We start from the raw sequence: 72089 nt of genomic DNA on the forward strand, positions 1-72089 counted from the left end.
GTCAGTACTGCACCCTCCTACAATGCAGTATTCCCTCAATATTGATCCTCCGACTGTGTAGCACTCCCTTACTACTGCCTCCTCTTATAGTGCAGAACATGCTGAGTGCTGCCCCATCAACAGCATAACACTCCCTCTGTATAGCCTTTTTGACAGTACAGCGCTCCCTTAGTACTTCCCCTCCCAGAATGTGGCACTCCTATGGTACTGATCCTTTGATTGTGTAGCACTCAGTACTGTCCCTCTGCCAGTTCAGTGGTCCCCATGTACTACCATTCTGAAATAACAACACTCCTTGTACGACCCTTTTGACTGTGCAGCGCTCCCCCAGTACTGCTGCCTTCGACAGTGCAGCGCTCTTTCAGTATTGCCCCTCAAACAGGGCAGCATTCCTTCAGTACTGCTCCTCTGTTGGTGCATCCCTCCCTCTGTTCTGCCCTTCCAACAGCACAGCACTCTTAGCACTGTCCTTCCAACTGTGCAGGACTCTGCCCCCTCTGAAAGTATAGTAATCCCTCAGTATTACTCCTGTAATGGCACAGCACTCCCTCAGTACTGATCCTCCGACAGTGCAGCACTCCCTCAGCACTGGCCATCTGACAGCGCAGCACTCACTCAATACTGGTCCTCTGACAGTGCAGCATTCCTTCAGTACTGATGCTCCAACAGTGCAGTGCACCCTTAGTACTGACCTTCTGACAGCGCAGCATTACCTCAATACTGACCCTCCAACATTGCAGCACTCCCTCAGTTCTGACCCTCTGACAGAGCCACCCTCCTTCAGTACTGATTCTCTGACAGTGCAGCACTCCCAGTCATGACTTCTCTGACAGTGCAGCACTCCCTCAGTACTGACTCTCTGACAGTGCAGTGCTCCCTCAGTTTTGAGTTCTCTGACAGTGCAGCACTCCCCCTCTCTGTACTTCACTGGGGTCATCAACCTGGATTTAAATCTCTGGAATAAGATTTGAACCCACAAACCTTCGAGCTCCGAGGTAAGATTGCTACCCACTCAGCTGTAGTTGACACATGTAATTTCTATTTCTATGTTAAAAATATTCAGAATGAAATAGCAAAAGGCAAAATCTAGTGCAGCATTTTTATTACACAAACGTACTTCAAATAGAAGTGGTCTGTTTATATTGGCTGCTGGTGTCTTGGAACGAATGCTGTTTACATTGCTGAGTGGATGTTAGCGCACCACTCCCAACACCAGTGACTCGAAAAACTAACAACTGGATGGAGCTGGCAATAGTGTTACTGGAGGCACTGTGCCGTGCAGGGAGTCTCTCCAGGTCATACTTCATTGCCACTCAAAGCACCAGTGCCAAAGCAACGATATCACCAGGCTCCTGCCAAAGTCGATTGAAATGTGGTACTATAAATGCAACGTGAGTATCCTGGGAGTAGATCCCTCTCACCTTTGAACCATTGTTGTGCTGTCAAGGCTGACTCCAGGAATGTGAACACAAAATTCAGGCTGACATCCCTCATGCAGCACTGAGGGGCTAGTGCACTGTCATAGGGCCCTGATGAAGGGAGCACTGAATTGCCGGAGAGTCAGTACTGAGGGAGTGCTGCACTGTCGGAGGGTCAGTACTGAGGGAGTGCTGTACTGTCAGAGGGTCAGTACTGAGGGAGTGCTGTACTGTCAGAGGGGCAGTACTGTGGGAGCACTGTGCTGCTGGAGGGAGGGCTGCATTGTTTCAGGTGCCTTTTTTTGGATGAGACATTAAACCAAGCACCGCTTTCCCCTCTAATATGGATTTAGAGGTCTAATGGCACTTGTGTGAAAAAGAGAGCAGGGAATTCTTCCTGTGGCTCTGGTCAATATTAACACATAAATCAGATTATCTGGTCATTGTCGCATTGCTTTGTGTGGGATCTTGCTGTGCAAAAATTGGTTGCTGTGTTTCCAATATTATAACAGAGACTACGCTACAGAAATACTTTATTTCGGCATTCTATAGCTGTGAAAGGAGCCAAAGCAGGAGGCGGTGGTGCAGTGGTAATGTCACTGGACTAGCAATCCAAAGATCCAGGGTAATGGGTAATGGTGAAATTTGAATTCAATAAAAAATATGGAATTAAAAGTCTAATGATGAAACAATTGTTGTAAAAAATCCACCTAGTTCACTGATACTTTATAAATCACAGCATTGTGATTGACTCTTCACTGTCCCCTGCTAAGCCACTCAGTTGTATCAAATGGAGAGAAAGTCAATAAGGAATGAACCACCCGGCATCGACCAGGCACCGGCAATGACAATGGCAATGGCAATGGCAACATCAGCCCTGTCGACCCTGCAAAGCCCTCCTTGCTAACATCTGGGAGCTCGTGCCAAAATTGGGAGAGCTGTCTCACTGACTAGTCAAGCAACAGCCTGACATAGTCATCCTCACAGAATTATATCTTACAGATAATGTCCCAGACACCACCATCATCATCCCTGGGTATGTCCTATCCCACCGACAGGACAGACCCAGCAGATGTGGCGGCACAGAGGTATACAGTTGGGAGGGAGTTGCCCTGGGAGTCCTCAACATCGACTCCAGACCCCACGAAGTCTCATGGTATCAGGTCAAACATGGGCAAGGAAATCTCCTGCTGATTACCACGTCCCGCCCTCCCTCAGCTGATGAATCAGTGCTCCTCCATATTGAACACTACTTGGAGGAAGCACTGAGGGTGACAAGGGTACAAAATGTATTCTAGGTGGGGGACTTCAATGTCCACAACCAAAAGTGGCTCAGTAGCATCAGTATAGGCTGAACTGGCCGAGTCCTAAAGGACATAGCTGCTAGATTGGGTCAGCAGCAGGTGGTGAGGGAATCAACAAGAGGGAAAAATATACTTGGCTTCATCCTCACTACCCTGCCTGCCGCATGTTCATCGGTCCATGACAGTAGCAGTAGAAGTGACCACCACACAGCCACACAGTCCTTGTGGAGATGAAATCCTGTCCTCACATTGAGGAAATCCTCCATCGTGTAGCACCATGCTAACTGGGATAGATTTCAAACAGATCTAGCAACTTAAGAAGGGGCAACCATGAGGTGCTGTGGGCCATTAGCAGCAGCAGAATTGTACTCGAACACAATTTGTACCCTTATGATCTGGCATATCCCTCACTCTACCATTACCACCAAACCAAGGGATCAACCCTGGTTCAATGAAAAGTATAGGGAGGGCATGCCTAAAAATGAGGTGTCAACCTGGTGTAGTCATAACACAGAACTACTTGTATGCCAAACAGCATAAGCAGTAAGCGTTAGACAGAGGTAAGCAATTCCACAACCAACAGACCAGATCTAAGCTCTGCAGTCCTGCCACATCCTGTTGTGAATGGTGATGGACAATTAAACAACTCACTGGAGGAGGAGGCTCCACAAATATCCCCATCCTCAATGATGGAGGAGCCCAGCACATCAGTGCAAAAGATAAGGCTGCAGCATTTGCAACAATCTTCAGACAAAAGTGCCAAGTGGATGATCCATCTCGGCCTCCTCCGGAGATCCCAGCATCACAAATGCCAGTCTTCAGCCAATTCAATTCATTCCACAAGATATCGAGAAACGGCTGAAGGCACTGGACACTGCAAAGGCTATGGGTCCTGACAATATTCTGCCAATAGTACTGAAGACTTGTGCTCCAGATCTTGCCACGCCCCTAGCTAAGCTGTTCCATTACAGCAACAGCACTGGCATCTACCCGGCTTTGTGAAAAATTGCCCAGGTATATCCTGGGCACAAAAAGCAGGGCATCACAGGCTCCTTAGGCAGCACCTACCAAACCCACGACCTCTACCATTTAGCAGGACAAGGGCAGCAGACACATGGGAACACCACCACCTGGAAGTTCCCTTCCAAGCCACTCACCATCTTGACTTGGAAATATGTCACCGTTCCTTCACTGTCGCTGGGTCAAAATCCTGGAACTCCCTCCTTAACAGCACTGCGGATATACCTACACCACATGGACTGTAGCAGTTCAAGGAGACAGCTCATCACCACCTTCTCAAGGGCAACTAGGGATGGGCAATAAATGCTAGTCCAGCCAGTGATGCCCGCATCCCATGAATGAATAAAAAAAATGTTCTCTCCTCACCCCTAGCTGTGTGTATAAGTAGTGTGCACCTGATTTCATTTCAATTATAAACTGCCTGCCTCATACCCTGCCTATAACCCTCTGCAGACTCTTTGTCTCATTCTCACCACTTGCCCTCCCATTTCCACTCCCATCTGCAAACTTGGCGATAGTACATTCACTTCCCTCATCCAAATCATTAATACATATTGTAAATAATTGTGGCCCCAGCACTGATGATGGTCTTTGATGTGCTCTGTAACCCAACCCAGTAACTGTTCCAAAACTCCATATACCAATAGGATTGGGTAAAGTAGGAATGCGAGTGCGGAGGCTATACAATGGCATGGGCCGATTGGGACAAATGGTCCGTTTCTGTGCTGTCAATTCCATCATTTTGTGGAATGAAATAGCAGCAAAACATATCCTGCCCATCCCCAGCTCTTCATAAATATATTGGCGGTGCTTTTTCCTTCGCTCAATTGGTTTCATCAATTTACACACAGCATTAGTCCCAAAGCTGTGCTTTAGTGCTGCAACAGGACGAGGAATAATAATGTGGACAGGGTCATCCACATCAGCTAATTTAGAAATGGAATCAGGTTGGTTTTTAATCTTTCAGGAAATGAATTGATTCAGATTCTGTACTAAACTGAGTCACACTGAAGCTCTAATGTAGGGAGCATGTGGTAGATAGAATTCCATTACATGGAAATTGTTTGAATGCCTAATGTATATGAGTGTAATTTATTTTTTCTTTGGGTGAACACTGACACATCTGCTTTTGTCCTAAACCTTTATTCTCCCCACGGCAGCAGATACTGTAAAAAGACAGTGTGCTGGAATTGTTTAGTGTGGTAATACTGACTGCTGATCATGGAATGTTACCACTAGCGAGCCGTATTAAACATACAGTAGCCATTACATGCATTAATTTTCCAAGTGTACTGAGCCCTGCCATACCCCAGTGTTAATGACGATAAGCAACATGATGAGGGGTGGGGGTAAACAGAGTTTTTTGTGGTCTTGGTGTTCTTCACTATTTTACAGTTGATGAAAAAGGCAGCGAGTGTCCTCCAGAGTTGTCATCGCAGGAAACTGAATTTTGTTTGCTCTGAAGAATCTGCCATTTATTGGTCACAGAATGCAGCGAATCGACACATGCTCTGTGTTCTGGCACTACTTTAGCAGTTGATCCACAGTTCACACACGCCAGGGTCTGCTTTGTTTTTCCAGTGCTTTCTTGTGTTGTGAAGAGGCTGCAATTGATTAGAGGCTGGAGTTGCAGTTGGGATTCGCAGTGAGTGCCCAGTGCTCATCAGCAAAATACACATCTGTCACCATGGCTTTTGTTTATTTAAGCTGGAACAGATAACACTGTTCAAGCTACATCTGAACAACAGCCCCATATGAAATATCTGATTTCTCTTCCCCTTATTTATTTTAAGGATGAAACTCCCGACTTTTAAGGTATTTTAACCATTTCTTCCCTTTCCCAATATTATCTACTTCCAATTGAAAACATTGCTTCAGACTGGACTGCAATTCCACGGATTCTGAATACCCTCTAGTATCTTCAGCATCCCTCCCCTCCCCCCAGGGGCCATCACTTGTGTTTGAGGCTGACAGTAAGGCTTGATTTTCCTCTATTTTACCACCTAATTTCAGTCTCTCCTGGGACAATGAATTTGAGGAATTGGCAGCGATGTTCTCTCACTGTCCCCCTGCCCATCCCAGCCACTTCTGCCTCCCTTCAGATTGAGACATTGACATCCAAAAGTGGTGAGATTTCAAAGTAATATGAACATAGGAGCGTACGAATTAGGATCAGGAGTAGGCCACTTGGCCCCTTGAGCCTGCTCTACCGTTCAATAAGATTGTGGCTGATATGATTACCTACCCCCGATAATTATTCACCCCCTTGTTTATCAAGAATCTATCTACTTCTGCCTTAAAAATATTCAAAGACCCCGTTTCCACTGCCTTTTGAGGAAGAGAGTTCCAAAGACTCACTACCCTCAGAGAAAAAAATTCTCTTCATCTCTGACTTAAACAGACAACCCCTCATTTTTAAACAGTGACACCTAGTTCTAGGTTCTCCCACAAGAGGAAACATTTTCTCTACCCTGTCAATGACCCCTCAGGATCTTAAAGGTTTCAATCAAGTTGCCTCTTACTCTTCTAAACTCCAGTGGATACAAGCCTAGTCTGTCCAACCTTTCCTCATAAGACAACTCACCCATTCCTGTTATCAATCTAGTAAACCTTCTCTGAACTGCTTCCAATGCATTTACATCCCTCCTTAAATAAAGAGACCAATACTGTACTCAGTTCTCCTGATGTGATCTCACCAGTGCCCTGTACAACTCAAACATAGCCTCCCTACTTTTATATTCAATTCCCCTCGCAACAATTGATAACATTACATTAGCTTTCCTAATTACTTGCTGTACCTCCATACTAGCCTTTTGTGATTCATGCACTAGAACATCCAGATCCCTCTGAATCTCAGAACTCTGCAATCTCTCACCATTTACATAATATGCCTTTTTATTCTTCCTGCCAAAATAGAAAGTTTCATATTTGCCCACATTATACTCCATTTGCCAAATCTTTGTCCACTCATTTGCCTATCTATGTGACTTTGTAGCCTCCTTATTTCCTCTTCACAATTTACTTTCCTACCTATGTTTGTGTCATTCAGCAAATTTAGCAACCATTCCTTCAGTCCCTTCATCCAAGTCATTTATATAAATTGCAAAAAATTGAGGCCCCAGCACTGATCCCTGTGGCACACCATTCGTTATATCTTTCCAACCTGGAAAAGACCCATATATGCCTACTCTCTGCTCCCTGTTAGCCAACAAATCTTCTATTCATGCCAATATGTTACCTCCAACACCTTGAGCTTTAATTTTCTGCAATAACCTTTGATGTGGCACCTTATCAAATGACTTCTGAACATCTAAGTACAGTACATCCCCTTTACATGTCACTGCACATGTCATTGTTCAAAGAACTCTAATAAATTGGTTAAACCTGGTTTCCCTTTCACAAAACCATGTTGACTCTGCCTGATTGCCTTGAATATTTCTAAGTGCCCTACTACAATGTCTTTAATAACAGCTTCTAACATTTTCCCTACGACAGATGTTGTTATCTGGCCTGTAGTTTCCTGCTTTCTGTCTCCCTCCCTTTTTGAATAAAGGAATTACATTTGTGTTTTCCAATCTAATGGAACCTTCCCTGAATCTAGTGAATTTTGGAAAATTAAAACCAACGCATCAACTATCCCACTAGCCACTTCTTTTAAGACCCTAGGATGAAGTCCATCTGAGTATTCTGAAATATCCCTTTAAATGTCTGCCATTCATCTCCATTGACCTATCCCTTAACCTCATTTACCAGTTAACTTTAGCTAGTTCTGCTTTCATGTCTTCATAAGTGCCCTTATTTAAGTTTAAAACACTAGTCTTGGATCAACTCTTCCCTCCCTGAAACTGAATATAAAATTCAATTATATTATGATTACAGCTAGCTCGGGGCACCTTCACTATGAGATCATTAATTAGTTCTGCCTCATCGTACAATACCATGTCTAGTATAGCCCGTCCTCTGGTAGGTTCCAGAATGTGCTGTTCGAAGAAACTATCCTTAAAACATTCTATGGGCAGGATTTTACCGTCGGTGAGTGGGGGCTGAGCCCACTGGCGTGCATAAAATGATGCGCAGTGATGTCAGGAGGAACTCCCAATGTCATCCTGCCCCATTTAAATTTTCAGGAAGGTGGGGGCACAGCAAAATCAGCTGCAGGCCCGCCGACCTGTCAATGGCCAACTTAGGCCATTGACAGAGCAATTAAAGTAATTAGTGGACCTGCCCGTCCAACCTTAAGGTTGGTGGGCAGGCCAGGAGCCCCGGCGGGAATTAGAAAAAACATGAAACCTCATCCATGGGCGGGATGAGGCTTCATGTAGGGTTTTAAACAATTTAATAAAGTTTTTTTGGAAATTATGAACATGTCCCAACTCACGTGACATTGTCATATGAGGGGACATATAAGGGAATTTTTTTTCTCTTCTTTTAATATTGTTAAAATCCCCCATGATTATCACCATTCCTTTCTGACAAGCTCCTATTATTTCTTCCTTTATACTCTGCACTACCACATGGTTCCAATCAGGAGGCCTGTATGCCATTCCCACAAGTGACTTCTTGCCTTTATCATTTCTCATCTCTACCCAAACCGCTTCTACATCCTGGTTTCCTGAGCTTATCCCTCTCTATTGTGCTAATACCATCATCGATTAACAGAGCCACCCCTCAGCCTTTTCCTAGTTTCCTGTCCTTCCTAAATATCATATATCTTTCAATATTCAGGTCTCAATTTATGTCAGCCTGCAACCATATATCTGTCATGGCAATCAGATCATACTTCTTTATTTTTATTTGTGCTCTCAGTTCATCTGTTTTGTTATGAATGTTAACTGCATTGAGATACAGAGCATTTAGTTTTGTCTTTTCATTATTTTTGTAACCTCTAGCATTACCTCTTGAAGTACTCTCCATCCCTTCCTGTCACAGCCTGTTTATCATTTCCCATATTAATACCTTCTCTCTTGCCTTGCTCCTATGATCTACCAAATCTTCCCAAATTTGATCCCTTGCCCACGCTGTTTAGTTTAAAACCCACCCTACTTCCCTAGAACACCGGTCTCAGTACAGTTCAGGTATAGACCATCCCAATGGCACAGTCCCCACTTTCCCCAATACTGGTGCCAGTGGCCCATAAACTGGAACCCACTTCTCCCTTGCCAGTCTTTCAGCCACACATTAATTTCTCTAATCTTACTTGCCCTATGCCAATTTGCACGTAGCTCAGGTAATAATCCAGAGATTATTACCTTGGAGTTTCTGCTTCTTAATTTGATGCCGAGTTCCTCATAATGACTATGCAGTGCCTCTTTCCTAGTTCTACCTATGTCATTGGCACCTACATGGACCATGACGACTGGATCCTCCCCCTCCCACTGCAAGTTCCTCTCCAGCCTTGAGTAAATGTCATGAACCTTGGCACTGGGCAGGCAACACAGCGTTCTGCACTCTCGCTCTTTGTTGCAGAGAACCATGTCAATCCTCCTCACTATACTGTCCCCTACTACCATTACATTCCTTTTTGCTCCCCCATTTGAATGGTTCTTCTACCAAGGCGCATTGGTCAGTCAGCTCATCCATCCTCCAGCTCCCACTCCCATCTAAACTAGCTGAAAGAACATCAAACCCGTTGGACAAAAGCAAAGACTGATGCTCCTGCAATCCTGCCCTCTAGGTCCCCTTATGAGCCTCACTTGCAGTCACACTCTCCTGTCCCTGACCATTGACCAAATCAGAAGACTCTGTAATAAGACACATGAATGCCTCCTGGTACAACATATCCAGGCAATATTCCTCCTCCTCCCCAATGACTCTGAGCTGAAATTTCTCGAGCCACAAACACTTGCTGTAGATGCGTTTGCACTGGACTGGCTAAATGCCCCATGCTCTGTGAGAGAGCTTCCCTTTAATCAGCCAGCCAGGTTATCAGAATAACCTGGAGAGGATTTTATCCTCTGATGTCACCTCCTGCCGAGCTCCACTTGACATTTTCCTAAAGCATAGAGGAAATTGCAGTTACGAAAACACATGCTACCATCGTACTGCCATCGCTATCTGCTTTTTGGGATACAATACAGTAGTTACTAATGTGGCTAAGAATTGAAGGAGCTACAAGACTACGGTCCCTGTTCTGGGAACAATGATCTCGCACTCAACTCATGAGGTTACAAGTGTGATCATCTATTGTACTTGGCAAGCCTAAAGACTGATTATTATCTGACACCATAAGCTTATCCTGTCCCTTTGTATAAATAAATAACAGAGTGTACCAACTCACATAATTGCTGCTTCCCCATAATTCAACCAGAGGGCTACAATATATTTACAGCCATCACTTCCTTCCAATTTCATGACCATGAGTCTATCCTTCCAGCTTTCTTTATCATCTGCTTTCATTTCTAGTATTTACCATATTGACACCACCACGCACAGGAAATGCATCTCAAACTTTTGTCTTACTCTGAGACAAAACAATAGCAATTCTCATATAGGCTACGCCCTCACTTGGGTCAGGTTGTGGCTTATGCACAAGTTTATTTTTCCTTAGAGAGGATGCAGCCTAGATGCTAGTCAGCACAGCATTGCCTTTTAGTCCTCACCTGTTTTAATATGAGCTTCAAGCTTTACCAGAACCAACACCTTATACTTCTGATTCTCACTTCCTACCATCCAGTTAGCGACCAGTAGCACTTTGTTTAACATTGATAAAGTTTGAAATCCCAGTTACTCACTGGGAGAATAAAGCCATAAGGTTCCACAGTTTTAAACAAACAAAATAAACTTTACTATCTAAAGTCAGAAAAGTATAACAATTTACAATAGCTATCTAATAGGCTAACATTCAGAATTAGTATGAGGTAAATATGAATTAATAGGCAAACTGTGGTTTAGTACACCACACTGCATTTGAAATGGCAGATGCGACCAAGACAGACTCCATGGATTTCTCAGCAACCCACCCAGATGTCAGTAGCCACTGTGAGTCACAAAATCTCATTTAACTCCATCTCTCGCATGAGGGAGTTACTCGTTATTTTCTAAGGTATAGGCTGGAATTTCCTGGCTCCATTAGAATCCGGCGTCCTGGTGGGTGCGCAGTGTTAGTGGAGGGGCCGGGGGGGGTGGTGGGGGGGGGTGGCACAATATGGCAAGAAGACCATAAATCAGTTTCATGCGTCATGAGACCAGTTTGCAATCGTCCACTCCACCCATCAATGGCGGGCTGCATTTCCCACCGCCATACATCAGGAATCTAATTTCAATACTTTAGCATCTCATTACTAATCCCTCTCGCCGGAATCATCTCCTCATGCTGGATCATCTGGGCACATCGTGTGATTGCACGCCAGTGTGCTTCAGAATTGTACATAAGCAATGTGCACCTGGTGAGCTGTATTTTGCTCAGGACTTCGAGGTTTGTTTGCCTACCTTGCTTTGGGCAGCACTCACAGTCATCAGCACCAGGCTTCACAGACAGCAACACATCACTTTTAGAGGAGATCACGGGTAGCTCTCTACCTACCAGACCAGCCATAAGGAGGGGGTGGCTTTTCAAAGGCTGCAGAGCTAGGACTTGCTCGGGGAAGGGGGAGAAGTGGCCTCAGGTAGGGGAAGAGGCGGCAGATTGAGAGCTGTACTGGGGAAGGAGGCTATCCCAGGGTGTGTGTGGGGACATGTGCAAGTGGCCTCAAGAGAGTGAGGGCTGAGGAGGCAGCCATCAGAGGAGATGAGGCCAGATGGAGATGTGAGGGTGTGTGTGAGAAGTGAGTGGTGATGTCCCTTAAGCTGGCAGTGAGTGAGATGCCAGTGAATATGTGATGGGTTTGTGAGTGTGTGAGTTTAGAGTGATAAGATGGTTGACTTACCCTAGCGGCACAGATGAGATCATACATCCCTTTTCTGCACTGGATGCCTGACCTCTTGTGTGCAGCATTTATATTGACCACCACTGCCACCGCCTCCCAAGCTGGAGTGGTGAGGCTGATGGGCCTCCTGTGGCCAGAGCAGGGATAGAGGACATCACAGAGGCCTCCATGGCATCCAGAATGCATCCTAAGGATGTGTCACTGAATCAGGGGGCTGTACTCTTCTTGGCTTTTGGGGCCATCTCTTCACTGGAGCAGTCCTGGGCTGTAGGCATTGAGAAGCGTGCGTGGGGCTGCAGTTTAAATATGGCACTCTGTGTGAGGAAGCTGTGAGGTAACGGCGTGGCAGACAAATTGGAGGCCGCCCACCAGTGAGACAGCATGTTTCCTGTGGCTGCATAATTAATGAGGTGGGAATGAGACAATATAGCGCGAAAAGTCGCCATTGTGGCCAGTGGGTAAAACATCCTCTTTCCTGCTTGCTAATGCACTTAGTGCAAATCTCAGATGATTCAGCCCATCGTCTATGGATTCCCTCAAAATCCACTCCAACTCAGATTGCCTCAATGACAACTCACCTCCCAGTGGTTCAATTTCTTCTCCTGAGAATGCATTCTGTGGGATTAACAAAGCAGCATTCCTGCCTCTAATTACTCTCACACTTGCAACTCTTTCACAGGTCGCTAGCTTCGCTCAGCTGTCACTGCCCCTGGGTTTCTCTGAAATCCAGCACCAAGCTATAAATGGCTCCCAGGATTTCTCAGAGCCCTAACTGCCTGGAGCCTGCTAACAGCTCCCAGGGCTTCTTGTGAGCTGTAAACCACATGAGGTCCAAACTGCTACCAACACCCTCTCCCAGAAAACACACAGATAAATTGAAACCAGAGAACCTTCTTAAGCTCCACCCATCTCTATGACAACATACCTTCTCAGGATTCATTGAATGCTTTTAAACTCATTTAGCTCTAACTCCCAAAACAAAACATCTATCTGGACAGCACTTCTTTGTAAGCAGTATTGATATCATACCTCCAGTTCTCCAGCTAAGTAGGCTCACCTGCTGTTTTAGGAGCTTACCTTTCTAGCTGTTACCCACTTAAGTCAACATGGCTCCAACCTTTTTAAATGTAATGAACTTCAAGCTGATTTAATTATATTTATCCCATTTTCTATAGTTAATTTTAATCTTCCCAGAACTAAAAATTACCTCTAAAATATTAAAGTTAACCATAAACTAGATATTTGTAACAAGTCATCTGTTGACAATCTAATAAAGGCTTACTGGACTTGGTACTGCTGGAGAATGCAGGAACATCTGTTTATTAAAGAAGATATCTTCACAGTGAAGATGGTAAGCATACTTTGAGGCTGCTGCAGACTGCACTGGACACACACACATCTGGAATCACTGGCCCACATATCGCAAAAAAATACACGTAAAGACCTTCTCTAACCCTCTGAGATCTCTGCATTTCTTCAATTCTGACCTCTGACCATGCTCAATTTTAATTGTCTAACCATTGGCAGCCATTCCTTCAGCTGCCCAGACCCTAAGCTATGTAATTCCCTCCCTAAACCTCTCTGCCTCCTTTACCTCCTTTAAGGTGCACCTTAAATCCTACCTCTTTGATCAAGCTTTAGGTCACCTGCCCTACTTCTTCTCTGGTGGCTTGATGTTAAATTTTGTTCCATAACACTCAGAATAAGTGCTTTGGCATGTTGTACTTTGGTAAAAGTGCTATGTGAATGCAAGATTTTGTTATTGTTCTTTTCTTCTGCAGGCAGCAATGTTAGAGAGGGTTCACGCTGAGACAACCTTTCAAAAATTGACTGGTGTGTGTGCACACTTTCAACGTCTTTTGTGATTTATAAAACTTAAAACTTATGAAAATAGATTTTCTGTCTTATAATATTATGCAGGAATTCATCTTATAGTAACAGGAAAAACATACAGGGCAAAAGAAGGGGAAATTGAAATATCCAACACAAAGATTTAGTTAAGATTCAATAAAATGCATATCAGTGTTATACGTGCTCTCTGCTTTGTGTGTAGATGTGTTAAGTGGAACACAGGATCCTTTTCATTAAAGCAGATCATGAGATGGAATATGAACTATCATAACATACTGTGAGGCAGAGCAAGAGCTTGCAGGGGGATAGACAGTGCATGTCAGTCAGTGGTAAGTGGGGGAGGCAGTGAGACAATTCCAATGGATTGTCCTGTCTTCGACCAGCTGCTGTTTTCCAATAATTGTGATTTGATAGCTGCAGAATTTGTCCTTAGGTTCACACAGGAGTTTTCTGGGAACATGTCCCAGCAAGCGTTACACTTCTTCATAACAGTTGCTTTTTCCCTTGTGCATGAGAGCTATAGCTCTGATTCTGTCATTGAACATGACTTTATCTTAACATTACAACAACATAAAATCAAAAAATTGCATTTGTGTAGCGACTTTAACATTAAATGGCAAATGCCCCAATGCCACATGGATGTAATGGGAATATGGGGGAATGATTAATGACCTAAAGAATGAGATGTGGGGAAGGATGATCAGATGGTTTTAAGGAGGGGGTTAAGGGTGAAGAGGACAAATGATTTTAGGGAGCAAATTGCAGAATGTGGGGTCTAGATGGCTGGGAGCATGGATCCAATGGTGAGGCAAAGGGAGGGGAAGATTTTTTTTAATTTATTTGTTCATGGGGTGTGAGCATTGCCAACATTTATTGCCCAAAACTAATTGCCCTTGAGAAAGTGGTGATGACCTGCCTTCTTGAACCGCTGATGTTCGTGTGGTGTAAGTACACCCACAGTACTGTTAGAGAAGGTGTTCTGACCCAGCAACAGTGAAGGAGCGGTCATAGTTTTCCAAGTCAGGATGGTGTGTGGCCTGGAGGGGTAGTTGCAGGTGGTGGTGTTCCCATGCACCTGCTGCCCTTGTGCTTCTAGGCCATAGAAGTCACAGGATTGGAAGGTGTTGTTGAAGGGGCTTTGGTGAGATACTGCAGTTCATCTTGTAGATGGTACACACTGCTGCCACTGTGCATTGGTGGACAGAGTGAATGTTTAAGGTAGTGGATGGGGTGCCAATCAAGTGGGCTACTTTGTCCTGGATGGTATTGAGCTTCTTGATTGTTGTTGGAGCTGCACTCATTGAGGCAAGTGGAGAGTATTCCATCACACTCCTGTCTTGTGCCTTGTAGATGTGGACAGATGTTGGTGTACAAGAAAAAGAAAATAAAAGCTTGGGAGTGTCAGTTGTAGGGTTGGAGAAGGTTTGAGAGATAGATAGTGACAAGGTCATAAAAGGATTTAAGTTGAGGATGAGAATTTTATGTTTGAGATGTTGGTGTTTGGGGCCAATGTAGTTAAGCCACAATTGGGAAATACAATATAAACAACAAAGGTTTGAGCAGAGGACTACAGAGTGGCTGCAGGTTGGGAGGACAGCCAGAAGAACATTGGAATAGTTGAGTTTGGAGGGAACAAAGGCATGGATGAAGGTTTCAGCAGGAGATTGGAGGTAGCAGTAGAGGTGAACAATATTATGGAGGTGAGACTGGGCAGTCTTCATGATAGAGAGAGATGTAGGGTCAGACACTCAGCTCCTGGACAAACAAGAAGCCAAGATTGTTAAGAGTCTGGCTCACCCTGAGAGGGTCTGCGGAGGGAGATGGAGTCAATGGCAATGATTTGTGGCTGGGACCACATTGCCTTTGGCCTTACTGATACTCAGCTGGAGAAAATTGTGCCACATATGAAGCTGGATGTTAGACCAGGAATCTGACAGCATGGAGGAAATGGGAGGGTCGAGAGAGATGTGGGAGATGTAGATCTGGGTGTTGTCATTATGCATGGGGAAGCTGACTGAATATCTGTGGATAATGCTGCCAAGAATCAAAGCATGTGAAGAAGGCAAAAAAATTCGAGGATAGATCGTTGAGGGAACTTCTGACATGATGGTACAGAGGTGGGATGAGAAACCAATGATAGAAATACTGTGGCTGTGATCAGACAGATAAGAATGAACAGTAAAAGAGTAATCTCACTGAGCTGGACAATGAAGAAGAATCACTGGAGGATCGCGATGTGGGAAACATGTCAAAGACTGTGAGAACATTGTGGAAATGAGAAAGGAATAATTCTCCAAGGACATAGCTACAGAATGTCATTCATGAAATGGGTTATAAATATTATCAAGCTGTGGCAGAGCCAGAAGCCTGATGGGGGAGGCTTCAAACCCAGAGCTGTGTGGTGATGGATTCAGGTCTGGGAAGCACCAACATGTTTGAGAATTTTGGAAATGAAGGAGAGTTTGCAAGAATGGAGGGATAAAGGGTTAGATGATGATGGCATCTTAAAAGGGACAAAACCAGTGCCTGAGGAGAGGAAACTGTTGCAATGTCAGCTAGCAGAGGTACATAAGAAATAGGAGCAGAAGTAGGCCTTTCAGCCTGTTATAGAGGTGATCTTCAGGCATTTTTTCTTAGTGGAAACATTTAATTTTATTTACAAGGCAGCTGCAGCAACTACGTGTGTGCATCAAACTCCATAATTGAAGAAGGAACTCTCCTGGAGAGGTTCCCCACACTGTTAACACATTAGTTTATGCAGATCATGTGATCTTACAAAACAGGATTATTCTTAAAGAGATAGTCCAACATTTCCCAAAACTATAATTATGACATTCCTCCCCCTTTAACTTTCAGTACATTTTGTATTTACAAGGATATTTATCTCATGACATTACAATATTTACAAAGGTCATGAAATTTCAAGTTCAGTCTTTCAGGTGGTTTCCTGATCCGTGTGGAACGTTGCAGCTCCACAACTTCAGCTTCATTTGTAGGAAACACATTCTCTGGAACCGCATTAACATCAGGTACCTTATTAGGCACACGCAGTTCAGTATCTTCCACTCCGACAGAGGGTCTGTCCTTGGTTGAGCAGCTTCAGTGGTTTGACTACTTCAGTGGTCTTCAACCATTGGTTCAGCAATGGTTACAGGTGAAACATCATTTTTTTGGGGTAGTTCCCTTTTTTTTAAATGATCCACATGCTTATGGGTGATCTGGCCCTCCACTTCCACATGGTATGGCAATGCTCCCGTCATATAACTCACTTTACCAGGTAACCACTTTGGTCCTTCACCAAAATCCTTTACATATACTGCTTCTCCAAGAGCAAATTGTCTGTCACAACTACGCAAATCATGAGTCGCTTTTTGGTTCCTTTGACTTTTCTCCACCTTCTCCCCTAAATTGGGAAGTATTAGGCTTAGTCTTGTGTGGAGATGGTACCTTGGTAAAAAGATAGCGGCATTTTCAGAACTCTTGGGTAAGCAAATGCTACGAACTGGTACATGTATCGCTGGATTGACTTGTGTTTGACCAGCGTCTGTGTATGGTAATTCCGGTAGTTGCAGGTGAACAAATGGCACAGTCATGTGTTGCCTCTGATCCAGAGCTCTAGAATGATTCACAAAATCAGGACGTTGAGCAATGCTGAATTCCATACAGTATGATTTTTCTTTTAAAAAGTCGGTGCCTTATCAGTAATTCTGCATCTTCTTTCTGAGTGTCTTATTTCTACCACAGCATTTATTCTCATCCTTCTTTTTGACTTCACTGTCAGCCAGACTTATTTCAGGTGACATCTCAACTTGTCTTATTTTGGTAGTTTAGCTACCCATGATTTCATTATCTACTCACATCTTGGAAAGTTCTTCGACTTTTGCTTTCAAAGCCTCTTTACCTTCATTCAGCTGATTCTTCAGCTCTTCTGTCTCCTTCTTGTATCTGTTGGCTTCCACCTGGAGACTTGAACATTGCTGCATCTTCTCTGCCAACTGGTTCTTCAGTTTGTTCAGAGCGATGTTAAATTCTTCCTGTTTCTCTTCGCAATTTTTCAGAGGCACAAACTTTGACCTGAGGGATCCTTGTTGTGTGTGAAGGTCTTTCAACAGGTTTTCCTTTTCTTTGTGAAGTTTGCTCACTTCATCTTGAATTCTGTCATTCAGCAGAGTCTCCTTGAGTTTCTTCTGCTGTCCTTCCATGTCATTGTTTAAGACACTCTTCATTTCTTCAGGTTGTTGAATGTTTACACAGCTCTTTTTCATCCTGCTGCAGTCCTTGGACTCTCCAGGCTCTTGCCTTGACCTTGGCTTATTCCTTTCCCAAGACACGATCTCTTCCAGCTTCTTATCAAAATCTCAAGGGCCAGTCAAGGTTAATTTCTCTCAACCAATTTCGACCTAGAAAGCTTGGTCTTCTACGTTCTAATACCATCACTGGTAGTTGTCCTGATTGGTTTTGATAATGAACAGTTAATCTGGTGATACCTTTTACTTGGATTTCTTCGCCTGTGTATGTTATCAACTTGGCAGATGTTTGTTCCAAATGTAATTGTTGATCACCTTTATTTAAATATCTGAAAGTATATACCCCTACTCCAGTGGTAGAAGCACCCGTGCCTACTTCCATTTTAATGCTTTACTCTTCATTTATATTGTAACAAATATTGGCTCTGTTTTCCCAACTTTCATGTTGAATAATGAATAAGTATTAAAATTGGTTGTTTCTGGCCCTTCTACACTATAGACTTCATTGGATTTCATTTGTTGTTTGGAGGCCTGTTTAAATCTCGCTTTGCAATGTTTCATTGTGTCCACTTCTGTGACAAAAATAGCCATAACATTCTACTTTTTTAAATTGCCAATCGCTAGAAGACTGATTGTTTTCACGTTGATGAATGTTATTTTCCATTTAGTTGCTAAGCTGTTTCCTTCCATTTTTCGGTTAGTGGGGGCTGTTTCCCGCTTCGTGGCGGAGTCCCGACTTTGCGTGCCACTTTCGGCTGACTATTCCTGCCTGACTAGGAGAACAGCACCATTTTGCGCTCCTTGAATTGCTTGTGAATCCCTTACAGCACTTTCCATTGCCAGTGCTATTTCTAACGCTTCCTTAAAATCAAGATTCACTTCAGCCAGCAATCTTCGCTGAATAGTGTCTTTCTGCATGCCACATACTAAGCGATCTCTGAGCATGTCATTCATGGTTTACCGAAATCACAATATTCTGTTACTTATTTTAATTTCACCACAATTGTCTCCCCCGGGGCTCTATTCCATGAATTGAACCTCAACTTTTGCATTGTGACTGAGGGCTTGGGTTTAAAATGTCCCTTAAGGAGGTCTACAAATTCACTGAAAATCTTTGAACCTGGGGCACTGGGGGCTGTTAAGCTTTGAATTAAACTGTAGGTCTTGCTCCCACAAATACTTAGGAGAAATGCTCCCCTCTTTTCCTCCCCTGAGATTTTTTTTTCCTGAAAGAAGAACGCAAGATGTTCTATATATTGAGACCAATCGTGGCTGTCTCAGGAATCAATTCTGCAAAACTGTGGCATTCTGAATGAGTATATCTTCTTTTATGTTTAACGAACTTAGATACTCACAATCGCTGGGCAAGGTACAGCACTGAATCTGATTTATCCTCATTACCGGTTTGTTATAGAGCTGCTCTTCAGACAACTTTTCTTAGTGGAAACATTTAACTTTATTTACAAACAGCAGAACTTACACGCATGCATCAAATTCCATAACTAAAGAAAGAATTCTCCTGTAGAGGTTCCTTGCGCTGTTGACACATTGGTTTACACAAGTGATTTGATCTTACAACACAGGATTATTCTTAAAGCTACTGTTCAACATTTCCCAAAACTATATTTACTACACAGACCCTTGAGCCTGCTCTAACATTCAGTAATGCCATGGTTGATCTTCCAACTCAACTCCACTTTCCTCCATTATCTCCATATCTATTGATGGTGTTAGTGTCCCAAAAATCTATTGATCGCAGTCTTGAAAATACTTAACAATGGAGCATCCACAGCTCTCTGGGGTAGGGAATTGCAAAGATGCATGACCCTCTGACTGAAGAAATGCCTCATTCTCTGAGTTCTAAATGGCCAACTTCTTATTCTGAGACTTTGATCCTCTAGACTCTCCAGGCAGGAGAAACCAAGAGTGGTCGGTCAGCAGTTGAGATTTGGGGGGGTTTATCAGGCAGGTGACATTGTCAAGGTGAGCCAGGAGAGGGCACAAAGAGAGATGGGGGAGAAACTAAAGAAAGAAACAAAGAGCTTCAAGGCGAGGGTTGAAAGATCTGAGGTAATATTCGGGGGGAGGGGGGAGGGATGGAGGAATAGAAGCTGAAAGGGTGATTTCCAAACTCCTCACATGCTTGTATTGCTCCCCCTCCTTCTCCCCAAACCTGGCATTTTGACAGAAAAATCACAAATGCAAAATAAAAGACACTCCAAACATCCATGCTTCATGTTTGAGCAGACCAACTCCATCAGCTTCTCTTAATGTTTGTTTTGTCTTATCACTGATGAAAATAATAAATTAGGACCCAAGATAACAGAGTCATGCTGGTCTATAATAACAGTGAATTGCCTTGTGAAAGCATCAAATCACTGTTTGGCATCTCTTTTTGAATATGAATTTACATTAACCTCATAAGCATGCATATAGGGGGAGATGAAAGCCTGATTCCCGCATTCCCTCCCACTTGCCAATGTGTGATCCCTGCGATACTTTGAATTTGAGATTCAGAAAGAAAAACTGACATCTAATTGTTTTTGTGTGGGAGTACGGGGGTGTGGTGTAGAGCAGCGGTGGAGGGTAATGTACAATAAAAAGATAAGTGTCATGAAGTAGTGCAGCTATTACTAGGACATGTTCCCAGAAAATTCCTGCGTGTACAAATTCTATAGCTATCGAATCACAATTATTGGAAAACAGCAGCTAGTCAAGTTCCAGTATCTTCATTGGAATTGTCTCACTGCCTCTCCCACTTACCACTGACTGACGTGCACTGTCTATTCCCCTGCTGGCTCTTGCTCTGCCTCACTGCATGTTATGTTAGTTCATGTCCCATCTCATGATCCACTCTAATAACTAGGAGCCTGTGTTTCACTATTACGCATGAATCAGGGATGTGCAACATTGATATGCATTGTGGCATTTTAGTGAATTCTAACTAAATTTTTGTTTTGGAGATTTCAACTTTCTCTTCTTCTGAGCTCTATTTTTTGTGTTCTGCATGAGTTGAATTCGTGTAAAGTATTAGAAGACGAGCAATCTATTTTCATAAGTTCCTGCATTGGCACATCTGGAATGAGCTGTGCATCTGATTCTTTTTATCAGGCACTGAAAGAGGAATTCTTACTTTTATACAGCACCTATCACAATCTCAGGAGGTCTAAAAGTGCCTGACAGTCAATGAAGCGTTTTTGAAATAATGTCACGGTCAGACGACATGATCCCACAAACGGAAATGAGATCAATGTTTAGATCATCTGCTTTAGGTGATATCTAAATAATGGCCAGGGCATTAGGGAGAACTCCTGCACTCTCAATCGAAACAGTGAGTGTGTGATCTTTCAGATCCACTTACGAGGGCAGACAGGCCCTCAACTTACCATCTCACCTGAAAGACAGTGCCTCCAGAGGTGCAGCTCTCCTTCACTGTTGCAGTGGGACTGTCAGCCTCAATCATACCTAAAACTCGCTGGAGTGGGCACTTGAACTCACGACCGTGGTGAACCACAGGAAAGAGTGCTACGCACTGAGCCACATTTAACACAAGGTCAATAGCAGCAAAGATCAAAACTAATATCTCAGAGTTCGCAGCAGTTGGGCAATTAAGGGCTAAGGTTTAGTTCCAAGCTCGACTGAATTTTAAAACTGTGTGAGGCGACCTGCGTGGGATATGATGCATGCTCACATTTCTGTCCTTGGCCTGCTGCAGTGTTCCAGTGACGCCCAACGCAAGCTTGAGGAACAGCACCTCATCTTCCGATTAGACATTTTACAGCCTTCAGGATTCAACATTGAGTTTAGTAATTTCAGACCATGAACTCTGTCCCCCATCTTGATTATCTTTTTTTTGTCATGTGCTGGTTTGAACCTTGATTTTTATGTTTTTGCTTTCTGATTGAAAGAGCTGTTCATTATTTTGGCATTTACAGTCACTCTGGACAAATGCTTTGCCTCTTTACTACTACCACAACCTTTATCTTTTGTTTCATGACATCCTTGTCATTTAATGTCTCCTGGTCTCCACCCGAACTTCCCTTTTGTACTTCCCCCACTTCCCTCCTTTCAATAGCATAAAACCCATCACATTGCTACCACTCTTCAGTTCTGAAGAAGTCATATTGGACTGGAGATATAACTCTGTTTCTCGCTCCACAGATACTGCCAGATCTGCTGAGTTTTTCCAGCATTTTCTGTTTTTATTTCAGATTTCCAGGATCCGCAGTATTTTACTTTTATCACATGATGCAGGGTCTTGGAGTTGGAGACTTGGAAGAAGAAGCGAATGACAAAAGATGATAAGACACATTTTGAACAATTGTGCCTACGATGGCTTGGCAGAGTAGAAATGCATATGGGTTGCCTGGGAGATGAAATGGAGACACACGACGAGACGTTGAGGTGCAGTTAATTTTTAATTTTTATTTTTGTGTAATTTGGTGTACTCTTTACAGTTAAGATTATATTTATCTTTTGAGGAAGCCCTTTAATTTACTGCATGCATTAAACTTGGTCGGATTTTCTGTGCTAAAACGAGTTTGCTGCTATTTCCAAAGCAAACAAACACATATATATGTGAAGCTGTCTGCAATAAAAATCCTGCTCAAATAAGCATGTAATTCCCTTCTCTTCCCATAAACACTTTGTTTTCATACTTCTTAAGTTCAAAGCTAAAATCTTGCAGAGGACAGACAATAAACCAGATCACAACTAGTGCAAACCTGCCAATATGTTAATTTAGAGGTAGTGGGTTATTAATCTAGTCCATGAAAGACTACATCAATCATTAAAACATTTCTCAGATGCTGAGTACATATTCAGTGCTGAACTAGAGCACCTTTCTTTACTATCATGGAGCCATAGGATAGACTGATATAGTACAGAAGGTAGCTGTTCGCTGTCTGCCCAATGGCACAGCTATCCAATTAATCTATTTCTTTGACAATAAAAGCAAAATACTGCAGATGCTGGAAATCTGAAATAAAGACTGAAAATGCTGGAAAACCCAGTAGGTCTGGCAGCATCTGTGGAGAGAGAAAAAGAATTAAAGGGCAGGATTTTACTGTCGGCGAGCAGGGGGTGGGGCCCGCTCGCCGACGCGTAAAATGATGCGTGGTGACATCGGGCGGAACTCCCGACATCACTGCGCCCCATTTAAATTTTTAGGAAGGCAGAGGCGCAGCAAAATCAGCTACGTGTCCACCGACCTGTCAATGGCCAATTGAGGCCATTAACAGAGTCAACTAAAGTAATTAGTGAACCTGCCCGTCCAACCTTAAGGTTGTTGGGTTGGCCAGGAGCCCCAGCGGGAAATAGAAAAAACATGAAACCTCATCCACAGGCAGGATGAGGTTTCATGTAGGGTTTTAAAAATTTTGATAAAGTTTTCTTGGAAATTATGAACATGTCCCAACTCACGTGACATTGTCACAAAAGGGGACATGTAAGGGAATTTTTTTTTCTATTCTTAATAATTTTAAAAGTAGGTGCGATCTCCCTGAGGCTGCACTTAGCCTCAGGGAGATGAATGCGCTCTTTCATGTACATGCGCAAAAGAGCACACTCTCGATTTTGGGATTTCCCTTGCCCCTGCCTGCACAGGGAGACCATAGCGCTTCCTGCCAGACGTCATGCCACATAAAGTGGTGCTATGCCTCCGATCGGGGGTGCTGATCGGAAGTGCGCCCGCACGCACCCACCCATCAACTTCTCCCCCAACAGGGGGCAAAAATCTGCCTAAAGTTTCAAGTCCGTATGACTCATCTTCAACTCTTTTCAGGTCTTTAAAGTTATGAAGGAATTCAAGGGAGTAATCAGGGAAGATGCTTTAACTTGTGAGAGGACTTACAAAACTATGGGCCATAAATATAAGATAGTCACTAATAAATCCAATCAAGAATTCAAGGGAAACTTCTTTAATCAGAGAGTGCTGAGAATGTGGAACTCGCTCCCATGTGGGGTAGCTGAGGTGAACAGAATAGATGCATTTAAGGGGAAGTTAGATAAACACATGATGGTGAAAGGAATTTAAGGACAATCCTGTTGGGTTGGATGAATAGGGAAAGAGAAGGTGCATGCAGAACATAAACATTGGCATGGACCAGTTAGATTGGTGGTCTATTTCTATGCTGTAAATTCCATGCAATTCTAGGGCTGCTCCCTCAGGGCAAAGTAGTGGAATTGTCCCACATGAGATCCAAAATTATACATTTTATTTAAATATATTGTGATGTGTGTGATTCACATTGTTCAGCACCTGTGCAGTTGTTCAAGCATTGACTGCAGGACCAACTGAATTAGTTGTTGAGTTTAGATATGTTGTCTTTATTCATTGGTGGCAGTGTGGTTGCTAAGGGAATGTTTAATGTTTGGTGTTCAATTCTCTGTAGCCTCTGGTAAAAGTAAAACAGCTGCACTCAGTTTAAGAGTTCAGTGCTTTTTGGGATGTGACTATAAAAGTCATGCTGTGAAAATTGTTCATGATGGATGATTATGTCAGTGAATCTCTGGATACAAATAGATAATTTACTCCAATTCTGTTACTTTTTTTCTCATTCCTTTAACATATAATTGAATATTTAAAGAAAGAATACAGACTTATTTATTTAGAAATGTGCCACATCCCGCTATTTCTTTGGTAAATATGTCAATAGTTAAAGCATCATGTTGGTTCTCTCCATACTGTTTAACCAGTGTTGAAAGTGCAGCAATTTGTTTTGATGCCTGGGTCAGGAGCACTTCCTATACAACTGGCAAGTCAGCTGATTGAGAGCCTCATGTGCAGTTCTTAGTGTCTCAGTGTCCTGATTAAAAAAAAGGATACTTTAGTTAGTTCTTAGTGTTCAGTCAGGATAAAAATAAAAAAGAGAATTGCTTTTCTATAATGCCTTTCACCACCTCAGGACATTACTTTACAGCCAAATAAGTACTTTCAAAGTGTAGCCATTGTTGCAATGTCAGAAACGTGACAACCAATTTACAAAAGACAAGATCACAAAGAGCAATGTGATAAAGTCCAGCTAATCTGTTTAATGATATTGGTTCCAGGACCTTGCTGTATGCAAATTGGCTCTTGTGTTTCCTGCATTGTAACAGGACATGAGGGACAACTCCCTTGCTTACTCAAAGAGAGGCGTGGGATCTTTAGCATCTACAAGGACCTCACATTGAATCTGAATAACAGCACCTCTGGCAGTGCGGCACTCCCCTCAGCATTGGAGTGTCAGCATGGTTTTAATGCTGTCTAGAAGAAGGGGTTGAACCTCCAGCCTTCTGTCGTCGAGTTACTGAGGCACAGCTGGGAGTTTGATTTTCTTTATTCTTTCATGGGATATCGGCATCACTGACAAGGTCAAAATTTGTTGCCCATCCCTAATTGTCCTTGAACTGAGTGGCTTGCTAGGCCATTTCAGGGGGCAGTTAAGAGTCAACCACACTGCTGTGGGTCTGGAGTCACATGTAGGCTAGACCAGGTAAGGATGGCAGATTTCCTTCCCTAAAGGGCATTAGTGAACCAGATGGGTTTTTACAACAATCAATGATAGTTTATACTGTCACCAGAAAGCAGATAGGCACTGGGTGTCTGAATGCATTGTTCTTCTAGCAGGTCCCTCCCATTTTATCTGCTACTGAATTAGGGACAGATTCTTTCTCAATGTTTGCCCTGCCCAATGGTCCTACCCTAATTCCAGCAAGTTTGTGTTCATGTGCTTCAGGAAAAACAGTCCCAGAACATCAAAAGTGACCACGCCAATGATATGACCAATCCAACTGTTCTTCCATCAAATGAAATTCTTAATTTCTGGTAAGGTACTGGTGTACAGAGTTGTAAATGATATCCAAACACCCTTATTGCGCTGTGCTTGTGAGGCAAGTTTACCATGATATCAGCTCCCTTAGAGAGGACCAGCTTGTTCCTGTCAGCTCAATCAGGCCAGGGAGCAAGAGTTTTGGAAATCTGTAATGTAGTGCGTGCCACTGAAAGGAATAAACTCCAGTTAAAAGTGGAATGTACTGAATGTTTTAGATTTATTACTGGAACTTTGGCTTCTAACTCCTTCTTGGTTGCAGTTAAACGAGTCACGTTTCAGATTTTAACAAAGCCCACCACCACCCCCTCCCCCCAACAACCCCCGTTACAGACGCAGAACTTGTTTTCTGTCACTGCTATTTATTTCTTTTGAACAGAGAAACAGTGGAGTTCCAGGGATTGTTTTTCCATTAAGTATGGCTGAGCCTGCATATTTTGACTGAATGCCAGCATTGCTCACTGTACTGCCACTTGGCATTGAGGGGTAATGTGTGGCATCTGCCACTTCTAAAAATGGACTCTGGACATTTCAATTTCTCTCTTGACTCACCTTTCCCCCCTTTTCTTTAATTCACTGCCTTCATTTCCACACACACTCTCTCTAAATGAACAAAAGGAAAATCGGTCAACGTGAATATCTGATATTGTCTGTTTTACACCGAATTAAAGCTTAAACTTTGAAAACTCAACATTCCCTTTCGTATAACATCATCAGCGTTACACCATAGTGTCAGCTAGGATCGTGGGTTATCTGCCAGGGTGCAGTTTGAAAACATGACTTTGTGAGTCCGAAGTGAAAGTGTCACCAACTTGCTGAACTGAGGGCCTGCTGAAAGTTTGGTACTTCCCCAGAAGGAAGGTAAGGAGGTCAGAGGGTGAGTCAACTTTTGGGACACTCTGGTGTTCAGCTATTAGAGCTTTAGGAGTGTGATGTTCGGAGACAGTGGTGAATGGTTTCTGCTGTGGGGGAAAGGGCAACAAAGGAAAATGTTTTTTTTAAGGTACGAAAGAAAAATATGAAAGGGCAGGTGAAGAAGAAATCAATGTCAGGCATAGTTCAGTTGTTAGCACTCTTGCCTCTGTGCTAGCAGGTGGTGGGTTCAAGTCCAACTGTGGAGACTTGAGAGTGTAATCAAGGCTGACACCGCCAGTGCAGTACAGAGTGCTGCACTGTCAGATGTGCCATTTTACAGATGAGACTTTAAGCCAAATTGAATGCAAGGGATCCCATGGTATTATTTAAATAAGAGCAGGGGAGCTGTCCCTGGTGCCTTGGCCAAAACTTATCCTTCAACCAACATCACTAAAAGAGATTATCTGGTCATTATTACATTACTGTGCACAAATTGCCTGGACAAGTGCAGCTCCCACAACACTCAAAAGCTTGACATCATCCAAGACAAAGCAGCTGCTTGATTGGCACTCAATCCATAAACATTCAGTCCCTCCACCACCGACGCACAGTGGCGGCAGTGTGCAAGATGCACTGCAGAAACTCACCAAGGCTCCTTAGTCAGCACCTTCCAAACCCATGACCACGACCACCTAGAAGGACAAGGGCAGCAGACACATGGGAACACCACCACCTGCAAGTTCTCCTCTAAGACATTCACCACCCTGACTTGGAAATATATCACCGTTCCTTCACTGTCACTGGGTCAAAATCCTGGAACCCCCTCCCTAACAGCATTGTGGGTGTACCTACACCACAGGGACTGCAGCAGTTCAAGAAGGCAGCTTAGCACCATCTTCTCTAGGGTCATTAGGATGAGCAACAACTGCTGGCCTAGCCAGTGGCACCCACATCCCATGAATGAATATTTAAAAAATTATTTTTTAAATTCTTTCACAGGATGTGGGCTTCACTGGCTGGGCCAGCAGTTGTTGCTCATTCTAATTGTCTTTGAGAAGGTGGTAGTGAGCAGCCTCCATGAACCACTACAGTCCCCGTGATGTCGGTACACCCACCATGCTGTTAGGGAGGGGGGGGTCCAGGATTTTGACCCAGTGACGGTGAAGGAACGGCCGATATATTTCCAAGTCAGGGTGGTGTGTGTGGCTTGGAGGGGAAATTGTGGGCAGCGGCTATGTTTCCATAGATGAGCTGCCCTTGCCTTTACAGGTAGTTAAGTGTTTGGAAGGTGCTGCTGAAGGATGTTTGGTGAGTTATTGGAGTGCATTTTGTGTATCCGGTGCACAGTGCAGCCACTGTGTATCAAGGGCAGAGGGAGTGAATGATTATAGATGTGTTTCCTGCATTACAACATTTCAAAAGTACTTTATTGTGAAGCACTTTGGGATGTCCTGAGTTTGAGAAAAGTGCAAGAGTCTTCCTTTTTTCCTTCTGGCCATTCCTTGTGCTATAATGTGTGTTCAGAACAAGTTCAAAATTGGGAAGCCAATAGGCAACAAAAGTTAGGAATTTGCTAATCATGAAGGCTGTGTGCTCCCAGTGTGTGGAGATCCTGTGTGACTGCATTATGCAGTAAATCACTGCCTTTGGAAAGATGCAATAGAAAAGAAAGAAAAGCATTCAAAAAGGTGTTAACTTAAGAAATCACCTTCCAGCAGTACACATTGCAGGCAGCCATGTTAGACTGTCTTGAAAAGCAGAGCTAGATAAACTTCTGAGCCAAGAAGGAGCGAAGGGGCTTAGAAAAAGAGCAACAATGAAAGAGTGTGACGGCTAAACAGAGATTGAAAGGGTTTTGTATGACAGGAGTTCAAATGCTACAGGAAGTGGAAAAACAAGTTAGAAATGTTACCTAACATCAATCAAATGGATTAGATTATAACAGACTGATCCAGAAAAGGCAATCAAAATTTGACTTTTCTCCCCTCTCTTAAAACCTGACAATCATTAGACCATTGACTGTATGCACAGTTTAACAGATGCTTTGTTTCACCAAGTTGCTATGATTTACCTTCTGATAAGAAGATATTATCCACTATTTTCTGCAGACTTAGGCAGTTTTTCACAAATCTGCCTCATATTGCTGCAGCTCCCATTTCATCCTTAACAGCAGAAAATGTATTTAGGAGCTGATGAATATTAAATCATAAATCAGTGGTAATAATGGTTTTCAAAATCCAATACATACTTAAAATGACTCCCCCAGCGAAATGACTAACAGACGCTCTTAAAAGCCTGACAAATTATGGTCCTTTATTAAAAATACAATATGCATGGCATCTGCACTATATATCTTCAATTTTATTGTAAGATTGCTCTCTGTGGGCTGTTCTACTGATGGGTTTAAGCAATACTTTTCTCATTCTCTGTCCAATTCATGACAAACATCCAGTGCAATGACTTAATTGATATAAAAGGGGAGAAGAGAATTTTGGTATTAAAATGTGCGGCACCGATTCAGTCACTGGGTTACAAGAGGTTTTCAAAATTTAATTGGTAAATTGTTCTTAAAGTTAGTTGTTCCTTAAGTGAAGTAATCGTGCAAACACCCTAATAGCAAAAGCACAGAAGATATGTAATATTTCAAAATGCTGAATGGACAGAATAGATAGATATTCTCTGTGGGTGAAATCCCGATGCTTATTCCAGGGTTGAGTCCACACTTCACCCCAGCCTAAGTTCATGGAAACAGCAGGAGGGGCCTCAAGGTGTGGGCCTTTTGGAGTCAGGGGGACCACATTAGTGCGCACCCCCCTCTAGGTTGTCGTGACTTGGAAGGCACTGTCTGAAGGATGCTGGAAGCAGATTCAATAGTAACTTTCAAAAGGGAATTGGATAGATCCTTGAAAAGGAAAAATTTGCTCGGCTATGAGGAAAAATCTGGAGTGTGGGACTAATTGGATAGCTCTTTTCAAAGAGATGGCATTGGCACAATGGGCTGAATGGCCTCCTTCTCTGTGCTGTAAGATTTTACGATATATTATTCAAATTTAACTATAACTATTCAGGGCCATTTTTATTATAATGGTGTTCGGTTGTGTTTATTTATTGTAAAGTTTTGGGAAATTCAGCTATTTGACAGTCAAGATTCATCCACTCATGTAATGGGAAGTCTGCTCCTTTTCTAATTCGCAGCAGTACTGGGGGTCTGTGTCAGGCAAACAATTGCAGGAGTGTTCAAGGTGGGAGGTCATATGGTCAAACCTCCTGAAATAAGTCCAACCAGAATTGGCAACCACCTGTTTCCACAACAGTGCTGTACACCAGTGAGATCTCAGTTCATCGCATCAGCTACAGTTTAATTAGGTTCACCTACAAACATGGCTAAAGTTTCAAAGAATAACTTCTCAACTTTGCAAACTTATAAACAGCAATAGTGCGCTGTTGCATGTGGAATAATGAATGGGTTGCATTATCAGTGAAGTTGCCCCTCATCCCTTCATTTCATGTGAAAAGGCACCTGCCTCTCCAGTAAAACTCTTACATGGCAAAAGTTTGCCAGCCAAAGTGTCTGCGATGAGAGAGAGGTTGGGAGCAGTAACGGAGGATATTAAGACAAATGGCAAGCTCTACAGTCTATTTTACAGGCATAATAGGTAGGTTAACTTGGTAAAAATACTAAAATTGCTGGGAACATGTTATGAGCTGTAACACACCCGCAGAGACAGCTTTATTCTCAAAATGTAAATATCGACATTTCTTACACCAAGGTTCTCATTTATACACAAAAGCTGTTCTATGATAAAGTTGTAATATATCATTTAAAAAGTTGTATGTTTTCGAAAGAGCATGGCTTATGTAGACGGCACAGAAAAGGACAACACTCATTTCAAATTACCACATGGTAATTCTGGACTACCTCCAGGACTATGAATTTTATCTTACCTGTGTCTATCCAGCTTCTCTTCGTACACTCACATCTTCACCTCTGGAACCCCCAGAGATCTATCCTTGACCCCCTATCTCATTTACATGCTCAGCCTCAGCAACCTCACCTGAAAACACATTTGGGGCCGTAAGCTGCGAGCTCCCCAGCGTCAGGTTTGGGCAGTGGGAGTTACCCCAAAGCTGTGCTGGGAAATCCCTCTCTTTCCAGGTAAGGGTTTGTATGGCAATTGCCCAGGAGTGCAAACTTCCTCTGGGCAATTGGCCTGTGCTGCGAGCCATCATCTAAAAATGCGATTTAAATCACAAACTTCAGATGGTTCCAACAGGGTTACACTAAAGACAGCAATTTCCGGTCAGCGAGCGGGGGCGGGGCCCGCTCGCCGATGTGTAGAGTGACTCGGGGATATGTCAGGCGTGCGTCCTGACATCACCCCGCATTATTTAGATTCACAGTTCAGCGGGCGCGCAGCCAACTCAGCCGCATGTGCGCCGATCTGTCAGTGGCCATTTAAGGCCTTCAAAAAAAGTAATTTACCTAATGAATGGACCTGCCCTTCCAACCATACAGTTGGGGGGCAGGCGAAGAGCCCAGGCGGCCTTCCAAAAAAGCATGAAACCTCATCCACAGGAGGCAGGTGGCTTCATGAGGGATTTCAAATGTTGGGAAAATCAAAGTAATGGACATGTCCCAGCTCATGTGTCACATGAGGGGACATGTCAGGAAAATTTTTTTTTTTATCTTTAATAATGTTTTCACACTTGAGCTGATCTCCCTGAGGCAGAGTGCTGCCTCAGGGGGGATCTGTGTGCTTTTTCGCACACATGCGCGAGAGAGCGCACTCCTGGCTCAGGGAATCCCACCCCCTCCCCCGCCCACACAGTGCTTCCCGCCGGACGTCACGCTGGGCAGGCCTTAACTGGCCCACTCACATAAAATGGGGGCACGCACCTGATTGGGGGCACCGATTGGGAACCTGCCCACTAATCCCCCAGCTCCAGGCCTCCTCCCCCACCCCCCCCACTCCTTCCCACCACACCCCCCCACCCCCCCCACCCGAGGTCTGCCCCCTCCCCATGCTCTACCCCCTTGAGTTCTGACATCCCCACTTCCCCCAAGGTCCAAACCCCGTTGGCCCCCACCCACACCAAGGTCTGACACCCCCTACCCCCGCAAACCCCTGTTCTCCAACCCCTCACCCACTCCCCAAATCCCATCCAGTTATCTTAGACACTTAACTTCTCCCCGTCTTGCCAATTTCAATAAGACCTCTAACTTACCTGGTTTACGGCAGCTAGCGCCATATAAAAGGGGGCATGTCCTCCTTCAACGTGACAACGGCCCACCAGTTTTCACAGCTACACTGATGACACCCAGATTTACCTCACCACCACTTCTGGTAACTCCTCACTGTTGCTAAATTAACAGGCTGCTTATCCAACGCCCAGTACTGGATGAGCAGAATGTTTCTGCAACTAAAAAGCGGGAAGACTGAAGCCATTCTCTTTGGATGTACAATAGAAACTCCATTCCCTCACCAGCGACTCCATCCCTCTCTCTCCATGGAAACTGTTTGAGACTAAACCAGACTGTTCAGAAGTTCAGAAGTAAAATGGGACTGGATGACAATTTTGCACATATAAGAGTTCATATGGATGGTCTTTGCTGCATTTTACATCAATGCCAGAACAACTGAGTTTATTTAAATAGCCATTCAGTTGGTCAGAAAGTAGATCTTTTTCTTGGCCAGCAGGCAGCACGTGAGGCAAAGCCCAGGATTATTGTGAAATTGCTTTAAGTATTCAGAGAAACATTGTGCATCTTTGGGGGAATCTGTTGAGTAAAATGGTTAACATTCAACTTCTTTTCCATCCTTACACAAAACAGAGGAGCCTTGATAAATTTGCAGGAGCAGACAGCAGACAGGCCAGAATCTGCTTTTCATTAAAAAAATCAGTTTAAAATTGGGAAAAATCCATATTTTTATAAAGAACAGTCTTGTTTGTTCGCATTGACTGTTATTGAAATTTGTTCAGTCTCTTCTCCCCCTGCACATCCCTTTGATAAATAGGTCATCTTTCTACCCATTGTTAATACTGTCAGATCAGCACAAAAGATGCGGTTAAAATGCTGCTTATCATTTTTTCAACAAGAGCTCACTGTTATATTGTTATATCATTTATAAAGGGTTAGGAACTAATTGTAATGAGAATGTATATCCAGGGTGCCACTTTTGCTGCTGCACTGCAGCCCAATGCCAATGTATCAGCCACATGGAGAGCTGAAGGAGACACGTTCGATGAAGCTTCAGCATTTTGAGTCTAAAAGTGCAATTATTTTGAATTTCTGGAAACCGGAAGACATAACAGTCACACTGTGCTTTCTTCACCTTTTAATCTAATTTTCACAGCACAAACCTATTTTTAGGTCCAGGGAAGCAATGCCTCGATTCATTCATATTGGCGTGTATGCTCCTTTATTGTAGCAAGCTGTAACTGTACAAACCTCTAAGATGCCTGTGTACACATCCGTTTCAATGATGAGAACGCATTGAGGTGCCGCCAGTCCAGCACACCTTGGGTTAACAAAGGAATCCATTACACACCCAGAATTCTAGGTCAAACAAAGTACTCTAGCACAAATGGAATTGGCTAGAGAACTGATTTGGATCAGATTTAGACAGAATGTTCAGGGAATTGTCCAAACTGTATTATTACATGAAATGAATCATGATTGAAGCTTACATGAATGTAACATGTTCAAGGATTTCAGATGACATCTTAAATTGTAAGAGGACTTTTGTTTTGCAAGATCTACAGTTTAGTCCATGACCCATTCTTGCAGCATTCAATGCAGTAAATCGTTCCATTTTCCTCCAGTTCCTGTCTGCCATGATCAACCTCCATAGGATTAACCTCATGTTTTCAATATTCACTCCCTCTCCTGCCCCATCATCATAATCCCCAGAATATCCCAAATGTTGCATCTGCTTCCTCCTTTTCCTCTTTGATATGCTGACACTTGGTGCCATTACATACATACACTGGGATGATTCCTTACCTCCTCCAACTCCCCGACTACCCCAGTCTGTCGCACTATGTTTATCGCTATTAGGTCCATAAGACCATAAGACCATAAGACATAGGAGCAGAAATTAGGCTATTCGGCCCATCAAGTCTGCTCTGCCATTCAAGCATGGCTGATAGGTTTCTCAACCCTATTCTCCCTCCTTCTCCCTGTCACCTTTGATCCCCTTACCAATCAAGAACCTATCCATCTCAGTCTTAAATATACTCAATGACCTGGCCTCCACAGCCTTCTGTGGCAATGAATTCCATAGATTCACCACTCTCTGGCTAAAGAAGTTTCTCCTCATCTCTATTCTAAAAGGTCTTCCCTTTACTCTGAGGCTGTGCCCTCAGGTCCTAGTCTCTCCTACTCATGGAAACATCTTCCCCACATCCACTCTATCCAGGCCTCTCAGTATTCTGTAAGTTTCAATCAGATCCCCCCTCATCCTTCTAAACTCCATCGAGTATAGACCCAGAGTCCTCAAACATTCCTCATATGTTAAGCCTTTCATTCCTGGGATCGTTCTCGTGAACCTCCTCTGGACCCTCTCCAGGGCCAGCACATCCTTCCTGAGATACGGGGCCCAAAATTGCTCACAATATTTTAAATGTGGTCTGACCAGAGCCTCATAAAGCCTCAGCAGCACATCCCTGCTTTTATATTCTAGTCCTCTTGAAATAAATGCCAACATTGCATTTGCCTTCCTAACTACTGACTCAACCTGCAAGTTAACCTTAAGAGAATCCTGGACTAGCACTCCCAAGTCCCTTTGCACTCCAGACTTCTGAATTCTCTTCCCATTTAGAAAATAGTCTATGCCTCTATTCTTCCTACCAAAGTGCTTGACTTCACACTTCCCCACGTTATATTCCACCTGCCACTTCTTTGCCCATTCTCCTAACCTGCCCAAATCCTTCTGCAGCCTCCCCACCTCCTCAATACTACCTGTCCCTCCACCTATCTTTGTATCATCTGCAAACTTAGCCAGGAGGCCCTCAGTTCCTTCATCTAGATCATTAATGTATAAAGTGAAAAGTTGTCTTCCCAACATTGACCCCTGTGGAACTCTACTAGTCACTGGCCGCCATTCTGAGAAGGACCCCCTTATCCCCACTCTCTGCCTCCTGCCAGACAGCCAATCTTCTATCCATGCTAGTACCTTGCCTCTAACACCATGGGCTCTTATCTTACTGAGCAGCCTCCTGTGTGGCACCTTGTCAAAGGACTTCTGGAAGTCCAAGTAGATAACATCCTTTGGCTCTCCTTTGTCTAACCTACTCGTTACCTGCTCAAAGAATTCTAACAGATTTGTCAGGCATGACCTCCCCTTGATGAAACCATGCTGACTTTGCCCTATTTTATCATGCACTTCCAAGGATTCTGAAATCTCATCCTTAATAATGGACTCTAAAATCTTACCAACAACCGAGGTCAGGCTAATCGGCCTGTAATTTCTCGTCTTTTGCCTCACTCCCTTCTTAAACAGGGGGGTTACATTAGCAATTTTCCAGTCCTCTGGGACCCTCCCTGACTCCAGTGATTCCTGAAAGATCGCCACTAATGCCTCCACTATCTCTTCAGCTATCTCCTTCAGAACTCTGGGGTGCAATCCATCTGGCCCAGGTGATTTATCCACCTTCAGACCTTTCAGTTTTCCTAGCACCTTCTCCTTGGTAATGGCCACCATACTCACCTCTGCCCCCGACTCTCTTGAACTTTTGGGGATGTTACTCGTGTCTTCCACCATGAAGACTGACGCAAAATACCTATTCAGTTCCTCTGTCATTTCTTTGTTCCCCACTATTACTTCTCCAGCGTCATTTTCCAGTGGCCCAATGTCCACTTTTGCCTCTCTCTTACCCTTTATATATCTAAAAAAATTCTTGCAATCTTCTTTTGTATTACTGGCTAGTTTACCCTCATATTTAATCTTCTCCATCCTTATTTCTTTTTTAGTTGTCCTCTGTTGGTCTTTGTAGGCTTCCCAATCCCCTGGTTTCCCACTGCTCTTTGCCGTCAGGTTTGAGAAATAATTGTCTTCAATTGAATACTGGATATGGCCATCTCATTCAGCTTCTGCCTCCAATTTTTATCATCTTTCCTGGCTTTTCACTGAGGTGGGATGGGATGGTGAGAAACTTTATGGCCTTGGTCGACCCAGGGCTGAGCTTCAAACTCCAAACTTCACCAATCTGTAAGACAGCTTCCCTCCAGCCCCACGACATCACCTGCCTCCGTCTTCCCCTTATTGCTACTACCACTGAAACCCTTAATCCACCCTTAGTTGCCTAGATCAGTGGTTTCTCAAAGTTTGGTCTGTGAGTGTCATCCAAATGGACCACAGGCTGGTCCAATATACAAGTCACTGATGCGCAACACCACAGCCGAGTCCAAACAAGGGAACAGGCTAGAGCTCTTATCCCCACCACTCATTTGACATCACACAACCAACCAACTCCTATGTGTGTGATATGTCATCATAAGTGCGAAGCACAAAAATGTAGTTTTCTAAGCAGGAGCTGAGTCTGTTTGATTAATAAAGATGTGAGATAAATCTTAGTTTCTCAGAAGATTATTGTGATGAGTTTGTAACATGTATTGGAATGTTTCAAATAAACGTGTTCTCTTTTTATGTTTATGTATTCCAGTTTCCCCAGCCAGGGGAAACAACCTCTCAGTGACTATCCTGTCAAACTCATTTCGGATCTTGAAAGTTTCAATGAGTTTTTTTATTCTTTCATGGGAAGTGGGCGTCACGGGCAAGGCACAAAAATAAGGACGTTTGTTTACCAGCTCTAATTGCCCTTGAACTGAGTGCCTTTTATGCCATTTCATAGGGTATTTAAGAGTCAATCACATTGCTGTGGGCCTGCAGTCACAGATAGGCCAGACTAGCTAAGGATGGCAGATTTCCTGCCCTAAAGTACTTTAGTGAACCAGATGGGTTTTTACAACAATCTGCGATAGTTTCATGGCTTTCAATTCTATATTTTAAAAAATGTATTAATTGAATTTAAATTCCACCAACTACCATACAGGACAACCTTCTCACTCCAGGAACCAATAAAGTGAACCTTTGCTTTACCGAGGCAGGTATATGCTTCCATAGATATTGAAACCAAAATGCACACGGGTGTGTTCTCACTAAAGCCTGATACAGTTGTATACCATTGTAGCAAGACTTACTTGTTGGGCTCTAACCCCCTTGTGATAAAGGCCAACATACCATTTACCTTCGTAATTGTTTGCTGTATCAACATGCTAACTTTCTGTTTTCTTTGTTCAAGTACACCCAAGTCTCTCTGGACATTAACATTTAGAAACTCCACGCCTTACCTTTTTTTGGGAAAGATATACTTTATTCATAAAATACATGAAAGAACATTACGAAACATTTCAAAATGGCCATCACAAAAAGTGCAATCATATTCAACTTTTCCACATAGATCATGAAGTGCTTCAATACAATCAATGAACATTCCAGACATTTCAACATGGTCATTACAGACTGTGCAATGGTATTTAAGTTATCGACATAGATTATGTTGCACTCTGAAGTGCTTCAATACAATTATGATACATGTAATATTCACTGCATACATCCAACGTGAGTCATACAGCCCGAGGGGTCAATACAATCCCCGGTCCCTTGGTATACCAAGGCAGAAAGGTCTTAGACAGTGACCTTTCCCCATTGGGCCTTTGCAGCGGCTTCCCCAAGCCTTTAGTCCATCCCTCAGCACATAGTCCTGGGCCCTGGAATGTGCCAATCTACAACACTTGGTCGGGGACAACTCTTTGCGCTGGAAGACCAACAAGTTTCAGGCAGACCAAAGAGTGTCTTTCACTGAATTGATGATCCTCCAGCTGCAGTTGACGTTTGTCTTGGTGTGTGTCCCTGGGAACAGCCCGTAGAGCACAGAGTCTTGTTTCACAGAACTGCTCGGGATGAACCTCGACAGAAACCACTGCATCTCTCTCCAGACCTCCTTCGCAAAGTCACATTCCACAAGGAGGTGAACAACGGCCTCGCCCCCACCACAGCCACCTCGAGGCCAACGTGCAGAGGGGTTGAGACTCTTGACATGTAGGAAGGATCTGACGGGGAGGGCCTTTCTCACCACCAGCCAAGCTACATCTTGGTGCTCGTTGGAAAGTTCTGGCGATGAGGCATTCTGCCAAATGACTTTGACAGTCTGCTCGGGGAAACAACCCGACAGGATTCACGGTCTACTTTTCCCGCAGGGCCTCTAGGATGTTACGTGCCAACCACTGCCTGATGGACTTGTGGTCAAAGGTGTTTCTCTGAATAAATCTTTCCACAAGGGACAGGTGGTACGGCACGGTCCAACTACTTGGAGCGTTCCATGGCAGCGTGGCCAGACCCATCCTTCGCAACACCGGGGACAGGTAGAACCTCAGCACGTAGTGACAGCTTGATGCAGCCACACACAAAGGTGGCCATCAGGATGAGGGCGACGCTGGGCACTTTTTTTCCTCCTTTATCTAGAGGTTTGTACATCGCGTCCCTGTGAATGTGATCTATTTTCGACCTCCAGATAAGGTGAAAGGTGGCTCGGGTGATCACCATCGTGCAGGAGTCTGGAATGGGCCAGACCTGCGTCACGTACAGCAACACCGAGAGTGCCTCACACCAGATGACCAGATTCTTACCTGCAATGGAGAGGGTGTTTCACTCCCACATGCCCAGTTTTCTTTGCACCATAGCCACTCGCTCCTTCCAGTTTCTAATGCATGCCCTGGTTCCTTCGAACCATATCCCCAGCACCTTCAGGCAGTCTGACCTGACGGTGAAGGGGTCAAAGGATCGTTCAGCCCAGTTCTGAAAGAACATGGCCTCGCTCTTCCCACGATTTACCTTGGCTCCTGAGGCCAGTTCGAACTGCTTGCAGATGTGGATCAGTCTACGCACCGACAGTGGATCGGAGCAGATACTCCCATATACAGGGAGACTTTGACCTGAGTGCCTCCACTGCCTGGCATCATCACTCCTCTTATGCCCGGATCCTTCCCGATGGACTCAGCAAAGTGTTATATGCAGCACACAAACAGGACAGGGGAGAGGAGGCCTGTCTCTGCCTGATTCTAGATTCAATTGGAAAGTTTTCTGATTCCCACTGATTGATTGAAATTGCGCTACTGACGTTTGCGTAGAGCAGTTGGATCCAGTTGCGGATTCCCTCCCCAAACCCCATTTTGGAGAGCACATCCACCATTTAGGTGTGCGATATTCTGTCTTCTCCTGATCCAGGGTGATGAGGCAGGTGTCCACACCCCTGTCCTCTACATAGACAATCGTATCCCTGAGTAGCGTGAGGCTGTCAGAGATCATCCTGCCAGGTACAGCCCAGGGCAGACCTGACCCGCTTGGTGATGACCTTGGGCAGAATCTTATAGTTCATATTCAACAGCGAAATGGGTCACCAATTTCTAATTTCCTCCCTTTACCCCTTCCGCTTGTAGATGAGGGTAATGTTATGGATTCTGACATGCTGCCGGCCAGAAGCATACTCTCGTACACTTCTAGCAGGTCTGGGCCAATTCAGTCCCACAGAGTTGAATACAACTCAGCCAGTAAGCCGTCGCTTCTGAGAGTTTTACTCTTCTCGAAGGACTCAAGGGCCTTAGTCTGTTCATCAGGATTTAGCGGTTTGTCCAGGCTCTCCCGTGTACTGTCGTCTAAGACCTCCGTGATAGAGGACAGGAAGGGCTGGGATGTCGTGCTGCCTGTGGGCTTCACATCATACAATCCGGCATAAAAGGATTTGCTGATCCTCAAAATGTCAGACTGTGATGACTTTACTGAGCCGTCTTCTTCCTTCAGGCTGCTGATCACAGAGCTCTCTCTGTGTGTAACTTTTGGAAGAAGAAACACAAACACGTGTCATCCTGCTCCACAGAGTGGACTCTGGACTGGAAGATGATCTTGGAGGACTCCGAGGCAAAGAGTGAGGCTTGCTGGCTCTTCACCTCTTGGAGTTCCTCCTTGACATCGACTCCCATTGACTGCAGCCGGAGCAGGCTCTGCATGTTTTTCTGGAGTCGGGACATTTCCTTCTGTTCCTTTCTAGCTTTTTGGATGCCTTTGAGGATGAAAAACCTCTTGATGTTTCCCTTGATCGCTTCCCACCAGTGTGTCAGGGACTCAAAGAGGGGTTTCACAGTTCTCCAACCTTTGTAATCCCTCTTAAGTTCCTCAATGTTCTCTGGGGTCAGCAGTTGCATGTTCAACTGCCATGACACCTGCCAACCCTCTGGTCTTCCTGTAAGTGACAGTCAGCCAGTAGGAGGCAGTGGTCAGAGAACACCGGCTTGACTGTGAACGCACAGAACACAAACAGGAAGTCTCTCCTGGAACAGTTGGACCCATCTGGCTGTGACCAGGTGTATCTACGCTGCGCTCCGTCTGCAAGGTTGCTGAAGACATCGTGCAGCTTGGCATCCTTAACTGTTTCCATCAGGGATCTGGACGTAGCATCCAATCTGCTGTCGGCCCTGCCGGATCGTCCAGCCGCATCGATGATGCAATTGAAGTCGCTGCCCAGAATGACCGTCCTGGAAGTCACCAGCAGCAGTGGGAGCTGCTGAAGGACAGCCAGCCGCTCGCTGCTTTGAGCCGGGGTGTACACGTTAATTAACCGGAGCAGAGCATTCTTGTAAAATACGTCTGCCACGAGGAGGCACCCGCCCACCACCTCCTTAACCTCAGAGACGGTGAATTTGCCTCCCCACAGCAAAATACCCAGGCCAGAGGAACGTGAGTCATTTCCGCCCGACCAGATCGATGGCCCATAGGACCACCATCGTGACCATTGCCTGTAGGAGCTGAGGTGCGGTATCGCACACACTTGAAGAAACAGCAGGTCAGCTTTGACCTTGGCAAGGTAATCCAAGATCGCAACACATCGCGTAGTAGATTTAACACTACGCACGTTAATGGATGCAATCTTTACCCCCATTTTTAAAGCATTTTGTCACTTACCAAACCTGTTGTCTTTGAGAGTTCCAGACCTTTGGTCTGCTCCTGCATACCCATAGGGTTTGCCTTACATATTAACATTTTGTGTGGCAACTTATCAAATTGATATCAGACAGAATGAGATCTGGGCATGCTCTGACCTGCACACATTAGGCATGGAATGGGGAGGAATACCAAGGTCAGTATTCCACACCTATTGGGACATAGGACAGGATTTTCCCCTGATCGGGCGGGCCCGAGAGCAGCTGTGCAATGGTCTGCTGCGCACAATCAGGTTCTGACCGCAATTTCATGCTGGCTGACCAATGAATGACCAGCCAGCGTGAAATATGCATTGAATACCGGGGTGGGGGTGGGAGGAACGCGAGCACTGAAGTGTGCACATGCTCAGGGGGCTGTGCTCAGTGAGAGCTCTCTGAAGGCACAGAGCTGCCTCAGAGAGCTGAAGGTTCTTAACTTGAAAAATAAAGATTTGAGAAATAAGGAAAACATGTCTCCACATGTGAGTCTGTCACATGAACAGGGACATGTGAAAAATGAGTTATGAAAATTTTAATTGATGCTTTAGGCACTGTTCAAAATCTCATTCCGCCAGTGGATGAGGTTCCGTTAAAAATGCAAAGGCTGCCTGGCCTTTTTGCCCGCCCGCCTGCCCACCAAACAGTTGGACAGGCAGTGAAAAATTCAATTTAATTCATTGATTAAGGGCTTTAATAGGCCTCTTGGTTGTCCGCGGGTGCACTGCCGCCTCTTGCGTGTGCTCGATGACCGAAAGATTTCGAGAATACGTGATGATGTCGGGACACTCACTCGACGTCACTGTGCACTATTTCACTCCTGTTCGGGTCGGGCACGCGCCTGCTCACAGGGCAAAAAGTTCTGCCCAGGCAAGAATAGATGTGTTCACAGAAATTGTAACTGTGAGGATTGTTAGCATATGGGATCTTGGGCTTCATAAATAGAGACATTGGATGGAATTTTCTAGCTCCCCACACCAGAGGGATTGGAGATTTCAATGGCTCTCACCAGCCCTGCCGCAGGGGAGCTGGTAAATCCTGGCCATTGAGTACAAAAGCAGCACGGTCATACTGAACCTTTCTAAAGTTCCAGTTGGGTCCCGACTAGACAATTGTGTCAGATTCTGGTGAAGGTCCTTGAGCGTGTGCAGAGGAGATTTACAAAATGGTTCCAGTGGTGAGGAATTTTAGTTACAAGGTTAGGGTGGAAAGGCTGGGGTTGTTCTCCTTGGAGCAAAGGAGATTGAGGGAAGATTTGATAGAGTGTACAAAATTATAACAGTTTAGATAAGATAGACGAAAAACTGTTCCCTTTAGCTGATAGGTACAAGGAGTAGGGGGGGGGACACAGGTTTAAGGTTTTGGGCAAGAGATACAGGAGGAAGGTGAGGAGGAATGTTTTTGCGCAGCAAGTGGAAATGACCTGGACTCACTGCCCACAAGGATGGTGGGTCAATGATCTCAAAAGGAAATTGGATGGGCACTTTAAGGAAATAAACTTGCTGGGTTACAGGGGTAGAGTGGGGGAGTGGGACTGACCGGAATACACTGTGTGGAGCCAGCAAGGACTTGATGGGCTGAATGGCCTCCCTCTGAACAGTAATTGACTCTGCCTCTATGTAGCTGCTTTAGAGGGACAGGTAGCTGCAAATCTGCCATTATCCCAGTGCACATTGCCATTCCATTTCAATGCCTATTAACATTAGTACAGTAACATTACATATGCTACGTACATGGTTCCCCTTCTCTCAAACAGTAATGGTCTAATCTCTTCAGGTTCATGTTGCGAAAAGCAGAATATTTCCAACCTACTTTAGGGTGAATCTGTCTAGATTTCCATAACACGACTAAACACTAAGGTCAACATCTTCCTGACATTTTTATGCAATGTAAGTGATATTTGAAATGGAATTTAATACCTATTAGAATAATATTTAGTTAAAAAATTATCCCACAAATATTTTGTTACATATAGAAAGTGTGATTTATGCAACTGCATGTATACATTATGATAAATTTAGATTCAGTCACAGGAAGTTTGGGAATTTTGAAGGATTTTGATGGAATAAATAAAAAGAAACTGTTTCCAGTGGCAGGAGGGTTGGTAACTAGAGGGACACAGATTTAAGACAATTGGCCAAAGAGCCAGAGGGGAGATGAAGAAACATTTTTTCACGCAGAGAGTTATTGTGATCTAGGATCCACAGTCTGAAAGGACAGTGGAAGCAGATTCAATGGTAACTTTCAAAAGTGAATTGGAGAAATACTTGAAAAGGAAAAATTTGCAGAGGTTACAGGGAAGAGCAGGGGGAGTGGGGCTAATTTGATAGTTCTTTCAAAGAGAAGGCACAGGCTTGATGGGCCAAATAGCCTCCTTCTATGCTGTATCATTCACTGGTAAGGACATAGGGCAGGAAGGTAAAGTTAAGGCAGTAGATCAGCCATTACCTCATTGAATGATGGAGCAGGCTCGAGGGGTCAAATGGCCTACTCCTGCTCCAATGTCTTATAGAACCATAGAAATTTTATGGTGCAGAAAGAGGCCATTCAGCCCAATGTGTCTGCGCCAGCCCAAAAATAAGAGGAAAAAAGAAACTAGCAGCTCATTTTAATCCTACTTTCCTGCACCTGGTCTGTAGCCTTGCAGGTTACAGCACTTCAGGTACAAGTCCAGGTAACTTTTAAATGAGGTGAGCGTTTCAGCCTCAACCACCAATTTAGACAGTGAATTCCAGACTCCCACCACCCTCTGGGTGAAAAGGTTTTTCCTCATGTTCCCTCTAATCCTTCCACCAATCACCTTAAACCTATGCCCCCTGGTAATTGACCCCTCAGCTAGGAGGAACAAGTCTTTCCTGTCTGCCTTATCTAGGCCCCTCATAATTTTGTACACCTCAATCAAGTCACTCCTCAGCCTCCTCTGTTCTAAGGAAAACAACCCTAGCCCAACCAATCTCTCCTCATAGCTGCAATTTCAAGCCCGAGCAACATTCTTGAAAATTCTGTAATGCCCTTAGAACTCTATATTGGAATTGGGATGCTCACTGCCTCTGCTTTCTCAGTCATTTCAAAGGATGCTTTAAACATGTAAACAATGTGCACCTGATCTTCTGACATGCATTCTCAGCAGGTGAGATGCCCTGTTCGATCTGTAAAATCAGAAAATAACTCCTGATATTGTAGAGGTGATGTCTATAAACGCTATGGGCCAGTTTGCTTGTGTCTGTCACGAGTTCCCGAGACTGCCAATTAATTCACCTGTCATCAGCAGCCCTGCCTGATTAAATATGGACCAGAGATGAATCTAGTAACATCTATGATCACGTCACCTTAATGTCCCCAGTCTGGTCTCTCCATCAGTTGAAAACTAGCCTTTAGGCTCAGTTTATTATTATTACTAAATATCATCGGAGTATAATTTTAATTTTTAATAATTGGATTAAGAACGCACTGCCTGAAAGTCAGGTGTTGAATGAACAGCACATGAACCAAAATGGCATTGGTGACTGGGTATTAAAGTACTCCAAGAAACTTCAACAAAAGATGGAGGAGTAATGAATTCTTGGAAACAGAAAAAGACTAGGCAGCCCACACAAATCTATCCTTTTACCCTTACTGGCATGAGTGAAAGAAGGTAGCTGCTAATTTTTTTAAAAATTATTCTGTCATGAGGTGTGTGAGCTTCACTGGCAAGGACAGCATTTATTGCCCATCCCTAATTGCCCTTGAACTAAGTGGCTTGCTAGGCCATTTCAGAGTCAACCACATTGCTGTGAGTCTGGAGTCACATGTAGGCCATATTTCCCTTCCCTAAAGGACATTAGTGAATAGGATGAATTTTTATGACAATTGATGATAGTTGTCACAGTCACCATTACTGAGACTGGCCTCAGATTCCAGATCTTTGTTTTATTAATTGAATTTAAATTCCACCAGCTGCCATGGTGGGATTTGAACCCCTGTCCCCTGTCTCTGGATTACTAGCTCAGTGACATTACCATTACACCACCATCTCCCCTGCTAATAAAATAGTGCAGCTGACAATTAAGCCCAGTGTACTCTGGACATTGACTGTAAATTGGGCAGGGCAGATAGGTTTCTGGGGATAGACCATTATTTGTCGGTCCTATCTCCAACTGAGATGAATGGTGAAGGGCTCCTCACAAGCCTCATCCTTCCTTTTGAATTACACAGTGGTCAGAATAGAGTGGAAACCCAGTAGAATTGGATTCTGTCCCAAATTCCTCTAACCCCAACCCAGATTGCTTCACGTCCATATTCAAAACCAATTGGAAATGCTGGGCTACAGGTGTGGTTTGGCAGAACTGGATAGCACAATACCTGATCCTCCATCCATTCACTTCATAGGTGCTGGGATCATTCAGCCTGTGTGGTGCAATGACAGTCTCCCCTCATGTTGAATCTCCATGGAATTGTTTCTGGTAGATGAAATGCCAGCATTACAAAGCTGGCTACTGTTTAAATTGATGAACTTTAGTTGAGTAAATTTCAAGAGGCTGATGTCAAAGTGGAAAAATTCACTGATGATCAGAATTTGAAGGTGAGATATGTTTGCCACAGTAACATCCAGGAAGGATATATTTTTTCCATTCTGCTTTGATGAGCTCTGAGATGTCTGACAAGTTTAATGCGCAATCTGCAGACTCTATCACATGCAGGACTGGTGGTAGTTGAAGGTGAAGGGTTGGATAGATGGGTTGTTTGGATGTTTGTGGTTTGTGGATTTGATCTGTTCCCGGTGTAGCCCCTTCAGGCGTAAACCTTGCTGGGGTGCCCGGTTTTCTTGGGCAGCAGCACAGCCTGGATGTTGGGCAGGACCCCACCCTGGGCTATGGTGACCCCGCCCAGCAGCTTGTTGAGCTCCTCATCGTTGCAGATGGCCAGCTGCAGGTGGCGGGGGATGATGCGGGTCTTCTTGTTGTCCCGGGCCGCGTTGCCGGCCAGCTCGAGGATCTCGGCCGTCAGATACTCAAGGGCTCCGGCCCCGACCCGCGCGGCATAGTGGCCCTTGCGCAGCAGCCGGTGGATACGGCCAATGGGGAACTGGAGCCCGGCTCTGGACGAGCGAGTCTTGGCCTTGGCGCGCCCTTTGCCTCTGGTTTTACCGCGACCGGACATTCTGTTCTCACCCTCGCTGAAGGTCTGGACCAATGTTGTGCACCCCCTCCTGTTAATGGCATGTTAATTATATCATTAAGGATAAGGATACACAGGTGAAGGGCATTGATTGATTAATACATTGAGCACATATAAATGGAGACTTTTTCCTTTAAGGGGTTTTTTTATTTGTTTTATTTGTTGATCTGATTTACCAAAAGAGCATAGAGACTGCTGGGACACTAGGGATGTTAGTAATTAGGAGGCAGATATGTGTTATGCTACATTCCGCAAATAAACCTATTAACAAGGAAAGGATTGGTCTCTAGTTTCATACTTCACCATCAGGCTTAGGATTGAGTTAGCACCTTTGTCGCCTTGACTTTGCCTCTGCAAGTTCCTGACAAAGTCTCTCAATGTGTTTGATGCCTTCCCAAATGAACCTTCTCCATTTTGGGCAGTCACAAGGCAGGGACTCTCATGAGCCAATGGGGATTTTTTGGCCTCTTCTAATACATTTATGTGTGTGTGAATGGCTTGTTTATGCAATAACTGTAGGATTAAATAATTTTGCATTGGAATTCATTAAAAAATTGCAGTGATTTTAAAGGATAATTTTGGTTTTAAAACTAAGTATTAAGTGATTTGTGAACCACATAAAGGACTCTCATAGGAATCACTGAGTTTCCTAATTGTAGGAAACATGTATTCTCTTACCCCCAAGTGTCCCACTGTGATGTCATGAACTACAAGAGGCCACTAACTATGAAATAGTCTATTGTCTTAAAACAAGCAACTATTGAGCTCCCAGAAATCTGTACACATTGAGCAATGATGGTTCCTCATCATGACACCCTTGGCAGACCAAGACTAGCTTTGTCACTACAAGAAATTGTGGTCAATGGCTTTGAGATGAATTTCCATGCAATTTTTTTAACATGATGCTGAGCCTTAGCAACAGGAATGAATGGCAAATGGGTGGGGCAGGGGAGGGGAGATCTATGTACAGAAACAAATACAACTGCACTCTCTCTCTCTTCTATAGTTGTCTGCTGAAAAAGCTAACATTTTACTGTCAGGTTGCTTCCATTGTAAAGATCTTCATCGAATCAGAGGATCTACATATATTAGTCAAATCACTTAATTCAGCCCATTATGTAATGTGTGGCCATCTAGACTGCATTACTTTCAAAACCAAATCACCACATAAAGGTTTTGCATTTCCCATTGGTTAAATAGCAGAGATAATTTCAGCAAAGTCACTGTCTCTTTGTTTAGAGATTCTTTTGAGAAGGACAGGAAACTGAAGCAAAAAACATTAAGCTGTTTCTTGATTCATCTTCTGAGAGTTCGAATCATTGAGCTGTCTGGTTCAGACTGAGACAGTGGCCAGGGAAGGGGATGGAGGTTGTGGTGGGGGCTGGAGGTCTTCCGAAGAAATTATGGCTAAACCGGGAATGGATGTCGGTCAAACAGTCTGATGACACAGAATGTTCCTTTTGTGCCTCAATGGCCAGAATTGAACACAATATTCAAGGTGCAGTTGACATCCACAGAATACTAGCCTCAGCCTCGGTGGGGTTGATTTAGCTGCAAGGTTCAGCATTCTGTGTTAACTGCTGCTATACAATGACTGGACATTGCAATCAAACAACTGAACATTGCCAGAATAGTGACCTCACTTCAAGCCTAACTCCCAGTGAACCATCTGACTTTTCTGTCTTACTGTTTCCATTACAGCCATCACATCATAGTTCTGGGATGTCTGCAGCAGTCCCTCTGGGATTCTGGGGTATGACCCTCCCTAACACCTGCTGATGAATATACTTGGGATCAGTATTGGCCATGAAGAAAGTATTACTCTTTCACACAAATTGAAAATGAACAATAAATAGACAGAAGCAAATCAGGTTAACACAAGAAGCAGAGGGACAGACATTTTTTTAAACATTTACATTCCAAATGAAGAGCACTAGGTCTTATTTTTGTTGTGAACAGCGACTGGGACATGCTGTTTGATACGATCCAACAGTCTTTGGGACATACGGCCTACATAACTAGCATCATACTGACACTGAAATTCATATACCACATTACTTATTTGTGTGATAGGCAGAACGTCTTTTTGGCTTGATGGCAGCGACCTGTTAGTGGTGAATACCACTCGTGTTGTTACTATATAGTAGCAGCGTGACACAGCTAGCTTCAGCTGCTGCTCAAATTTTTGAGATACCTTGCCCTTCAGGGTAATCAGCGGTAGACTGGGCACTTTTCAGGGCTGAAAGTGACGGCTTTAGGCCTGTTCATGAGTTTGCATGATATACAGCACAAAATGATCTGATCAGGGTAGCCATTATCCTGTGAGATGGCTTTGATGTGCCCTATTTCAGCAGCAAAATTTGAGTAGCAACAGGAGTGGTATTCACCACTGACAAGATGCTGCTATCAAGCCAAAAGGACGTTCTGCCTGTCATGCAAATGAATCACGTGATGTAAGAATTTCAGTGCCAGTGTGATGCTAGGTATGTAGGCTGTAAGTCCCAAAGATTGGCCGATCGTATCAAACAGCATGTCCCAGCCACTGTTCACAACGGGCAGAGTACAGACCATAACCAACCAGCCACTGCTTGCAAAATTCAAAACACAGTGTCCAACATTAGATGTGATTCTGTGATTGGACAGCATTTGCTAAATAATTCTCAGTGTGTGTGCTAAGAATTACGCTGAGAACCAATTTAAGATTGTCAGTTGGGTTTGCAGTATGGCACATTTGTGTGTATTGGAAGCTACAAATATTAATACACAGGTCCCTATTCTTTACGGAAAGAAAGAACATGTACACATATTGTGCTTGTTTCAGCTAAACAAAATAAATGACAGCCATTGGCTGGTTCGTTCCTCAGGGTAATGCCTTGACCATCAGAGTCAAGCTGCCTGGCTGGTTTAAATTTTAAACAATGCCTGGCAGTTTACTGTCAGTTGCCATCAACTGCGACATTCTCCATGGCAACACCAATCAGAGTCAACTTGCCAACCAATCAGCACTCTCTTCTCATACAGTATAAATTTGTTGTTTTCCCCTCCGTTGGTATTCATACAAATTGTCCCGATGAGTGCAAAACAAAAAGCTTCAACACATTGGTTGTAAGCTGCTGTGTCCCACTTTACTTCATCTTCCAAAAGTTCTGGACTTGTTCTACTCTGGGTGAGAGGTTGACACAGCTGCTCTGATGGCACAGTTGTATGTAGGAGGGAATCAGGTCGACATGTGCCCAAGGATTCCTCAGTGAGAGGCTCACATTCCGTCATCTTTGTTTTCTCCCCTGTGTAAAACAATCTAATTTTGTCAGCTGTGGCTCAGTGAACTGCACTCTTAGCTTGGAGTCAGTGGGTTGGAGGTCCAAGTCCCACTCCAGGGGCAGAATTTTCTGCCTGTCGGGCGGGCGGGCCTGACCCAATCTCCGGCGGACCGGGAGCCGATTCCCACCAGTGAAGCGGACCCCGCCGCCATTTTATGTGGGCGGGCCAATTAAGGGCCATCCAGTGTGACGTCTGGCGGGAAGCGCTATGCTCTCCCATTGCGGGCAGGGGGATTCCCCAAAAGCGAGAGTGCGATCTTTCGAGCATGCGTACAGCAGAGTGCACATCCCCCTGAGGCTAAGTGCTGCCTCAGGGAGATCACTTCCACTTTGAAAAAGATTTAAAATAGAGAAAAAAAATCTCTAACATGTCCCCCTCATGCAGCAATGTCACATGAGATGGGGCATGTTCACAATTTACTCTATTACTTTATGAAACTTTTTGAAACCCTACATGAAACTTCGTCCCACCGCAGGATGAGATTTCATGTTTTATCTATTTGCCACCGGGGCTCCTGGCCTGCCTGCTAATCTTAAGGTTGGACGGGCAGGTCCTTTAATTGTTTAAATGATCCTATCAATGGCCTCAATTGGCCATTAACAGGTCAGCGGGCCGCAGCTGATTTTGCTGCGCCCCCACCTTCCTGAAAATTTAAATGGGGCGGGATGACATCGGGGGTTCAGCCTGATGTCACCCCGCATCATTTTACGCATCAGCGAGCAGGCCTCGCCCCCTGCTCACTGACGGCAAAATTCTGTCCCAGAACTTGTGCAAAATATATCCAGGCTGATACTCCAATGCTGCACTGAGAGAGCGCTGCAGTGTTAGACCATCAGTACTGAGGGAGCATTGCACTGTCAGAGGGTCAGGACTGAGGAATGCTGCACTGTTGGAGAGTCAGTACTGAGAGAGTGCTGCACTGTCAGAGGGTCAGTACTGAGAGAGCACTGCACTATCAAAGGGTCAGTACCAAAGGAATGCTGCACTGTCGGAGGGTCAGTACTGACGGAGAACTGCACTGTCAGAGAATCAGTACTGAGGGAGTGCTGTGCCTTCAGAGCATCAGTACTGAAGGAGTGCAGCATTGTTGGTGGGGCAGTACTGAGGGAGCACCGCACTGTCAGAGGTTCAGTACTGAGGGAGTGCTGCACTGTCAGGGGGTCAGTACTGAGGGTGCACTGCACTGTTGGAGGGTCAGTAATGAGCGAGTGCTGCACTGTCAGAGAGTCAGTACTGAGGAAAGCTTCACTATTGGAGTGTTAGTACTAAGTGAACTCTGAACTTTGGGGGGCAAGTACTGAGGGACAGCTGAACTGTCGGAGGGTCAATATTGAGGGCACACTGTACTGTCGGATGGTCTGTACTGAGAGAGTATTGCGATGCTGGAGGGTCAGAACTGAGTGAGCGCTGCACCGTCAGAGTGACAGCACTGAGCGAGCTCTGCATTGTTAGAGGGTTAGTACTGAGGGAGAACTGCACTATCGGAGGGTCAGGACTGAGAGACGTGGCACTGTTGGAGTGTCAGTGCTAAGCAAGCACTGAACTTTGGAGGGTCATTGTTCAGGGACCATTGCACTATCAGAGGGTCAGAACTGAGGGAGTGTGCACTGTCAGAGGGTCGGTACGGCAGGATAGTTACACTGTTGGAGGGTCAGTACCGAGGGAGTGCTGCACAGTTGGAGAATCAGCACTGAAGGAGCGCTGCATAGTTGAAGGGCCTGTACTGAGGGAGTGCTGCACTGTCAGAAGATCAGTACTGAGGCAGTACTGCATTGTCGGTGTGCCAGCTCTGAGGGAGTGCTGCAATGTTGGAGTGTTAATACTGAGGACTGCTGTACTGTCAGACAGTCAGTACCGAGGGAGTACTGCACTGTCGGAGGGTCAGTACTGAGGGAGTGCTGCATTGTTGGAGGGTCAGGACTGAGGGAGTTCTGCACTGTCAGAGGATCTGTAATGAGGGTGTGCTGCACTGTCTGAGGTTTTGTCTTTCAGATGAGACATTAAACCGTGACAAGCTCTGCCCTTTAAGGTGAACATAAAAGATTCTATTGCTATTTTACAGAGCACCGGGTTCTTCCAGGTTTACTGGGTAATATTTATCCCTCAATTAACATAACAAAAAGTAGATTATCTGGTCATTATGACATCGCTGATTGTGGGATCTTACTGTGTGCAAATTAGTTGCTGCTTTATAACAGTGACTACACTTCAAAAGTACTTCAATGATTGTAAAAGACTTTGGGACATCCTCTGGCTGTGAAAGGTGCAATATAAATACAAGTGTTTCTTTTTCTCTTTTGAGACTAGACCTCCCTTTTCCAAATAAAGCTAAATTCCCTCAATCAAATACTTGTTCTAGAACATCGGTTATTGCCTTCATTACAAGAGTGAATAGTGAGGTCTGAGTTGCAAAACTGTTATGATTAGAAGGGAATGGGTGCATTGGTGTCAGGGTGCCCAAGGAAAATAGGGAGAGTGACTAATGTATTGCCTTACCTGTCCTGGTGAGGTTATTGAACTTTTTCTGGCACTGACCAACAATCCTAGGGTCAGGGTCTGAGCTCAGTGCCAGTGCCACCTCTACCTATTTGCCATGAATTACCTATAGCAGGTTACCAGCCAGAGGTAACTAGCATTCAGGCTGTCTTGTGTCCCATTTCATTGAAAAGAGTCCTGAGGGCAGTTTTAATGACCTTGTGGCATTCCTTCCTCTGCCTTGGCATCATGCCCTTGTCCCATTTTTGGCTGCCTCTTCCAGGATGTCCTGAGTTAAATATTCTTGCAAAATGACACAAAACCAAGACATCGGGGTAAATTTTCACTCTGCTGCCTGATACGAAATCCACACAACTCTAACTTCCTTTGAAACCAGTGTAAATTAAAATTGCACAGTTCCTAAAGAGAAATTAGTCTCTAGGTTTCACCCCTGGTCAGCAAGTTGAAAATCTACCTCTTCTTAGTTAAGCTAACCGACAGTCGGCTCATTGTGCTAAACTCTGTTCCTTACATGCCTGCTGCTGCGATTCTAAGCCAGAACTAGCTTATTAATGGGTGCCCTCTAACCCTTATGTATCCTTTTTTCAATGCTCCTGCTTTATCTGGGTTTCACATTGATCTCTATTCCAATAGGCATGTGACAGAGCAGCCCTCGTCCGTTCTGCCATCAATATTTCCCCTGATCATCACATTTTCCACTGCTGTAACTCACTATGTGGAGTTCCTAAGTGAGTGTCAATAGGCCAGTGTGATATACAACGCAGAGATACCTCTGATGAAGGGATTAACGTACACTATTGTATGTCACCACACCTTTACTGGGAGGCTTCACTGACAACAGTTTGCCCTTCCCTAATGTTAAACCATATAATGTTTACTATGTATCTGTAATCTGTGTCTATACTGGAGATGGAAAAATAGGTGGGCAGTTGGGGGCAGGATGCCAGGTGATAAAATCTCCAGGAATATGTCCAACCAGAGTTGGCAACCCTACAGACCCGAACATGTTTATAACATTTAACCCTCGATGTCTGAAAATGTCAAAACTTACACTGCTTACAACAACTCTGGGTATGAGCCTACATTTAAGAAACTTACTTGTTCAGGCCTGACTCCAGCAGCCTCAATGAGTCCACTTGACGTAGGTGAGGTACATCATCGTCAATATTGAGCTTATTTCGGTCAGACTGAGGCCAATTATAACACATGATGCAACTTTGTCTAATTTCTTGCGCAATAACCACAAGAGTAAATATTGTAGCAGGAGTCATTCACTCTTACTGGCTGATTTCCCCAACTCCAATTTACTCCTCCCCCACTTTTTGCACCTCTAACTATTTTTACAGTTCGCAGTGCACAATTGCAGCAAAGATAATCTGTTATGCGTCATTGATCTGAAATTTAATAATAATGCCTGCAGTGGACATAATTTTCCATTAAAAGTATCGATAGCACAGGAAGATTTACTGAGCCACAGAAGCTACAACCCTAGATCTTTCTTTGCAACTGAGTTAATGGCAGCTGGGGTAGAGGCAGGGTTGTTGTAACTAACCCTGAGCTAGGAGCAGCTTCTTGCTCCTGAAAACCCTGCATAGTTCCTGTCAGGTAGGATGAACATAGAGATATCAGGATATCAAGTTCAGCTGTGACACTCATGGCTGCACTCTGCCTCCCCACACCATAATAGCATTGTCCAGAAACACAAATGGGTACAACAGCAACCTGCATTTATATAGCGCCTTTAACACAATATCCCAAGGTGCTTCACTGGAATGATTTTCAAACCAAATTTGATGTCAAGCTGCAGGAGATATTCGGACAGGTGAAGCTTGGTCAGGGAGCTAGGTTTTAAGGAGCATCTCAAAGGAGGAGAATGAGGTAGAGATGCAGAGAGGGATAGACAGGGAATTCCAAGGCTGAGGGTCCAGCCAGCTAAAGGCACTGCCAACAGTTTTGGAGTGATTAAAATTGGCAATCCGCAAAAGGCCAGAACTGGAGGGATGAAGATATTTCAGATTGTTGTGGGGCTGGAGGAGATTACAGAGATAGGGAGGATGAGTCCTTGGAGTGATTTGAAAGCAAGGATGAGAATTTTAGTCAAGGCATTGCTGGACTGGTAGCCAGTGTAGGTCAGCGAGCACCGGGCTGATGGGTGAACAAGACTTAGGGTGAGTTAAGACACAGGGAGCTGAGTTTTGGGAGGAGACAATTGGAATAGTTGGGTCTGGAGGTATCAACAACATGAATGAGGGATCCTGGAGCAGATGGATTGTTGGGGGAGCACTGAGATGGGCGATACCACTGAGGTAGGAGTAGACAATTTAATAGAGACGATATTGTTCTGTATGATTTGGAAAAGGAGAAATTAAAGCACAGCAATTTAACTGTAAGCAACTTAAATTCACTCCTATAGCTGGCTTTATCCTCCTTCAGTACTGTACTGAACAACTAGGAGAATCAACTAGTGTGTAACAATAACTCAGGTGAAAGGGTTCTTGGCTTTACACTAATGCTTTTGCAGGTCAGCCCCACCTGGTTAGTGTATAATATCAACACACTGACACTTGTGATCAGGCACAATCCTTCAGATTAACCATTGAATTTTCTTTTGCTCACTCTGGTGTATGAATGGTCATTCTGGGTCAATCAGCAATTTAGGTTATGATGGAAGTTTAATAAAGTTGGACTTATTCCTGTGGGAAAGAGAAAACATTGAGGTAACAAATAAGAGGGTTTGAAGATTAGGAAGGTAATTGGAATAAAATGGATCAAAGCAAATTGTTGACTTCACTGGAGGATAAAAGAAGACACAAATGAAAAATAAGGAAGTTGTGCGATAATAAAGGGAAGCAAGTTAAATGTTTTCCCCCCTAAAGGATAATACATGAATACATTGTTATGATCTGTGCTCTCTGCTTCAAGCCTCAGCACATAAAGGAACATACGGCCCATCTTATTCCATTGGTTGGTTTTAACACAGCGCAAACATGCTCCTCCACTCCGTCCCCACGAATATTGGGGCCACTATCTTTGTGGTTAATAGAAATGGTTCACAAGGGAGTTATCCAGAGAGAGATGGGATTGAGTGAATTGGTGCATTCATAACAGCAAATAACAGAAATTCTCCCAATAATCTGCTTCTTCTGGGAATCAGGTTAAATAAATTCAAACAAAACAAATATCTTGAAATCTAACTATCAATTAACTACATTATTCATGATAAGGTCATGCTCTCTAAACTGTCATGGACAGTGGTTTTATTGGGGATGCATAGAATGCCAGGTTCTCACTCCATTAGCATGAATAAACACTGACAAAGGAATTTAGGAAACCGAAAGTTGTGTTTATCTCATCCTTTCACTTTTACAGGCTTCATGTTGTTCCTCCCCACGCTCTGCAGCTTTTGGCACTGTTCAAACATGCAGCTTTCACTTGGCACACAGTTTGTAATGCTGCCAATATACCAATTTGTACATACATGTGATGACTGTCTGGGGTGCAGAAAGGAAAGTGGATTAGACAACTAGATCAGTCATGATCTTATTGATTGGTGGAGCAGGTTAGAAGGGCTGAATGGCCTACTCCTGCTCCTATCACAGTTGTTGTCCTCAGCTTCTCAAATTTTCAATGACCAACCTAATATCTTGTCACAAATATAAAACCGTGATGAGTTACTCACACAAATACTGCACTACACAACCAAGCAGGTCTTGTTAAAAGTTTACGCTTCAAGTGCCAAACAAAATTTTCTGCTCTCTGGATACGGACAATGTATTTTCCTGAGAAAAGAGGCATGCCGTTGAAGCTTTTCACCTTGCACTCATCAGTACAGCTCACAAGAATAGTAACAGAAAAGGGAACAACAATTTATACTCCATGAGAAGAGAGTGCTGATTGGTTGGCAGTGGACTCTGATTGGTAGAGGTGCTGCCATGGTGAATGCAGCAGGGAATAGTTAACTGCCAAGCTTTTGTTCAAATTCAAACCAAGCAGGTCAACTCTGATTTGGCATGGCATTTTCATGGGGAATGAACCAGGGAGTGGCTGTCCCACAAGCTTTTGTTTAATTGACAGAGGCACAATGTGTGGGCATGCTCTTTCTGTCTGCAAAGAACAGGGCCCTAGGTGTGAATATATGTGGCTTCAAGCATGTATAAGTGAGCAATACTGTGAGCCAGACTATAATCTTAAACTAGTTTTCAGTGTAATTCTTAGCACAATCAGGATTGTTTAGCAAGTGTTGTCCAACTGCAGAATCACATCCAATATTGGACACCATGTTTTGAGTTTTGCAAGCATGGGCTGGCTGGGTACGGTCGGTGCTTTGTTGCAAACAGCTGAAGTCACATGCCGTTTGATCCTCCTGTTATTGTGATGTATGGCCTACATACCTGGCATAACATGCATGTATGATGCATGAGCATGTCTTGGCCAATCAAAGTTGACCTGCCTGGTTTGAATTTGAAGTTTGGCAGTTAACTGTTCCCTGCTGCATTCTCCATGGCAGTACCAATCAGAGTCCACTTACCAACCAATCAGCATGCTTTTTTCATGGAATATAAATTGTTGTTCCCTTTACAATTAGTATTCTTGCAAACTGTCCTGATGAGTGCAAGATGAAAAGCTTCAATGGCATGTCTTATTTTTCAGCAATACTCAAGTTTTGAACTACCAAAATGCATTTTCTTCCACATAACCCCTTAACTTAAGACTGTGGGAACATTTTCACCAGATGGACTGCTGTGGTTCAAGAAGGCGGCTCATTACCACCTCCTTAAGTGAAATTAAGGATGGGTAATAAATGCTGGCCTAGCCAGCAGTGCCCTCATCACAAGGATGATTGAAAAAAGACACCCACAAAAATCATTTCAGCGATAAATGCTATGAAGTGAGGTCAGAGAAATGCAAATAATCACAAGGACTTCCCTAAATTCACAGTATTCCTGAAATAACTGTTGTCTAATTTTTTTACTTAGAAATGTTATGATTGCAGGGTTCTGTATTAGCCATACTTTTATTAAAAGGCCCTTAGTTAACCTCTCTTTACAACGCTGCTAGAATTTGACTCCCATCTTTTTCAGTTTGTGCTGCCTGCGATAATAATGGGAATTTATTTTTTCACCAAGTTGAGTAAAAAGATATATCCCCAATTTTAACTCGCTGCTGGGAGTCACGTGAGGAGGAGGCTGTGGGGTTGGGGGTGGGGTTGTGGTATAATAGGCCCAATACAAAGTGAGGTGTGGGTAATATGAACCCCAGAGCGTCATCTGCATGGCTCCCGACGGAGTCCCGGTTGGAAGGATTAGCTGATCAGTGAGCGGGAACATGACTGCGAACAGACAGGAGGGCCAAAGGAGGTGGCAGAGAACAAACACACAATAGGATTGTGATAATAAAAACAGAAGGTGGTGGAAATACCCAATAGGCCAGGCAGCATCTGTGGAGAGAGAAACAGAGTTAGTGTTTCAGGCTGATGACCTTTAATGAGAACTGGGAAAAGTTAGCCATGTAATAAGTTTTAAATAAGTGAAAGGGAGGAGGGTGGGAAAAAGATCAAAAGAGAAGGTCTGTGCTAGCTTGGAAAGCAAGAGGAATGAAATGATGAAGGGATAATGGTGCAGGACAGAAGGGAGTGTTAATGGGAAAGGTAAAGAAACAAAAAATATGCCTAGAGGATGTGTGAATGGCAGAATGATGAACAGTTGCCATCCGAAAGCAAAAGTAACAGAAAAGCAAGAGTAAACCAAAATCAAAACTGAAACTTGCAAGAACATGTAAACATATGAACATACGAGAAAAGAGCAGAAGTAGGCCATTCGGCCCATTGAGGGCACTCCTACTAATTCCACATTCCCATCTACCCCAATAACCTTTGATTCCCTTGCCTAACAAGAACCTTTCTACCTCCAACTTAAAGATATTTAATGACCCCACCTCCATTGCCTTCTGAGGCAAATAATTCCAAAGTTGCACAACCCCCTGAGAGAAAAAAATTCTCCTCATCTCTGTCCTAAAAGGGCAATCCCTAATTTTAAAACAGTGCCCATTAGTTCTGGACTCACCCACAAGAGGAAACATCATTTCCGCATCTACACATTCAGGATCTTATATACTTCAATCAAGAAGCAGCCCCTGCAAGTCTCAGGTTTGCTGGAAAGGAAGGGCGTGAATCACATCACATATATAAAAACAAAAAAACTGCGGATGCTGGAAATCCAAAACAAAAACAGAATTACCTGGAAAAACTCAGCAGGTCTGGCAGCATCGGCAGAGAAGAAAAGAGTTGACGTTTCGAGTCCTCATGACCCTTGAAGTTCTGTCGAAGGGTCATGAGGACTCGAAACGTCAACTCTTTTCTTCTCCGCCGATGCTGCCAGACCTGCTGAATCACATCACAGTTGGGTGAGAGAAGGCTCAAGGCGTTCTCCTAAGGCCAGCAGGAGCTATTCTTGACCCACAGGGAAACCTCTAAAAAATAAATACGATTGACTTATGTGTCAGGATCTGTTCCAGCACATTTTAATTGCCTGTCCAGTTAATGACCATAGGATAGGGTTAAAATCAGCCCTCAAAATTCTGATCACTTGTTTAATTTCTCTTCAACACATTTCTGGAGTGAAGAACACAATCTATCATTTTGAAGAATCCATATGAGAAAACGAATGATTCACAAGTATGTCATTGGGATTTTTATTGGAATATTTGTATAATACTTAGTGACACTGTTGTTCTACATGCTGGATTGTATGCTATCCAATGTTTCTTCATATAGTTTGAGGTTCAATCAAACAAAGAGAGAATACAGAGATAACATCTGAAGAATATTTTCTAAAATTTCAACTGGTAATGTAAAGATACAAGCTGAGAATTAACTGGCAGTAGACAAGCCAACCTCATAGAACAGATTGTTAGCGGCATCCCTCTGCTGCTATAGCTTCCTCACAAATACCATCTTGGTGGCAGTGGCCATCCACAAATGCTTATTTGTGGGGGTGCCAGGGGTCACTGTAGTAAACAATAACAAGACAGTTGTTATGGTGCGGATATGGAGCTTTGCCTTTTGACATTAGTCTAAAGCTCCCCTTAAAAGCCTGTCCACGTTTCCATTTCCATAACCTTCAATGTTGTACATCATTGGTAAGAGTCAAAGTTATTCTCATAGTCTGACGGGTAAGAGTTGGTGCTGAGCCTTTTCCCCCCACCGTACACACTCTTCAAGCTGTTAAGTAACATTACTGGACACCTAGGCCAGGATTTTACTGTCCTTCCCGCCTGGTGGGATTTTACAGTCCGGCTGAACTGAATGGAGATTTAAAAGGCTGGCTGCATCCGCCGGGAGGAGACACGGAAAATCCTGGCCCCAGGCAAAATTTTTAGTTTGACGGACGGGTGCCCACCTGACCCGCTCGAGCGTAAAATGACTTCGTGCTGATGTCAGGCGACGTGCAGTCGCGCAATATTTCTTTTGGCGAACACCCGCCATCAATTAAAAGTCCTGTTAAGGCCATTACAAAGATAATTGAACAAAATTTTTTTGCTGCCCATCTGACCTTATGGTTGGCGGGGTCAGCAAAAAGGCCAAGTGGCGTTTGCACTTTTTAGGAAACCTCATCCATGGGTGGGGTGAGGTTTCCAAAAGCAAATGAAAGACAGGATCATGTGAGGGGACATGTTTTATTACATTTTTCATTTCCTTATTAATTTTTTTTAACACTCTTCATCTCTCCAAGGCAGCTCTGTGCCTCAGGGAGATTACAAAGTGTGCACTCGCATGCATGTGTGAAGTTCACGCTCGCCCCACTCACACTACCTCCCCACCCCCCCCAACCCCCACCCCCACCGCCACTGCCACTTGCATTTTACACTTGGTGGGCCCTCATTGATCCACCAGCATGATAGCACCTTCCGGTCTCAATCACAGACGGCAGTTGGCTTCCCGTCTGCCCCCACTGAACCCAGCCGACAAGGACAAAATTCTCCCCTATGTGTGTATGTGTGTGTGAGTAGAAGCGTGTGAGTGTGTGTGTGTGTGAGCGTGTGTAAGCATGAGTGTGTGAGTATTTGTGTGTGTGAGAGTGCATCTATGTATGTGTGAGTGCAAGCGTGTAAGTGTTTGTGAGTGTCTGCATGATTATGTGTGTGTGTGAGTATATATGAATATCTATGTGAATGTGTGTGAATGCAGGTGTGAGCATGAGTGTTTGTATGAGTGTGTGTATAAGTTTGTGAAAATGTGTATGTATATGTGTGTGACTGCATCTGTGAGTGTGTGACTGACAGTGTGAGCATGTTTGTGTGAGAGAGTATGCATATGAGCATTTGAATGCATTGGTGAGTGTATCTGTGAGAGAGTGTATGAATCTGTAGATGTGTGAACGTGTGAATGTGTGAGTATGTGTCTGTAAGTGTGTGTATGCATTTGTGTGTGACACAATGTGTCTGCAAGTGTGTGAAAGTGAGTGTTTGTGTGTGCCTGTAAGTGTGTGTGTGTTTGTTTGTGAGGGAGTGTGTCTGTAAGTGTGTGAATGCGTTTGAGTGTTTGTGTGTTTGTTTGTGAGAGAGTGTGCCTATAACTGTGTGAATGTGTGTGTGTGTCTGTAAGTTTGTGCACGTGTGTGTTTGTGTGTGAGAGAGTGTTTGTAAGTGTGTGAATGTGTATCTGTAAGTGTATGTGTGTGGTTAGTGAGTGTGGTGAGTGTGTGTGTTTGTTTGTGAGAGAGTGTGTCTGTAAGTATGTGAATGTGTGAGTGTGTGTGAGCATGAGTGTGTGAGTATTTGTGTGTGTAAGAGTGAACCTATGTGTGTGAGTGCAAGCATGTGAGTGTGTCTGTAAGTGTTTGAATGTGTGTGCATGTTTGTAAGTGTGTGTATGTGTTTGTGTGCAAGAGAGTGTGTCTGTAAGTGTGTGTGTGTGTGTGTGTGTGTAGGTATGTGAGTGTGACCCAATGTGTTTCAGCATTCTTGCTATATTGGTGAAATATTGATTTTTTCCCCCCTTAAAAATCTTATGAAATTTTGATGCTGTAAATTGTTTAATTTTTTACCTTAGTAATGTTGCTGTTGACAGCTGCTTGATGTACGCATTATGACATTGGGAATATAATTACTGTATAAACATGATAAAGGAAAAAATAAGACATGAAAGAAACTGGGGCTGCCTGTTGCCAAGCAACAGGAATGTAATATGAAATGGGTAATACATAAATATAGATTTCCTCATAAACTCCACATCTGTCCGATATTTAGTCTACACATGGTTTCATTTTCAGTATATTTTACATTTTGTGACCACATTGTGGAGCTGATTATTAGATGTAAAATAATTATGTTTTGCACAAAAGTCGCTTGTTATTAAAGTGCAGAGAGTTTGGTTGCTGCAATATTTCTGATATAGAATGAAGACAGAAGGTGTGTATAGGGGAAAAGCAGCACCATTATATGGCATTGCTGTACATGATTTGTACCGGAGAGTTTCTGCAACAGGGCTGCACTTTTTATATGATTGGGATATCTATCTTGTTATCCCCGTTGCTAATCTATTACACTCTCTGTCAAATATTGACCACATACCTTGACAGTGAGCATGTCAAGCCAGATTTTAATTGATCTACCTGCCATGGATGGGTCAGGAGAGTAGTTAAAATGGTGGTCAGGGTGCACCTATCACACTCCTGACTGATTCTTGCTGACTGCCATTTTAACCAGGGTTGGGGGTGGAGGTTGCACTTTAGGCAGACAGGATTCTACTGAATTTTCTGAGGTCGCGGGCTAGCGATGTTATTGAAATCCAGAGGGTGCTGAACCCAGCAACTAACCTTGATGGGAGATAACAGACCAACCAGAAGAGGCCACAGTAACTATTTGCTTTCACATTTTCTGTGAGGACTTCATTTGGGCCCACGAGGAGTGAGGCCTTCCTCCCCACACAGCACCAGCCTATCCTCCCCTTTGCTGAACTACTCCTGGCACTGCCAAAGACCATTCCCTTCGGTCCCAGTACCTAATTCCCAACTCCTTCCCACCGACTCCTATCTCTATATACTGGCTTTGGGTGAGAGACACATTTAAACAAGGGCCTTGGGCTAAACTCTCCATGAAGGTGATTCCTCATCAAATTCCATCCCAGGATGAGACATTGTCATTTATTCCTGCCATGATTGTACCAGGCCTACAGCCTATTGACATCATTTTCCTTATATTAAATAAAAAAATAATTGGCTACAAATGCAATATGTTTCCCATATGAATGTGTTGTCTTTCGTGGCTATGGTAAACTTGGATGACAATCAGCAGAGTTTGATAAAAGGATTCTGATTCATTATCTTTAATTTGTCTCTGACTGTTACATAGCTGTGGTCATGTACATACATTGGCGACGTCTAAATAGTTTCTTTTGGAGGGACTTGAAAGCAGGAGAATAGTGATGAGAGATGATTGAAGTAATGCGTGCAAGGAAGAGAGAGTAAGGATATGAAGCCCTCTGTGATTACAGAGTGAGACACAGAATTTTCCATTTTGTGGTAGTGGGGTGAGGGGGGGGGGGTTACGTGGGACATTTCCCGCTGGTCAGAATGGCAGGAAATCGCACCTGACTCTGCACTTGGAAGCTCATTAATTATGCACAATGCGATTCTTTCCAAATCACATGGTAGGTCTGGAATTGATTTGTCTGTCCCACTGTTACCTAATGGGGTCGAAGGTCCAGACGCCATATTGAAATACTACTCGAGTGCATACATTTTACCCCCTCCAGCCCACCACTCTTCAGGAGATCCACAGAGATAGCTGCCAACCAGAAGAAGGCTGCACCCTGCATCGGCCATGACGCCCTCCAGGCCTTGATCAGAGGAGTAGGGCAGCAGGAATGGCTTGAAGAGGCACAGCTCTCTGGCCCGGGAGGCCTTGGCAGAGCAGGTCAGCTCTGGCTGGCCACTGTACCCGGAAGCAATCCAGTGCAGGAAGAGGATGAATGATCTCATCTGTTCCGCCAGGGTAAGTCAACCTTCAGCTCATCCCCATATCAAACTCTCATTATGGCATCATGCACTCAAACAACTAATCTCTTCAGGAATCTCACACAACCATAAGTGGGGGGACACACATCACCACTGATTGTCTCACATCGCATATATCATGCTTCCCACACTCCATCCTCAGCCCCTTCTGGGGATGGTTCAGCATACACAGGCAGCATTCATGTTTCCCAAACTCTGTTCCATCCTTTCTCATCACATTCCTTTCTTATATCTTCACTCAGTCAAAGCTGGCCCACAACTGCAGAGAAAGATCCCAGGCTGGAGGCCAACATCATACCCCCCACCAAATTAAAGGAGGATGCCACTGAGCTGGCTGGGGAGGACAGGGGTTGGTCCTGTGGGGAAGGGGAGATTGACTTATCCCAGCAACCTAGTACGGAAGACAGCTGCATGAGTTCATCACTTCCTGACATTCAGTGAGTGACATGCTTATCAACTAAAACTATCATCTCTCTATTATAGGCACCAGCAGATTGAGGCACATGCCCCAGCCCACAGAGCACCTCGGAGAAGGAGCCTAAAGAAGCAACCAAGGAAGAACCGTCATTGCACTCGCCCGCAGCCTCCACCGGCACAGAGGCACATACCTCGGTGGATCATAGCTCTAGGTTAGGCTCGAGATCAGTTGATGGAAGACACTTCACAGACATGTTGCTGCAGCAGTCGGAGGCAGGGAAGCCCAGGCCTCTGGCACTCGAAAGGTTGCTGGAGATCAGGCACTCGCTGAGTCTGAGTCAGATAATGAGCGCCTCTGCGAGTTGCAGCTAACACAATGCTGGAGATGCAACAACAGGCAGTGGAACATCAGGCAGAGATGAGATAGTCACTCAGCAGACTAGAGCAAAGGATGGAGGAGTCCGTCTGCATTGTCTATGATGTTGTGGCCCTGATATGCAAGCGACTCGAGGTCTCCATGGGAAGGTTGGTGACCACCATGGAGACCTTGGTGCAGCAGGTTTTGCTGGGTTTGCGTTCGGCCCTGTTCCATGGCCACACACACTGGTTGACACCATCAAGATGTAGGTGACATGCGGACAGGGTACCTTGGCCTCACTCCGGGTGCACCTTCTCCTCAATAAGAAGGAGGCAGGCCGGGGCCCTTGGGAAACCACAGGGATGATAAGCATCAGCTGGATACCCCGGGGGCTTCCACTCAGGACACCACAGCCGCTCTGAATCCCCTCCGCCTGTGACCCCATCCACTCCAGCTGCTCAGGCCGAAGAGGGAGCATCTGCCCCTGAGCAGCAGACCTTTATCAGGCCTGGGCCCTCCAGGCCTCAGGTCACCAGAGGTTGCCAACCAAGGTCATCACAAACATCAGGACGTAGCAGTCAGCAAGCTGCCTCCAGCTCAGTTGTGGATGTCAGGGCTGCTCCCGGGTGTAGTGGTACACTCTGGGTCATGAGTGTGAATCACTGTATAAATGTTGCACTTTTGTTAATACATTAGATGTTTATGTGAATGGCTTGGGCAACTGAAGGAGTTGTGATTATTTACATATGAGTTCTCTTATTGCAAGGTTTATCCATGCTCCCACTCAGTGATAGTCTCTCTTTGTGAGATTCACATTCATGTGATGTCACCTCACTGAAGATAGTTTCCACGCCCTTGTGTGATATCAGAGAGACATGTTAAACGCTTTATTGGAAGTTTAATGCATTTGTAACCCTTTCCCCTCACGACACACCATTGTGTGAGGGCGGCTCAGCAGCCTTGAGGATTAGCAGCAGTTGTGTCTCCTCAGTGGCTGTGCCGAAGGACAAGACCTGGACGGGACGAAGATATCCCCAACCATGTCCTCATCTCACTGGCAGCTGTAGTTTCTTATTAATGTGGCATTGACAGCATCAAGTTAGTGGACACAGCATTCTTGCTGTCGTGGCAACTCTCACTTCCCAGACTGGGCGTGTACAGGGTGCGCTGCTCACGTTCTTAGAGATCATGGCCAGGTCAATCATGAGGCTGGAAGGTGCAAGTCTGAATGCTTAACTTGCTCTCAATGTGACTAGTTGGACATCCCTTTCAATGCAATGGAATGTCAGTAAGGGACAGGAGAAATGTGACCATCTCCCATTGCCTTCACTTTACTCCTCCTGGAATTTGAAACCAATTTAAGTGACACGGGCACATGTTCCACATCACGCTTCCTTGATAGCATTGTCCAGCGGAAGCTGACCCCCATCACCCTCTTCAGGTTCCTGGCCTTCCCATTTTTCATCATCTGAGGAGCTCTCATCCTCCTCCATTTCTCCCTTAGGCCAGGTAGAGCTACCCTCCTGTTATTCTCCAGCCTTCCCCAGTAATACTGGAACCCACTGTCAATGTCCCTACCCTCCCCCCTGAGCCCACCACTGTTGCCATCCCCATGCCCCATCTGGACCTTATGCCTCACTGTCTAGAGGTTGTGTGCATGGTCACTTTCAGAGGACCCCCCTCCCACAACAGCTTCACATACTCCCCCACCACTTTATTACGTTTTCCCCAAATACAGGCTGCAGATGACTCCCATAACCGTCACCCATCCATAGACCTGGTATCCCATCCACCCCCTTGTGTGTTAGCATTTCACTTTGGGCTCCAGCTTCCCATTCTTCTGTCTCCCATCTACCTGCCACCGCTCCCCCTCCCCCTTGCAATGCCTTCCTGCCCCTTTGCCCCTTCGTGTGTCTGTTATCCTTCCCTCTCACCTCCCCCGAAGACACAAGTCCTGCCTGAGAGCTGCTGCACTGGGGCTTCCCTCATGGAGGCACCCTCTGGGAGCAGACCAACCCTCCACCCCCAGCAAAACATCACAACGAGACAGGTGCAGCGCTGCAGCAGGTAGGCTATGAATGTTGCACTCACCTCGAAATCGTGAACAAAGTGAGGTCTGCCTGCTGCACACCATTCCCTTTCAAACGTGATTCAGACCGGCATGATTTCCCACCGGGGTGACTCAAGATTGGAAGGCGGCATGTAACTCCAGCAAGGATTCCACCCAACGTGTGAAAGTAAGAAGAAAAGTGGGGACAGGGAGAGGGAAAAAAGACAATTAGATTGATGCACGCTGTTGAGACTATGAGAAATTCATGCACATGTGTAAAACAAAATTGAAAAGGGACAGCATGAGAGGATGTGAGAAAGGTTTGTGCAGCAAGTGTAAAAGAAGCAGAAGGAATGAGGGTTAGAAAGAATGAAATAGGAAGAAACAGAATAAGACTTCATAAAGAGATCAGAGAGACATGCAGAGACAATGCAAACATACTAGACACAGACTGACAGAGATGGGCCTCTCTAACTAGCTGTTGGTCACACATTTTATGTTTGTTATCCCAAGTATTTTGAATTAGGTTTTGCCAAATATTCAATGCTGCTCTTAATACCTCACCATAGAATTAAAAGCAGATTCAGTCACTCAAACAAATTCCACACACCCAGATACCTCTCACAGGACATTCACACTTTGCATCCTGAGTCAAATTTTCAATCTTCCAAGTGACCACACCTTTGCTTTCAAATAGCTGTTAAAAAAACGTTTATTTCTATCAGTTAAACAAAATCAGTTTTTGATTTTTAAGGGTCACTCTCCCCGTGAAGAATGGCCTTTTTGTGCCATTATGGCGAGGTTGTGGGGGGCTGTCAGGCAGAGAAGGCAAATACTCTGGGGCTGATTGGGGGATGGCTGATGAACCATTTGTTATACACCCTGGTCCCATTTTACTTTCAGCTGATTTCTGGAAAGCAGGATCGGACAGTATGCGTTACAGACAGAGCAGAGGCCCCCACTCCTCTCGGTGTATTAGTATCCAATTCTACCTTGAATAAAAAGAGCAGCATCAGAGTCACACCAGAACACTCCCCCCATCATTACTGCTGTGTCAATACACATTTAATAGGTGAAGAAGCAGATGGGAAGATGAGGAGAGCTTTCATATGCACTGCGTTATGTGATCTGGAATGCGCTGCCTGAAAGGGTGGTACAAGCAGATTCAATAATAATTTTCAAAGGGAATTGGATAAATACTTGAAAAGGAAAATATTTGCATCATTATGGAAAAAGAGCAGGAGGGGCATGAGACTGATTGGGTAGCTCTTTCAAAGAGCCCCCAAGTGCACAATGGGCTGAATGGCCGTCTTCTTTGTGCTCTACCATTCTATAAATATTTTCTTACGTAGGGTATACAGCACAGAAACAGGCCATTCAGCCCATCCAGTCCATGCCGGTGTTTATGCTCCACTCGAGCCTCCTCCCATCTTTCCTCATCTAAATCTACCATCGTAACCCTCTATTCCCTATTCACTCATAAACTTGGCTTCCCCTTAAATGTATCTAAACTATTCACTTCAACCACTCCCTGTGGTATTGAGTTCCACATTCACTTTGGATGAAGAAGTTTATTCTGAATTGCCTATTGGACTCCCTTGTGACTGTCTTATATTGATGGCCTGTAGTTATACTCTTCATCACCACATAGTTACACACTACATTGTTACATGCTCCATGAGGCTCTCCTGTAGCTATGCAACATAGATGGACCTCTATGTGGAAAGCAAGGCTGTTATTAAGGTCCATGATTCTTGAACTGTGGCCTGGATTTCCACCGGGTCAAGATGACTTGGGAGTCCCTGGGCCAGGCTTTCAAGGATTCGTGGTTCATGGCACCTCAGATGTGCCATGAACCATAGTCTGCATGAGTGAACCTTTTGAAAGATAAATTCAAATGGTCCACCTCATGCCTGATCCTCTACCCACTGTAACTTCCTTATGCATTCTTGACTGACAGCTCAGACATCCATTAGACTGTTGGAACAGCTGAGCTGCAGGGAAAACTTTGTCAGCTCTGGCTCTCTGATCTATTCTGTCAATTCCACAATGTTTCCTTTAATACGAATGAGAGGGTTCAAGTGCTTGCTGTTTCTGTTATTGATGCTTTAAAGGGTATGGACGATTGAAACTTTGTGGCTTGTAGTAAAAGGAGTTTTTTTTAAGAAAGTGGGAAGTGATAAATGAATGACTTTATAAAGCCTTTTTACACAGACTATTGTCCCTATAGTGTTCAATACTTCTATACAGTATATAATGGGTGAAGGGGCATGGAAGTGCCATAGTCTAGGATAAGGGTATGAGGGGCCATGGAGGGGTAGGTGGAGAGGCATAGATTGGCATGGGGTGGCATGAGGTGGCATGGATGGGGCATGGAGAATATATGGGGGGGTCAGGGGGGTGAGGTGAGGGCTAAAGGGCCTTATTATTTTCATTATAATTGGAACAAAGTCCCACAACAGCAAGGCAGGCCTTTTAAACAGCCGGCCTCAGCACCCGGCAACCCCTGTGGCTGCCTCTGAACTCTTCTCCGGTGGATAGCCAGCACCCGCCCCTTGGCAATGAAGATCGTGCCTCCGTGGCCACTTTCTCCTGAGGCTTGTCCTGACTCCCACTTCCAACCTTGAAGATGAAAATCCCAGGCCACATCTCCTACTAATACGCAGAGGAAGAGAGCCATTGGGGAAAAACAAAATTTCACATGTTCCCAACAGCAAGAGGGGATTGGCTAACACGGAAAAACATTAGAAAGGACAAAAAAGCAGGAAAGGGAGGGGGAATGTTAGCAGAATGCCCTTTGCCTTTTTGAAAATGGCAATGCTTTCTGTAATACTGTCATGTCCTGTGGCTAACTGCATGTTCCATTCATTAGACCATTTCATCTTTCTTTGGTACATAATAAGATATGTTTCATTGATCTTATTTAACTCTAAATGTTTCATGTGCTTGTATAATCTTCACATGTTAATTATTATAATCAGATGAATGCACATCATCAAGAACATTATGTATCCTTTCTCCCTTCCCCCACAGTGGCTGCTGAGACCATTCGATCCCCATTAAAAATTAGGGAAAGTCACGCCAATAATTCTAAGTGATTAAAGCATTCGTTCATAGACTCCTTAAATAGGAAGTCATGTTTGAAGTTTGTACTGTTTTAATTTGACACAGGAATGCTTCTGTAGTGCGAGTGTTAAAGCACGTATTACATTTCACCAGCGGACAAGGAACTAGTTTTCTTCAGATTTAAACTGAATCACCGTAATTGTTTTGGAGTTTAAAAAAAGGCTATGAGAAATGATGGCTGAGTTTAATTTAATTCAGTTTTGAAACTGGCCTTTTCTTGAAGTAGCCTCACAAACAGATTCAGTCCAAATGTATTTTCCATCACAGTTACTAGTCATTGAACACACAGGATTAGGAAGAGCCTGAACAATGTGGGCCTTGGACATGTACAGTGTTGGCATTATTGTTCAGGTGGCTGGGCAAATTCCTATTTACCCACTATTCATGACAAACACACACATGTATACACACACATGCACACAGATGAACACACACACACAAACACACACATACACACACACATGTATACGCACACACACACACAACACACACACACACACACACACACACGAACACACACACACATTAATTGCCCATATCTTTATTCACAACCAAGTCCCATTCATCCATCAACCCCTGCGCTCACTGACCTACATTAGCTCCTGGTCCGGCACTGCCTCAATTTTAAAATTCTCAAACTTATGTTCAAATCGCTTCATGGCCTCACCCCTCGCTATCTCTGTAACCTCCTCCATCCCTCTGAGATCTTTGCACTCCTCCAATTCTGGCCTCTTGAGTATTCCCCATTTCCAATGCTCCACAATTGGCGGATGTGTGTTCAGCTGCCTGGGCCTTAAGCTCTGGAATTCCCTCCCTATGCTTCTCTACCTCATACTCCTTGTTTAAGATATTTCTTAAAACCTACCTTTTTAACCAAGCTTTAGGTCATTTGACCAAATAAACCCATAATTCGTTCTGTGTCAAATTTCTGTTAGATAATGCTCCTCTGTACTGCCTTGGAATGCTGTACTATGTTAAAGGTGATATATAAATGTAAGTTATTCTTGTGCATAGCACCTGCATCATCAACTGCTATGTGTTGTGCAAATTTGGATATTTGCTGAATCGGAACCTTTTGGAAGGGATAGGAGAAGCAGTTCTAAGGGGCAAATTTCCCTTTGAGTTTCATTGAAGATCACTTTGAAGGAACAGCAGGACTGGGTGAACACTCTCACACACACACACTTACACACAAACACACACGCACTCACATACACACACACACGCACACACAAACACACACACACTCACACACACAAACACACACACAGATTCACAAACACACATACACTCACACACACACATACACACTCACACACATACACACACACAGTCACACTCACATACACACACAGTCACACACTCACAAATGCACACACACTCACATATGCGTACACACACACACACACAGATACACAAGCACACACTCACACGGACAGACACACACACACAGATACACAGGTGCACACACGTACACACACACACACACACACAATTTTTTTTTGCTCTCCTTCCTTCTCCTCCACAATACGCACAATCCAGTTTATAAAGTTTCAGTAACATCACAGGCCGATGACATATCAAGATCGCGAGCATGTGAGCTCTGAAGAAGTCATACAAATGTGAAACATTAACTCTGATTCTCTCTCTATCGATGCTGCCAGACCTGTTGAGCTTTTCCATCCTCTGTATTTTGCTTTTATCCCAAGTAAGTGTCCTGCTTAAACATTAGTGAAATATTATTACTGGCCCAGTGGGCTGAACAGAACCTGGGACACTATCAATGAATCCTGCAACTAACCCATTGCTAATGAAGCTCAGTGGGAATGATATTGAAGGTCTGTAGACAATCCAAATTCATTTTAAATTGTCTATTCAGTGTATCTTGCTGCTTCCCACTTAATAAAAATTGAGCCAGAGACTGAAAGGTCATTTTGTTAAAATCTCTTCCTCTTTCAAGAATAGCAGCTCAGTAAATTCAGAAACAAAGTTTGTCTATGCTTGAGCTTGTGCCACATTTTGTGATGTAAACCAGGCCAATGGCCAAACAATCACCCACTCTGAAAAAACAAATGACTTCACCGTTCAGCTTGTGAAAGCAGGCAGAATGTGCACACCTCTGAAAACACAGTAAGGACAGGGTGACAGCTGTAACTCTGTCGTCAACTCCTAACACCACCAATCAGCAAAGCTCAGTGGTTAGTCCAGCAGGTTGCCAGATCCATATGAGAGACATGCAGCAAAACAAGTGTGGAACAATTTCCTCAGTCTCTCCCCATGGCATTGCACAAGGAGACATTTAAAGACCAACTTTAATCACCCCCAACACCTGGGAAGAATATTCCATTGGGAGGAGGGGGGGATGGTAAGATGGCAGGGGATGGGGGGGCTAAGATGACAGTAGAGGGGTAAATGGCAGGTGGGTGCATAGTGTGCTGCGTTAGAAGCTGATATGCATTTTACACACCTGGCTTCAGCTTTACAAAGAGGAGCCAGCAGCCAAATTTAAACGGCAGTGTCACATCCTCCTGACATTACACTCACGCCATTGTAACCAGACCATTAACTACGTCTCAGCCTGTCTCCAGCTAAAACCAGCAGCAGCGAGGATTGCAGCCCAGGAACGTTGTTTTATTTAAAGAATTGTAAAGGTTCCTTCGGACCAGGAGGAGAAGGGGGGCCTACGCATAGCCCTACACGGATATGATGGTATCTCCCTCCTGGGCACCCCAGCAACCCCTGAGCCCCCCCTCCCGCCATCAGAATCTCTAACTCGGGCTCCACATTCCATGGGCAGGGGGCCGGTGGTGTGGGGGAGTGGGCTTGACAGTTCTTCGGCCACTTTGAGCCCCCGTTACCTCGTTTCTCACCTGGAGTTAAAATTTTGCACTTTGGCCTTGGATTTTGTGATTTTGAGATGTAATTTGAATCTGAACGTGTAAATTGATTGAAGAGTCTGATGGGTTAGCAGGATACACAAAGGGTGGTAGGCAGTTGACAATTGAAGCAAAAAGGCTACACATTGACAACTGAAGTTCCACCTGATTCAATATTCCCGTGGGGCGTTTTTAAGTTTTTAATTTGGGGCCTCATATCAGTTGTGAAAGCTGACTGCTAGTTGCAGGTATCAATCTGCAGATTGTGTTCATACTCGACTCATTGGTAACAGGGGTTTAAGGGCTTTACTGGGACAGCAGAAGGCGCTGTAGAAATCCTGAAAAGCTTTTCACAGTTATTTCAGAATTATGAAAGGTTTTGATGGGGTAGATAGGGAGAAAGGCCTGTAACACAGCGAGTTGTTGTGATCTGGAATACGCTGTCTGAAAGGGCAGTGGAAGCAGATTCAATAGGAACTTTCAAAAGGGAATTGGATAAATATTTGAAAAGGAGGAATTTGCAGGGCTATGGGGAAAAGAGCTGAAGTAGTTGGACTAATTGGTCAGCTCTTTCAAAGAGCTGGCATAGGGATGATGAACTGGGTAGCCTGCTTCTGTGCTGTATGGTTCGATGATTTTTGTAGAGCTTGACTATGGGGAAGAGTTACCAATCTCCCAGTAGCTTGCCAACATTTTCAGTTTGGGACCCACCATGAAATAACTTCCACCAAAATTCCGACTGAAAATAGAATTTCGTCCATTATTCCTGCCAGATAAATATGCCGAAAACAGTGAGGAGGAGATTAATACACAACTTTATTTTACTTATTTATTTATTGTTTTTCGTTCATGGCATGTGGGCATCAG

General features: G+C 44.3%; 1 protein-coding gene across 1 annotated transcript; it reads right to left on the bottom strand.

Moving 5' to 3' along the window:
- Window positions 1-9667: 9667 nt before the first annotated feature.
- Window positions 9668-45545, bottom strand: LOC121276779 (histone H2A-like). The gene is made up of 3 exons (XM_041185323.1): window positions 45277-45545; window positions 16906-17073; window positions 9668-9734 (listed from the first exon to the last, which is right to left on the bottom strand). Exons 1-3 carry the CDS (start codon window positions 45543-45545, stop codon window positions 9668-9670), a joined length of 504 nt encoding a protein of 167 aa, XP_041041257.1.
- Between the last annotated feature and the right edge of the window lie 26544 nt (window positions 45546-72089).

Source organism: Carcharodon carcharias, chromosome 4 (genome assembly GCF_017639515.1).
Source record: "Carcharodon carcharias isolate sCarCar2 chromosome 4, sCarCar2.pri, whole genome shotgun sequence".
NCBI lineage: Eukaryota > Metazoa > Chordata > Chondrichthyes > Lamniformes > Lamnidae > Carcharodon > Carcharodon carcharias.

Excerpts from the sequence above, each read along its gene's own strand:
- LOC121276779 (XM_041185323.1), bottom strand. The coding sequence starts at position 45,545 with ATGTCCGGTCGCGGTAAAACCAGAGGCAAAGGGCGCGCCAAGGCCAAG. Across the intron at positions 17,074-45,276 it reads GATGAGGAGCTCAACAAGCT|AGCTCTGGATCAGAGGCAAC; the intron begins GCTGGGCGGGGT and ends GAATCATTCTAG. Across the intron at positions 9,735-16,905 it reads GCCGCTATCTTTTTACCAAG|GAAAATGTCAAGTGGAGCTC; the intron begins GTACCATCTCCA and ends TCTATGCTTTAG.